The sequence below is a fragment of the Eptatretus burgeri genome, chromosome 7 (genome assembly GCF_056783735.1).
Source record: "Eptatretus burgeri isolate ZD-2024b chromosome 7, Ebu_testis_v1, whole genome shotgun sequence".
NCBI lineage: Eukaryota > Metazoa > Chordata > Myxini > Myxiniformes > Myxinidae > Eptatretus > Eptatretus burgeri.
The window spans coordinates 101,319,250-101,391,338 of NC_140967.1; the positions used below are offsets into that span (position 1 = coordinate 101,319,250).

Genomic DNA, 72,089 nt, shown 5'->3' on the forward strand with positions numbered 1-72,089 from the left:
GTTCCAAATGTTTTTCTTTTTTTCCAACATGGCTGCCACACCACAAGACCTATGACATCATAATTATCATTAAAACATTCTACATGAGTAGTCGCACCAATGGTGCAAATTTTCTTTCAATCCGACAAGCAGTTGAAGAAAAAAAAACATATTCAAGTTTAGTTCTGTGCGGACAAACCAACAAACAAATAAAAACCGTATCTTGCCAAAAGGTGAACATGAGTGACTTATTTAAGGTCACACTGAGGTGAACAGAGCTGCTATCCACCAGGAGCGACTCCTTGAAGAATATCTGCCTACGAGAGATTCCGATGATAATCGTTTTACAGAGTGACAATGAACAATACGTGTTTGCCTCATAATGTTACCCAATGATGTCATAATGGCTAAAGCTTGACATATCTAGAAAACACTCATCGAGGACTTCAATTTGAGGTACTACAGGATATGGTTCCTGAAACTTGAAAATTTGACTTTGGGGTCAAATATGTTCGACCTCAGGCGCTAACCCTGAAGGTCAAGGTCGATCACAAACAAACACTAATAAACTGAGCGCTAAGCCATTTACTACATTCCCACAAAGTTTCGAGATGATTCGATGAAAATTACTCAAAAACAAGGGTTTCATCGAACTCCATAATTGACTTCAAAGTGATCTTGACATTTGACCTTGACTTTGACCATTAAGTGCACTGAAAAGTATTCCAAAAAGACAACCATATATGAACCCACAGGAGTTTCCAATGAGAACTTTGCTCTACAGAGTGACCTAAACAAGAGTTTCTGATGTGAACAAAATCAATGCAAAATACATGAAAAATGCAGTTTTTCGTCATAACATCGTCAAATGACGTCACATCGTCAAAATAGTTGTATGTTTAGAAAGCCCTCGTTAAGGGCTTTAATTTGAGGTCCTACTCGATATGGTAACTGAAACTTGAAAATTTGACCTTAGGGTTAAAAATGAATGACCTTTAGGTTGACCTTGAAGGTCAAGGACGATTAACATCAAAAATTAATCAGCGGTGCGCCATACCACACCCGATATATCCACCAAGGTTAGGGATCCTTCGATCAACGTTACATAAAAATTAAGGGTTTCGTCGACCTTGATGCTTGACCTTTTTCTGACCTTGACCTTTGACCTTGACCTTAACAATTTAGTACGGTTAATAGTATCTCTCCAGGACTCATACATGAACTATCAAGAGATTTTGATGAGAACTGAGGAAATAAAATTTTCATGAAAAATCCGTTTTTTCGTCATGACGTCATCAAATGACGTCATAGCGTCAAACTTTTGACAGATCTGGAAAGCGCTTCTAAAGCGCTTTCATATGATGTATTAATTGATATGGTATCTAAGATTTCAAAATTTGACCTTGGGGTCAAAATCTTTCGACCTCCAGCGCTAACCATGAAGGTCAAGGCCGATCGCCACCAAAAATTAAACAGCTGAGCGCCAGACCATGAACTATATTCCCATGATGTTTGAAGACAATCCGATCAAAATTACTCAAAAAATAAGGGTTCCGTCGACTCCCCTGATTTGCGACAAAGTGACATTGACCTTTGACCTTGACCTTGAAAATTTTATGCGCTGAAAGGGACCTCTATAGGACTCTGATATGCAAAGTTACAAAAATTTCCAATGATAACTGTGCTCTGCAGAGTGATCGATACGTGATTACAAACAAAAAAAAAACAAAAAAAACAAAAACATACAAGCTGACTAACATATCTTGCAAAAACTTCGTTTTGGCAAGATTACAAGACACGATCTGTGCGGACACGATACTTGCGAAATCCATAAAACAAATCTGATCTTAGAAATAATTTGTGGTTGAATTCATTGACTAAATTTGCATATCCTCTTTAAATTTCAAGTCAATGGGATGAAAATTAACAATTTTAGAATTTTGGCCAATGTCATCGTTTTAACCAATGTTGACCTTTTGGCCTGCGTTGATCTCAAAAATACTTGATCATTGAATTCAGTGACCTGATATGCAAATCCTCTTTAAATTTCAAGTCAATGGGATGAAAATTGAGGATTTTAGAAACTTCACTAGGGTTGTTGGCCTTTGACCTATGTTGACCTCTAAAATAATTTGTGGTTGAATTCAGTGACCTGATATGCAAATCCTGTTCAAACTTCGTCAATTGGATGAAAATTGAGGATTTTAGAAATTTTACAAAGTTGTTGACCTTTTGACCGAAAAACATTGGCCTTCTTGCTCATGACAAACTATACCATGTGGTGGTTTCGTGAAGATCGGTTTAAAATTGTGACCTGTAGACAACAAACAGACAGACAGTCAAAGAGGCAGACAGACAGACTGACAAATGCACAAGATTAACCAATATACTTGGAAAAATCTTCGATTTTCGCAAGTAACAAACAGACAGACAGACGGGGGGTGAAAACATAACCTCCGTCCACCTTCGGTGGCAGAGGTAATTACTCCGTTGTGATCTGGGAGTGCATTTCATTTCCACTGTACCTTTTGTCCCCATCACTCTAATGTATCTTATTGGAGTGAAACTTTCAGGTCCTTCTCTTTGACACTTGCTTTTTGTTTATTAGTCTCCAACTGGTTTCACCTGAGTGGAGGATAGGTTTCACCGAAGGGGACTCCACCCCACTGCCTTACACCCATTGGCTGGACAGCTGGCCTGACTCCATCCCAATAAAATCATGTGCCACCATTGCATGAAGCAGCACAGATCAGCAGGCCTCAGGCCTTAGGCCTGGTTCATAGTCCATGGCCCAGTGCAATTGGAATTATCCCATAAGCCTTGCGCATGTTTTTGCTTCATGTACTGTATGTACATCGGGTTATTTTTCATGTGAAATAAGCAAAGCCGAGAAATATACAAAACATGGTGGGTTAGAGTTTCTTCTTCTTCATTTTGGTTCCGGTATCGGCTTGAGTGTGCGTTAAAGCAAACTTATTTTTTATCTCCGGTGTTATCCAAGTTGTTTTTATTAGTTTCTAGTCTACAAAAGATACCAGTAAATGAGAATTGCTTTTCCTAATAGACCCAAACACAGTGTGTTTCGAGAGTTTATTCTTCTTCATTTTGCTTCTCGTATCGGCTCGAGCGTGCATTAAACGCAAAACAAATTTTTTTAATCTCCCGACCATTCATTGGGACCGGTCGGAGGCATGTTCTCAATTCTCGTTCTTGTTTTCTTTGACAATCAGAATTCCGCCGCCCATGTCATTCCGGCACCTGGTAGCATTCTCCCTCCCGGTGCCTCCATCATATGTTCTTATGATGTGTACCAAACAACTAAAAATAAATAAAGACATCACCATAGCGATTTATTTTACTTTGCAGTGATGTATGCTCTTTTTGGAAGGAATTGGAGGGTGTGTGCTTTTGGTTGCTTCCACCAGGGGGCAATTATGCCATGAAAGTATCCCCAAATGTGATGAACATAATATGTAGATGACTCATTGAGTTATAATATTGCTACAGTCGTGCCGTCAATGGATACGGGTCGAGAATGTCTCCGCGTCCGCCTGTTAGTTTCGACATGAATCTGCCAACAGGAATAGCCGAGCGAGCTTTGTCGGCGATCTGCTTATGGCGTCACTTAACGCACGAAACTAGATTTCCCATTTAATGGGTTATAATGTCAAATTACAAAGCACTCTGGAGCCCGCTCCCATTGACCACGCAAGAGTTCATCAAAACAGGAGTTTATTAACAAGGAGGAAAGGGGAAGAAGAATAACATGGCTGCAAAGTGGTGATCACAAACTGAAACAAATGAATACTGAATAATATAGCATGACCCCACAACCACGTTGGCTTTCACAAATATCTTAATCCACTCATTCGGGGAACACAGGACATAGAGAGAAGACGGGACAGAAATAAACCTGCTATGCACGGCAATGTCCATGCACACAAGTAGGTCCCGTCGGCACGGTGCGGTCTGGTTTGGTTTGGTTTGGGGCCCGTCCTTGCTGCGCCATTCCTGCTCATACCAACCATCTTCACAGCACCACAAAACCAAAGGACTCTCCACCACAGCGAGCCACCAAGCAACCCCAAACACAGCATGAACAGCAGCCCTGGTCAGAAGCAATTGGGATGAGCACCCAACCACACTAAACGACCTCCAGCAACCCGCAACCGCAAGCACCAAGAGAGCCGTATGCACCAGCCAGGGACTTGCCACTAACATGAGCAGTGTCAGCCATTTTTTTTTACTCATGGGGAACACGAACCACACACACTTGCAGAACATGTGAATCCCCAGAATGACTTCTTCTTCTTGCGTATGGCAGCTTAGCTGATGGGGTAGCTATCATTCCCTGGAAGCATGACTGTGTCACTGATGCAGTGCCCCTCTACCAGTACACACTGGTACTCATTTCACCAACTTTGGAAGGATGACAGGCTGAGTCAACCCCCTGATGTATTAATTCAGCGGCCAACAGGGCTTGAACTCAGGATCCTCGGATCCCAAGCCACCACCCTAACCACTAAGCCAACACCATGCTCCTCAGAACGACTGGCAGCACTGCACAGTAGCTGCACCCTATAACGTCCCGCAGGGTCCATCAAACCGCATGGTGGCATGTGCCCATTTGGCCAGCAGGTCATGGAAAATTACACACAGACTGATGTACAATCGGAGAGAGGATGAGAATGAAGAATGCAAGGAGTGGGGAAAGGCTGGGCTTTGACACAAACATTGGGGTGGGAGAGATGAGGGCTCTCTAAACACGTACTCGACGCATTTCATAATTTACAGGAATCGCATCACACTTATTCCAACATGCATGATGAAATAACTATTCCAATCTATCGACAATTTTACCCCCTCGAACAGATCAATCACGATATACGATAAAACAATTTCCCTCTTGATCGGGCCGAAGGCTGAACGGGAAATTCCATTCAATTCTGTTTGTTATTTCACGTATTATGAATGTGCTTCGTGCATATTTAACATGCCAGTTGGGATTGAAGAAAAAGAAAAGGGGTAGACATGCACAAAAATATTTTTTTAATTAGCCATTAAACTAAAGTGACGTTCGTTGATATTGTTGTTTCAGTGAGGATTGTTCGGCGTCCTCTGCCCTCTGATAATATTATTTGGAAGCTAAAGGGTGGAAGTGTATCAAGGTGGAAGCTAAAGTGTGATAACGTGCGAATTGGGGGAAGTCTGGCACTCCATAAAAGACATGACATGTGAGACATTTGTGTAGGATGTGGCACGTGAACCTGCCTGGTATACCTTCCAGCTAAGAGTCCTTGAATGATGAGAAATAAAAAATATAACCTGAGAAGCCAAATCCATTTTTGTGCATCAATGGATACCCAAGATGTGACAGCAAGTTAATTAGCCTTCTGTTAGGATAAGTTAAGGATACTGGTTGTTTAAATAAGCACGTGATGAGTAGCACAAGGTATATGGGCCATCTTTAGATGGTTTCTCAATGGATGCAATTGTATAAAACTATAATGAAGTGGGAAATGCCACCGAACTGTGAGGAAGGTGAAAGCAGGCTTTGGACGGCAGTGAAAATATGTTCCAGATACATGTTTGCTGCGTCTGTACTAATAGATGGGTGTGTGTGTGTGTGTGTGTGTGTGTGTGTGTGTGTGTGTGTGTGTGTGTGTGTGTGTGTGTGTGTGTGTGTGTGTGTGTGTGTGTGTGTGTTTTTCATTTTGCATAATATATTCTCTCTTCTAACTCCCTACCCCCACCCCCCTCTCTCGCTTTGTCCCATCGTTGCTCTACCCCCTCCCAATTCAGTGTGGCACCTTCCTCCCACACCTCTCTCACTCTCCCCTCCCCGTCTCTCTTTTTGTCTGTGTAGTTATGTCTGGACAGTGTTCGTCTCCGGACGTCTTCGGGCAGGTTTGTCTACGGATGTGTCCAGATGGTAGTTATCTCCGAACGTGTCCAGAGGTAATTGTCTCCAGTTGTGTCCGGATGGGAGTTTGTCTCCGGACGTGTCCAGGTGGTGTTTGTGTCCGGTGGTGTTTGGGCCGTGTTTATAGTATGACCAGTAGAAAATGGATTTCGGACATTATTTTGTTTCCGTCTTCACTGATTTTCGATGCAGAATAATTTTGATGAGACGGTATGAATCATAATTAACACTCTACCGCACATCTCCCTTCCCTTCCCCCACTCCTCGTCACTCCCCCACCCTCCTCGCTCTCCCTCCCCCCTCCCTGCTCTCTGCTTTCCCCTCCACCTCTCCACCTCTTCACTCTCCTCCTTCTCTCTCCCCCACCCCTCTCTCCCTCTTCCTCCCTCTTTTTCTCCCCCCCCCCCCGGTATTCCCATCAATGAAGCAACGGGTGGTATTTGCTCGTCTCTAATCATAAGTGTGTGTGTGTGTGTGTGTGTGTGTGTGTGTGTGTGTGTGTGTGTGTGTGTGTGTGTGTGTGTGTGTGTGTGTGTGTGTGTGTGTGTGTGTGTGTGTGTGTGTGTGTGTCTACACATTATATGCAGTGCCTCTAGCAAGTATACACCCTCTGAAAATTTTCCCCTTTTGTTGCCTCAGAGCCTGGAATTAAATTACATTAAATCAGACTTTTTCCACCGACATTTACACATCGTAACCCACAACTTCTGAGTGGAAAACAAATTCTTCAAATTTCAGAAAATTAATTTAACATTCAAAACTAGAATATCTTGTGGGATAATTGTCCACCCACCTGACAATTGCAATTGTGTATTGGCTCAGGTGTAACCAATCACTTTCAAAATCACACACCAAGTTAATTGGCCTCCAGCTGTGTTAAGTTGAAGTGATTCTGATTATAATTTCAGAATAAAAATCAGCTGTTCCTGTAGGTTTTCCTCTGCTGAGTAGTGCATTTCACAGCAAAGACTCAACCATGAGCACTAAGGATCTTTCAAAAGACCTCCAGGATAAAGTTGTGTAAATACACAAATCAGGGCATGGGTATAAAAAATATTTCAAAGGCCTTCAATATCCCTTGGAGCACAGTCAAGACAATCATTACGAAGTGGAAGGCGTATAGTACCACCAAGACCCTGCCGAGATCAGAATCCCTCCAAAAGGTTTTGTGGTCTAATGAAACCAAGATGGAACTTTTTGGCCTAAATGCAAAACGTTACGTTTGACGCAAAATAAGCACAGCGCATCACCCAAAGAACACCATCCCTACTTATGAAGCATGGTGGTGGCACATCATGTTATGGGGATGTTTCTCATCAGCAAGGATTGGGGAACTTGTCAGGATGGAATGGAAAATGGATGGAGAAAATACAGAATGATTCGAGAGAAAAACCTGCTGCTCTCTGCAAGAAAGCTAAAATTTGGACGGAAGTTCACCTTTCAACATGACAATGACCCGAAGCACACAGTCAAAACTACACTCGAGTGGCTAAGGAGCAAAAAGATAAATGTCATTGAGTGGCCCAGTCAGAGCCCTGACCGAAATCCAATCAAAAATCTGTGGCATGACTTGAAGATTTCTGTCCAACAACTCTCCCCACGCAACTTGACCGAGCTTGAACAGTTTTGTACAGAGGAATGGGTAAATATTGACCAATCAAGGTGTTCAAAGTTGGTAGAGACCTATCACAACAGATTCACAACTGTAATTGTTCTCAAAGGTGCTTCCACCAAGTATTAACTCAGGTTGTTGGACACTTTTCCAACCAAGATATTCTCGTTTTGTACTTTTCATTAATTTTCTGAAGTTTGTAGAATTTGTTTTTCATTTGGAAGTTGTGGGTTACGATGTGTAAATAAAGGTGGAAAAGTCAAATTTAATGCAATTTAATTCCAGGCTATAAGGATCGAAAAGGTAAAAAAAAAATTGAAATGGGGTGTTGACTTTCTATGGGCACTGCATCTATGTGTACATATATATATATATATATATATATATATATATATATATATATATATATATATATATATATATATATATATATATATATATATATATATATATATATATATAGAAAGAACCACACACACCTCACACCTGTGAATGGAGGGAATAGCCAATCAGCTCTCACCTCATCGACTTCATCCAGGTAGCTCGGATTATATAAATGATGCTTGTCGTTGTTGAGGAGATCTGGGAAGGATCCAAAACAGCATTTAGCACTTTCCTTGCGTAAGTCTTCTTGGGTTGCTTTGTGCAGCGACTTTGGCTCGAGGAGCATGGGAGGGGTCAAATACATATATATATATATATATATATATATATATATATATATATATATATATATATATATATATATATCCATCCATACATTGGGACCACACTCTGTGCAGAGCCTTGGTGCTGCTTAAGCAGTCTCCTTGGCTATAGGGCACAATCCTGTACGGGTCGCCACTCCGACACAGTATATCACCAAGCTGGTACTCATTTTGCCAACCTCAGATGGAGGACAGGCTGAGTCAACCACACCTGGTATTAATTCAACAGCCAAGCAGGATTTGAACTCAGGGCGCTCGGAACCCAAGCCCACCACGCTGTGTGTGTGTGTGTGTGTGTGTGTGTGTGTGTGTGTGTGTGTGTGTGTGTGTGTGTGTGTGTGTGTGTGTGTGTGTGTGTGTGTGTGTGTGTGTGTGTGTGTGTGTGTGTGTGTGTGTGTGTGTGTGTGTGTGTGTTGTCATAAAGCATAACATTAGCTTTGCTATCTCCCCGTCACCTCCTCCCCTTCCTTGCTCTCTCCATCCCTATCTTCCTCCTCTCCTCTCCCCTTCATCGCTCCCCCATCCCTTCTCACCCCCCACCCCCACCCATCCTAACTCCCCCTCCCTCCTCTCTCTCCCATCTCTCTCTGGTATTCCCGTCAGCAAAACAATGGGTGGTATTTGCTCGTGTCAAATAAGAGAACTGTCCATCATGAATGCAGCATCAGGGATACGTCGAAGGAGTCAGTTGAGCAGTTGCGCTTCATTTTTGAAACCAACCTTTTGTGAAGGTAAATGTATCCGCAGCCATGTTACTTGTGTTAATAAAAACTAATAGTCATCCATGGAGAGATGCTCTCTCACAAATCACTTCGTTTCACCTTATCTAGGACTTGTCAACTCAAACATTCTGTGATTGAGGCAGTTTGTCAAAGGTATATATATATATATATATATATATATATATATATATATATATATATATATATATATATATATATATATATATATATATATATATATATATATATATATATCATAAGCCTAAGATATGAGGTCATAACAATTTTGCTTTTGTTCAGCCATGTCCAATGCTTTTTTTTTTGTGCAATCCTTTTAATCAGACTCTGTGGTTGGTGTTCAGCGTTCAAAAAAGGATAGAGCACAGATTGCCGACCATAGGTTGGCAACCATTCCACAAGCTTTGATTGGCCTAATGTTCTCCTCCTGAGTTGAAGTTTCTTGAAAGGGAACATATTTTAACATTATTATTATTATTATTATTATTATTATTATTATTATTATGATTATTAATTGGGAATGTTGAATTTAAATCCTGAGAAATAAATTTCATGATAACTAACAGTGTTTCTTGTCATGCATCGGGTAGATTATTATGTATTGAGAAAAGGAAGGCAAAGGGGGAGAAGGGGGATGCAAGAGCTAAGGGGGCAGAGGAGCGTGATAGTTATTAACCATTTTTATGTACGTAATTTCTTGTAGATCATCACTAAATTGATTTAAAATTTCCATAACGTCTGTTGCTGTTTGGGATTTTACATACTCATTCGGAATCAAACACATTATTGCAGAGAGGTATCTTTCCATTATCCTGGTAACTAACTCACCTTTGGTAAATTTGTATCCTGCTGGTGATGGATTTCAATTTTTATCCATAATTACATTCGAGATTGGCAGGATGGTTTCGAGGTATGCACACTCACCTCTCAGCTGCTGTACAGCCTGGGTTTGAATCCCGGCCAAGCTATAAACGATCATCCTGGTGATTCATCAATGGATTCCGTTCCTCGGATGGATGTTAAACGGATGTTCCATCTGCCAGCATTCCTTGGTGGACGTTAAAGACCCCACGGTGTCCTTCGCAATGAATAGGCGAGCTATCGCCGGCACCCTGAGCAAATTACAAAATTCCTGCCCTGACCACTGCTGGGAAGGTGATGGCATACCATTTAGTATAACCCTTGCCAACAAACTGCTTTGGCAGTACCGACGCTCTGTAACGGAGTATGGTACATCCGAATCAGAAGATAACCACCTTAGTGGTTTTACCGCTTCTTACCCTCAAGCTTTTTTTTTTTTTGCAAGTTCAGTCAAAGCATTTACACCAAAGAATGTTGTGTTTAAATTGTTTTCTTGAAACGTGAACAATGTGTTGAACTCTGGAGTTAAGATGTAAAAGTTTGATGGAGTTTTACCAAGTTGTTGTTCGTATTCTGAATGATTTAGTGTTTTGGCAAAAAAAAAAAAACCCTTAAAATTCTTTATAAATGAAAATGCATTTTAATCAGAATATTTTCCCTGAATATGTTTCCATATCCAACTCCCTTACACTGTCTCATGTTTAAAAACACAAACAACCGGGTGATGTAATGTTAATTGTGTAGTTATGAGTCCATGAAATCGTTTGAGGAAACTCTTCTCAATATTGACTGTAGAACTGGGTACCTCTTATGAGCAGTGGGCAATGACCGTCCCTTCAATGTTGGCTTGTTGTTGTCATATTGAAATTTGTGAGGACTAGTGCGTGCCCGTACGTGCCCGTACGTGCAAAAAATTAAAAAAAAACTTTCAAACCGCGTGCCAGAAACAGCAATCACACAGGCCATTCCTTCGCTCTCGCATGCCCGTACGTGCGTGGCCGTACGTGCAAAAAAAAACTTTCAAACCGTATGCTAGAAACAACAATCACATAGGCCATTCCTTCGCTCTCGCGTGCCCGTACGTGCGTGGCCGTACGTGCAAAAAAAAACTTTCAAACCGCGTGCCAGAAACAACAATCACACAGGCCATTCCTTCGCTCTCGCATGCCCGTACGTGCGTGGCCGTACGTGCAAAAAAAAACTTTCAAACCGCGTGCCAGAAACAACAATCACACAGGCCATTCCTTCGCTCTCGCATGCCCGTACGTGCGTGGCCAGACGTGCGTGGCCGTACGTGCAAAAAAAAAAAACTTTCAAACCACGTGCCAGAAACAACAACCCCATAGGCCGTTCCTTCGCTCTCGCGTGCCCATACGTGCAAAAAAAAAAAACTTTCAAACCGCGTGCCAGAAACAACAATCACACAGGCTATTCCTTCGCTCTCGCGTGCCCTACGTGCGTGGCCAGACGTGCGTGGCTGTACGTGCAAAAAAAAAACTTTCAAACCGCGTGCCAGAAACAACAATCACATAGGCTATTCCTTCGCTCTCGCGTGCCCTACGTGCGTGGCCAGACGTGCATGGCTGTACGTGCAAAAAAAAAAACTTTCAAACCGCGTGCCAGAAACAACAATCACACAGGCCATTCCTTCACTCTCGCATGCCCGTAGGTGTGTGGCCAGACGTGCGTGGCCGTACGTGCAAAAAAAAAACTTTCAAACCACGTGCCAGAAACAACAACCCCATAGGCCGTTCCTTCGCTCTCGCATGCCCGTAGGTGCGTGGCCAGATGTGCGTGGCCATACATGCAAAAAAAAAATTTCAAACCGCGTGCCAGAAACAACAACATCATAGGCCGTTCCTTCGCTGTCGCGTGCCCGTACGTGCAAAAAAAAAAACTTTCAAACCGCGTGCCAGAAACAACAATCACACAGGCCATTCCTTCACTCTCGCATGCCCGTAGGTGCGTGGCCAGACGTGCGTGGCCATACATGCAAAAAAAAAATTTCAAACCGCGTGCCAGAAACAACAACATCATAGGCCGTTCCTTCGCTGTCGCGTGCCCGTACGTGCAAAAAAAAAAAACTTTCAAACCGCGTGCCAGAAACAACAATCACACAGGCCATTCCTTCGCTCTCGCATGCCCGTACATGCGTGGCCAGACGTGCGTGGCCGTATGTGCAAAAAAAAAAAAATCCAAACAACTACACAGCCCGTTCCTTCGCTCTCGCGTGCCCGTACATGCGTGGCCGTACGTGCAAAAAAAATAAATCCAAACAACCACACAGGCCGTTCCTTCGCTCTCGTAAACGACGACTGGATTGGGGCATTGTGTTTATCTATAAATGCGCATAAGAAATCGAGAAATTATTAGAATACAGGAACTCATCACTATCCGGAAGTCCGTACGTTGTAACCCGTAATGGGGAACGCGCTCTAACTTGGCCATAACTTGGGAACCACTTGACCGATTAATTTCAAACCTTTTGAAAGGCAAACAAACAGAGATTGCTGGAATTATAGATAGATAGAAGATAGATACTGTGGGTGCAAAACGCCAAGCAACGTGTCCTGTTATTGGTAACGAAGGCGCCCTTTCCCCATCGGCCAGGCTTACGCAGCAACGTGTCCTGTCATTGGTTTGGTAAATAAATGGCCATAACTTGGGAACCGCTTGTCCGATTAATATCAAACCTTGAAAAGGCACATACTCAGGTCCCCAGCAATATACCTGGCAAGTTTCAATTAGATCGGACCAGAGGTTGGCGAGAAACAGCGGACACACACACACACACACACACACACACACACACACACACACACACACACACACACACACACATACACACAGACATACAGAGATTGCTGGAATTATAGATAGACAATGTGATTTTGTGCAAAGTTGTTGATACTTATTTTGGGTTTTGCAGATCCTCCTGCCCAGTACCTGTGATAAATGGACAAAACCAATGTGCAATTGAATGCAGTTGAGATGCCCTGATGGACTGAACGGAGGTGTCCACAATCAAAAAGGCTCTCTGGCAAGAGGCAAGTAATACATCCGTTAAATTAATTTCCGCAGCACATGGTCGTTTTGAATTTTGTACTGTACCGCACAATCCTATTGCAAGTTTATTTATTTCAAGCAGCAGGACATGTTTCACTGATGCTACAAAGATAAAATATTCCATTTTTACCGATCAACTTGTTTGTAAGAGTGTCAATGGCTTTCGCACTCCAATAACTCCATTTGAAAACTCGAACGACACTCGGTAGAGCACATACCTCTGCCAGGCTGAACGGTTTATCTTTTGTATTCCACCGAGAGGCCGGACTCGGATCCGCATCGTCACCAGAATCGAAGCAATTCGTCCTCGTCACATGCCCAACCTGCCTACCAAGTTTCGTCCGAATCCGTCCACAACTTTTTGAGATATTGTGCTACATATCGTTTTTGACCCCATCTCTCAATTGTGAAGAATCACTTCAAAAATTCTTGTTCGGATCTTCACCAAAATCGAATCGGTTCATCCTTGTCCACGCAACCTGCCCACTGAATTTAATCCAGATCTGTCCGTAACTTTTTGAGATATCTTGCTCACAGACAAACAAACAACCAGACAGACAGATCGGGGTGAAAACATAACCTCCATCCATATATTGAGAGAAAGATGTATATATATTTTTTTTCACCTGACCAAGTAAGTCATTATATCAAGGTCAATGACTCATTGTTCCTTCAAGGTCAGTACTTCTGAATGTTACTTTGGCTGGCATTGCCCATTGTAAAGAAAGACCATAAGCTCCACAAAAATAATTAAAGCAAAATAAGAGACATACAAGAGATGGAGAACAAAGTACTCCTTAATAAAGAAAACACTCAACAGTCGTTTTGTTTAAATCAGGTTAGCGTGTTCATGTTCCCATCTGAACCGACGACTACCGGTGGTCCAGGTTAAAACCCCGTGTAGTACAAGTATTTGTACATTTTTACCTCTGCCACCGAAGGTGGACGGAGGTTGTTGTCACCCCTGTTTGTCTGTCTGTTGCTTGCAAAATCAATGATTCGCAAGTATATTGGTTTGTCTGGTCCTTTAATCCTTGGCAAAAAATTTTTTGCCACGTACGTTCATCTGTTTGGTTAGTTTGTTACCTGCGAAATCGAAGATTTTTCAAGTATATTGGTTGGTCTTGTGCATTGTTCTGTCAGTTTGTCTGTCTGTTTTTTATTTGGCGAAAAAAAAAACAAAACTTTTTTTTTTTGACAAGTGTGTTGATCACTTCCATTTGTTTGTCTGTCCGCTCAGCTTTAATCACCTCCAGGTCACAATTTTCTACCGATCTTCACGAAACCACCGACGCGTGGAATTGGTGGTAGGACAGAATCCTATTTATTGAGGTCAAAAGGTCATCATAGGATAAAGGTCAATAACTTTCTCAAATTTCTAAAATCCTCAATTTTCATCCCATTGACTTGAAATTTGAAGAGGATTTATATTTCACTTCTCTGGATTCGACCACCAATTATTTTTGAGGTCAACGTCAGCCAAAAGGTCAACATAGGCCAAAGGTCAACAACGAAGCTGGAATTTCTATAACCCTCAATTTTCATCCCACTGACTTGAGATGTGAAGAGGATTTACATATCGGGTCACTGAATTCAACCACCAATTATTTTTGAGGTCAACATCGGCCAAAAGGTCAACATAGGCTGAATTTCTAAAATTGTCAATTTTCATCCGATTGACTTGGGATTTGAAGAGGAGTTGCATATTTGGTCATTGAATTCAACCACCAATTATTTTTGAGGTTATTATGTTTCATGGATTTCACAAGTATTGTGCTCTGCACGACGTCTTCTTCTTGTTTGTGTGCAGGATATTTCAAAAAGTTGTGGGCTGATTCGGATGAAATTTGATGGGCCGTTTGGGTGTGTCACAAGGACGAATTGATTAGATTTTGATGAAGATCCGAATCTGGAGTCGGCTACTGGAATTGTTCACTGATTCTTCACCATTGAGAGATAGGGCCAAAAACAATATACAGCACAATATCTCAAAAAGTTGTGGATGGATTTGAACAAAACTTGGTGGACAGGTTGGGTGTGTATGCCTCATGTTGACGTAATGCTGAGGGTGACGAGCTTGGGATCTTCGGGTCCTGAGTTCAAATCCTGCTTGGCCGTTGGATTAATACCAGGGTGTGTGACAAGGAGAAATTGATTCGATTTTGGTGAAGATCTGAATCTGGATCTGGATATGAGAATTATGTAATTTTTAAAGTAATTCTTCACCATTCAGAGATAGGGCCAAAAACGATTTCTCGCATGATATTTCAAAAAGTTGTTGGGTCCGATATTTTCTACCGGATCAGGCAATGCGTGGCGGAGGTATGTGTTCTACCGAGGGCCCTTCTAGTTGTTTTTTTTTATTTTCGGGAGCGATTGAGGCAGATGTGAGTTGCCTATACATCACCCAAATAATGGTATGTGTCAGAAGAACGTGTTGAATGCTTGGAACAAGATCACCCATAGGGTGGGTTCTCTGCTTGTCTGAATAAAACATCAAAATGAACAGCTCACATGTGTGAGAACATGAAAATCAAACCACTGTAGTTGGTTACATAACAGTGTAATGTTTCAGTGTTCTCCATGGGATTGAATCAACAGGACATCGATTGAGGTGTGATAACCGCCGTGTGTAGTAAAGAGAAGCTGACCTTTCGGAGCGTTAACCTTTCATCAGAGTAAAGGTGTTTACGTTAGCTTCCTCAGTGTGTTTACCCTCACTCTAGTTTTGTTCCGAGGAAGGGTAAATGCCCGAAACGTCAGCTTCTCTTTGCTTCGCACAACAGTTAGCATACCTGAATTAGCGCCTTGTGAATTCAATCCATCGTTCTACCTGTCCGCCGATGCAGATCAACACGAGCCTTCACTAAAACTAGTTTTACTTTTCAGAATAGTTTCATTAGATAAAGAGCACGTGATCGCCGTTTTGTTCGCCTTCGCTTTTACCAAAGTATGTGTGGGAGTTGTGTAGCATTTCCCAGGCAGTGGCATGCTCCGTCAGGAAACGGATACACTGTAATTGGGATTAGTCATAGGCTCATAGCACTTCTGATGAAGGCAACTTTATGACTGAAAAGGCCAGCCTGAGCGTTTGTCCGCGTGAAGTTTGTTCACTTGGGTTTTACGTCTATGCCGAGGATAAGCAATTGATCCAGTGCCAGGCAATTCCTCAGCGATTACCTGGGTGATTCAGGGACATTATTTAGATGCGTCGAAGCAGACGTATGGTATCGCTGGAGATACAAAATTAATACCCGCTTAATATCAGTGGAAATTGTGTCGAGATTGGCACGGCGTTTTAAAACCCGTTCAACGGATGGGTCCAACGTCGCAGAAATGTTTCCTTTCACTGCACGAACCGCGTAGGCCCCAAGAAGTGATCGGCACACTTGTTTTTCTGGATGGTGGCGCCACTAGACCGTAGGTTGTTTCTCCATGCCGCATGCTTTGGTGAACAAGTGATTGGTTAAAATGATCAAGTTCGATCTTTGCAGGAATTGTCAGAAACATACACATTTCAACTCAAAACCTCATACAAAGTGAACATTTTCATTTACACTCGTGGTACATCTAGGGGAGCATTTGTGTGGTATAACTCCAAGCAAATTGGTATCGCTATGTCAGGGATAAAAGGGGTATTTCTTAACAGTCCCATTGTGAAACTCAGTACATAGTTCTCTATTTTATTTCTCAGAAAGATTGCCCTTCCCGTCAGAGTATTACTCTCGGTGGCTTTGCATCCGGATACGGGGTCTTTCAACATCGTGTGACCTGCTTGCTCGAACACACACACACAGTAAATTGATGTATGGCTGAGCTGTGCGACTCCATTCGGAACCCGAGCCGAGCTGTCAAAACAAAAACTTTGGTCCCATCCAGCCGTTTATTCTCTTACTCCTCACCTGTTAACTCTGAAGATATTATTACTGCCGCAAGAGTGGTGTGCCAATCATATAAACTATCCTAAAATCGTATGGTTGAGACGATGAGACTTCGGGAATTAAACAGCAGCATCAAGTCTCCGTTCCCGCAACGAAGCCCTCACGCTGCTGCCGGGATGAAACGATGACCGCTCGAACATGGCGCCTATTGTCATGGGGTTTACACATGCAGGGAAGCAGGAACTTGGTTAATACACCGTATTTTTACACCCACGAGCTCTGCACAAAGCTGAAGCCATAACCACATCCAAAACACATCACTATAAAATAAATAAATAAAATGCAAACGTAATTTGGTGGTGTTTAAAAAAAAAAAAACACAAGTGTATCAGAATAGGGGTGGATGGAGAAGGCACTGTCGGTGTTGGGTGTATAAACTCCTTCTGACTGTACATTACCTTTGGTTACAGTTATGTACTCAGATGTAGTGCATCTCATGTGAGAGTGAGTGTTTCATGGCACTTCATCCAGAAAGGCCTCCTTGGCAAAGGCGGTGGGCCCAGGCTGCCCTCGCACAAAGTCAGCAGGTTATCTGCTCCACACAGGAATGGGCGAGAGAGGCCAAGCGGAAACGCGCACACCCGGCATTCCGACCACGGCCTGCTTGCAGCATCTCCCCCAGCCACACTGTCTTGTCCGATGCCACATCTTTGGGTGGTCAGAGGAGCCCACTTATCTGGCCAATGTTCAACCACCAGTCTCTAGCAAGAATTTAGTGGGTTTCCCCCCCTCCTCAGCATGATGCCATAATATCTCTTGTGCTGAAAGCAGAGGATAAAACATTTTTATAGGCTGAGCTTGACATCGGGACATTTTGTCGTTGCTCATTAAGCAACAAGGTTCGTACGTGATGTGGAAATATTTGACGATCCAGTCAATGCAATGTTAAACGAATAGTTAACACATCATTCAACTGAATGAGCAAAGGTGGCCGGAGGTAGACCCTGACATCAAGGTCTTTTCCCAGAAGAAAGGTACTCCAACTCTCCATGCGATCTCAAGACACGTCGAGATTTGATTGTAGAATGAGTATTGTAAAATATATTTCACTAAAGCTTTCACATCAAGCTTGCTTGGTGTTGGAACACGTTTATCACAATGTGGTGAGAGCTTTGACTTGATGACCTTTGCACCAAAAATGGATCTTTAAAATCAAATTAAAAAACAGTATTTATACCAAGGCTAACCTCCATCAAGTTGTTGTGCACATAATTTACACAAAGCTTTGTTCATTGTTCCCCCCTCCCCACTGCAGACACTCTTGAAAGAAAACTGAGACTGGCCAGAACACACCTGCAAAGATATGTTATTGCGGAGGAAGCCTCTTCGTCATCTATGGGAACAATCGGGCTGATCGTGCTTAATGCATCGGGCAAGGCATCCCGGATTGTGGCCACGAAGGCTGCAGGAATATAATGACAGATCTCAACAGGCAGCCATTTGTAATTTGTAGCAGGGAATCCGAACATGGAGATGTGTGCATGAGAAACGGTGCAGTGAAGCCAGCTCCACACAACATTGTTCCCGATCTCGTGGCAACGCTGTTTCGTTCCAAGACGGGCAGATGTCAATCGTATAGAGAATCGCCACCCGTGAATGGCTTTTCGACAAATGAAGAAGCCGGTGAGCTGGACAAAGAGCGCGCTCGGCACATTGACAAGAGCGGAGAATGCTCAGACGGCAGGAATAGCCGACTTCCGTTTGCTACTTCGTCGGTCAATGGCAAAGTGTGTAATCAACGACAACAAGATGCAAAGGTTGTTGAGGTGGTTGGTGTGCTGAGCAAGGCGAAATCGGGAGGACCAACAATTGGCATCGCTTATCCACAGCAGAAGGTTTTGCCTTTGAAGAAAGTTCCAGCATCTCAGGGTCCGCCTGTCAACGGCAGCTATCGCTTCCATGTACCTCGTATCCCTGAACGCGAGGCCGAGCTACAGAAAGAAGACATCCGCTACCGGCAGTGTGCTAATGGCGCAGCACTTCATTCCACAAAGGTATCATCAAATGGCGCTTGCTTCGTGGAACAACCAATGCAACAACACATTCAGCAACAACAACAACAACCACCACCAGCCTCATCTTGTGATAATGATTTTCTCTCCATTGTATTATCCTCAGCATTGGATGGAAGATTTCAACAACCCCGGCAGATTGTTGACTCTGATAGTGGTGGAGGTAGCCCCTCGTACCCACATTTCTCTTGGAACCCAACAGCAGGCAGTATTGAGAATAGTGGACATTCAGATTCTTCACAATTGTTTGTACACAAATCCATACCTGCTATTACTGGAGCACATTCATACTATTCAATACCTTATGTTTGCAACCGTCAACATCCAAGTGGCACAGCAAAAAACGTTCAGACGGCACCTTACTCGGCAAGCAAGTCCACGGAGGGCGTTTACAATGAGCACAGTAACCTCACTCTCGCTTGTCCTATTTCTGCTTTTTCTTCGACCACTGAGAGCCTTTACCATCATACAAACACCTCCCAATCTTCCATTCTTTCTTATCCAACCCCAGAACAGGCTCATACCTGGCCCATCCATCTTCATCCGACTGCGGCCTTTGGGCAAATGCACCACAATGTACAAGACGTGACACAATGTGTTCCGTTAGCCTCAACCTCAGTTCCTGCAGAGCAGAATAATGTTTACAGTGTTCCCTTGGTCACCTCAGGGAAGTCCTTGATACCAACACAACCGCAGCAAGTAGCAACAATATTGCCAGACCTCAACTCAGGACAGCCTCTAATCAGTTCTAAAACTCCCACAGGGAATCTTGCCCACCTCTCCCCGTGGGAAGTTTTGGAAAGTCTTTCATTATCTATTGATCAACCAAGTTATGATGAGTTCTGCAGTGGGGAGAGAGGGTTATCCTACCCAGTGGATGGTGACTTCTTTTCAGCAGGAAGTATGCCTGGTACTGCTGCACCTTCATTGTCACATGAATTTCAAGGTCCTGTTGAACCGCATGGCGGGGTCATGCTGAGCAAGCCAAACTGGCAACAGACCTTTCATTCTCCTGTTACTCCAACCCAGAATCGGATCAAACTGTCAAGGCAACTGGGCCAACAATTGATCACGCTTTCAATCCCAACAGCAAAAGACCTTCCCTGTGGGACTTTTAGACAAGAAGGAAATGCTTGCAGTGATTTAAACAAACCTAATTCTTCATTAGGCAACTTGCACAAGCCATTACGTGCAGTAGGTGCAGGGAAAGAAGATGGCACCTCCGTTTCCTTTTCCACATCTGAAGGTTTGACAAAGCTCTTATCACCTCTGCCTCAGGTAGAAGCCTGTTTCATTCCTACCTTGAGTACATGGTCTGAAGGTCCTCCCTCTTCCTCAAGTCCCTTCCAGCCCAGCAATGACTCATCTTCAACGTTCGTGTCATCAAACGTCCCCTGCTCTGTTGCAGAGGATGCCATTGGCAGCAGTTATTCTGATGTTCATAATGCAAGCCATTCGAAGATTCACTGTATGCCGGAGATACCAGGAAATTTGACTGCAACTCCTGCACTGGACATTTCAACACAGGCCTTCTTGCATGACTTCAGCAGTACAAACCTGTATGGTCTTGATGTGTTCCTGACCTGCAAGCAGTGTGATCAGAACTTCAATGATATTCCTTCACTGTTGCATCATCGACAGACATGTGGCATTCACCACCAACCCTTTGGACCCTTGTTCACCGAGAACTGCTTTGAGACATCCAAAGATCCTGAGGATACTTCTTCAGGAAAAGTCGAATCACAAAAACACGTGTCAAAATATGGTGGTGTTGACTGTAGCCTCCCAAGACTAGGAAAAGAGGAACACAGCTCAGGCCTAGGGCAGCATGAGACCACTGTACTCGCTGCTCCGGGACTTGATGTTGAAGATGTAGCTCAACTTGAAAGCCTCATTGTAGAAACACTGAATGGTCTGGAAAGCCCCACAGATGACACTGAACTGGACAGTAGTTTTATTGAAGCCTTCACTGTCGATGAGATGCCAATATCAAAATCACCGACATCAATGAAGACAAATAGTGTTGGAAAGCCCACAAATATGCAACCCCCAGGAAAGGAGGTTTTACATGAGCTTTGTGACATGTCACACGCTAAGAGCATTGGTAACGAAATAGCCAAACATCAGACGAGACCACCTGAGAATAACCAGATTACCTGTGGTAGAAATGTGTCAAACAGAAGCAAGGGCAAAGACATGCAGCAGCTTTACAACGAGAACAAGAGGAAAAAGAGAAGTCTAGGCCGAACGAGTAAACCTGCAACTCCTCTTTTTGCAAAATTTCCACAGAGAAAGAAAACCGGTGCACAGAAAACGCATACATCAACGGGCCTACCGAAAAAACTTGTGGATAACAGTAAAACTTCAGCAGCAGTCAACAACAGCACAGCAGGAGGAAATGCAAGTGCAGAATCCCAGCAACCGAGTGCTGCCAGCAACAATGTTGCGGCTCATGAGGATAAACTTGAAAAACACATTTTTCATGCACAAAAACAAATGATGCACTCTGCACAGCAGACAGCTTTGCAAAATGGTAAAAAGTTCAAGGTTACCGACGGCAAAGCGGTCAGCGGCAGGCTAAACAAAGAGCTCATTCACAAAATAGTCTTACAGAAGAATCGTTTTTATAAACTAAAATCTAAGCCAACCAGGTCGGCTTCGGACAAGTTCAAGCTCGTCTTGAACATATCAAAATCGGTAGCTGAAAAGCATGCCTTCAGTGAGTATGAATACTTTTCTGACTCTGAAACGAAGGAGGATTCCAGACATGCCAGCTGCAAGCCATTCCACAGCAAGGAAAGTGGGACGCTATCTGCAGCTCAGGGCATGGTTAATAAACTCAAGATAAAGAAGGAGACAGATAAACCGCAAACGCCCTTGACTTCTGCTTGGACAGATAACTTTAAGCAAGAATCTAAGGCGAAAAGCAATGCTCAAGCTGGGGATTTGAAGGAGATGAGTGAAAATAGGGATTGGTACAAACATAGGCTCAGTAGACTGTGCAATGTGAAAAGAGACACTGCAGAAGACTTCCTGAAGCAGCAAAGAAGCAAGGTAAATACTCCCAGGAAAAACAGGCACCTGAAGCGGGACATGCAAAAGTGTGACTCGATGAATGGCACCGAGCATCATGTGCAAGCCGCTCTCACACAACAACCTCGTAGAGGGAGACCGGCAAGGTGTATGTCAGCCCTCCTTGCAGCTAATGCTCCATATCCAAGGAAACAGAAGTCACTCTGTCATAATAAAACTTCAACTGAAAATTTGGTCGGTGCCCCATCAATCCTTGAAACGAGGACCGACGACAACCTGAAAGCAGAAAAGCAATTTTCAGCTATGGCTACTGCCTGTTTAGAAGAAAACAAAGAGAGCAGTGCAGGCATTACTGTTTTCAGAGTGGAAAACAGCCATCGAGAAAACTCTACAGATGCAATTAAAAGCCATAAAATGAAGCAACAACAAGAGCTCGACAAAGCAAAGTTACATGACCATGCTGATGCAGCTCGCAGTGAAACTGTGAACGTTTCTCTGTGCACAAATGGTAAGAGTGCAGATACAACGAGCGATGGCGAACATGTGCTTTCTGCACAGATATCTCTTTTTCCCACCTTGAAAAATACATCCGACTCTGAGCACTCGTGCGCAAGTGCTTCGGGTGGTGAGAGCAAGAATATGCAATCGGACGTTGTATCATCCACGGAGACCAGCGTTGACAGTACTTTAAACGACAACCCCCTCATGAAGGATGACCTCACTGGCTCCTTTCTGGATGAAACTGTACAATCGGAGACCGTGAAAATTAAAGCCCACTTCGATGCCACAAATATTTTACAGTCTCTAGAATTGGATGAGCAAGAAGAGAATAATCATGCACATTTTACAGCACAAGATGACTTCAGTGATGGCTGTCAAAAGACGCATTCGATTATGGTGGACAAAGGTTGTGAAGGTCACGCTCCAGACGTGACTATCAACAAGGAGGATAATGGATGGACATTGCTCGATGACATCACAGGAATGTTCTTAAACAAAATAGAGTCTGATCCAGAACTTGAACTTCATATGAACCTTGGTGCTCCAGGTCTTCAAAATAAACAATCTCTTGACTTTTTGTCAGACCTTTCCTGTCAAGATATGCAATGCAAGGACGCCGCAGCAGACATTAATCAAAAATATAGTGACAATGTAGCAAAAGAAACTTTGCTTATCAACTTTGAAGAAATAACTGGGAAGGAAGAGGATAAGGAACAACTTTTGGATTTGACTGTGAAAACATTTTGTGAAGAAAGAGGCCAAAAAAATGAAAGCATCTTAAAGCAATCGATGCCTGACTTTCAGGGAGACGGTGACATGACTATCACTATCAATTCTAACTCGTGTGCTCTTGAATATGACTTTTGGAGCTCAGAACTCAGCGGGCTGAGCCCTCCATTTACGGTGGAGGATCATCATGACGGTGGGCTCAATGTACTGGAGAAGTTCCTCCCATGCAGTGAAGAGATCCTTTTTGAAAAAAATTCTCATTTCGAAAGAGGCTGTGATATTGCTCTGGCAAAATGCCAAGATCTCCCGAAAGAGGTCGTCAACCTTGTCATGCATGATACTTCAGGTAGTCGAGAGAAAGAGCAGCCGGTGGAGGATATGGAGGAAAAAAGTAACGGCGCTCTACCTGTGTTTTCTCAAATGTTTTCCGAATGTTTCGAAGCGGAGATGAAAACGATTCGGACACATTCAGCATTAGGACCTGCTGAAGCTAATTTGAACGATCCCTCAAGTACGGATTTGTATATTGAGATATCGGATGAAGATCCAATGAAACCTGAGAACTCCACAACAGACGCCTCAATATTGGAAGTGGAGCCAAACAGGCAAAGCTTCATGATAGGTTATGTGAAAGAAGAAACTCGATTAGCAGCCGATGTAAAAATTGCGGCTACTCGGAATGAAGTATGCGAGGTGTACAAAACGATGTCCGAAGCTTCCTCAAAAGAGGACATTGTACAAAACTCAATAGCGACGAGTGAGAGTTGTGATAGCATTCCAAGTCCTGCATTCTTCATCAATTCTCCAGTAGTAAAGAACGCACTTGATAAGGATATGAGTGACTGCTTTGGAGGAGTCGATGTACTGGGAGAAGAGAACTGCAAACATCACAAAGATGCTTTCTCATCCATGATGACGGAAGATGAAAGTGACAATTCGCTCTTGCAATGTTTGCACAGTAATTTATCCGATGCCATCTCACATGTTGAGTGGAATCTAAAAAATGACTTTAAGGACGCCTCAAGTGATCATACCCCTTCTCTAGTCGGCATATCATCCAATTCAACGGACATACTTAAATTTGAAAACTTCAAACTTGATCACGAAAGTAGTTTATACGACTCTCCACAGGCTGAGGGTATAAACGAGAAAATATGCATGACAGTCGATGCAGAAGAAAATGTAAAATGGAACCTCACTTCCGATGATCAACCTTTGTTTGAAATGCAGTTCACCGGCCAGGATGAAACGATATCTGAGAATCTCGCAACGGAGTCGCATGCTGACGCATACGGGACTCCTTTTCAAGATTACCAAGTCGGTGAAGATTTGCAAAAGCATGATAACATGACAACTGACCTTGCAAGCCTCATAATGGACTTTTCACCGGTGATGGAGGAAGACTCCGACGATATTGTCATTTCTGAATCCAAAAATGAGAAGAATCCAAAGCTAACTGCAACAGTGTTGCTGTCATCATGTGAAGATTGTCCTGAAACTTCCATCATGCCCTTTGGTATCAAAACAGATTCCAATGTTCTCAAAATATGTATCCAAGAGGAAATAGGTGCAAATGTTTCGTGTACAAATCTAGATAAATGTAAATCCCAAGATGAAGGTGAATCGTTTTCCTCGCCAGTTGACGTGCCAGATGCGAAGACTTCAGGATTACATGACGTTCCAAAGGAGTGCGATCTTAACCTGATACACTTACAAAACGAGAAATGCTCATCGACGGCTAACACTCAGTTGCGTGATGAGCCTGACGAAGAGCTCAAAAGTAAAAACGATTCCAATATATCTACAGGACATGTTGGTGCCAGTGATATTGAGCAGGGAATGTGTGACGTGAACTTACAAAACAATTTGAAGTGCGATGAAGATATTATTTCTTACTCGGAGGCTCCTTTGACGGCGAAAAGAAATAGAAGTCACGGATATCAGGAGATGCAAGCAATGGAATTTTTCTCGATCTTCGACAAAAAAGTTAGCTTGGAAAATGTCGAGTCTTTACAAGAACTACGTAATGCAGAGCTGACGGACAACGCGCATTCAGGAGCGAACCAGAACAAGAGGGAGCTTCCGCTTGAGGATGCCATCAACATATCACGAGGTCTCTGCAGGAAGAAAGGCAACGAAGCGACTCCTGAACATTTAAACCAAGTCATCGATGAAGTATGTTTACATTTACCTACTGTGCCTCCTGCACTAGCAATTTTAAGTCCTCTGCATTCTCATGAAGGAACGGCTTGCTCTGGTGTGAGTGACTTTGTTTTCAGCGATAAACAACCGCAACATTTAGACGAGGACAATGAAGCGAAACAAAATCCTGGCATCTTTCAGGACTGCGGAAATATCACCGAGGCAATTTATCCCTCAGTTTCTGCCGAAACCGAGAATGTGCATGCGGATGTCGGTAATTCGCTCGACGATGCTGAAAGAAAGCGCAATTCATTTGAGACGACGAGTACTGCCAAACGGTTTAGCCAGATCGCCAGATCCCCTGAAACAGAAGTTAAAAATGGGGTGACATGGTTTGCCTCAAGTCGAGACCTCCTAGAATGTGATTTATGTAATTCACGCTTCAAGACCAGTGTTGCTGTGAAAAGACACAAAGCGAAGAAGCACTCATCACTTTCAGATGTGTATGCCCATGCTGGCAGCACTCAGGAACAAAGTGCAGCTGTGAAGGACTGCGCTATCATTTCTGACGAACCATTCGCAGGTTTGAATAACTGCAGTAAAGTCTCCGAGGAACCATACGCGGGTTTAAGGGACTGCATCGTCATCTCCGAAGAACCGTGTGCAGCTATGACGAGACAGGCAAGCATCTCTCAAGAACCATGTGGCGGTACGAGTGACTGCACTAACATCTCCAAAGAACCATGCACGGGTACGAGGGACTGCATTATGATCTCTGATGAAGCATATGCAGGTAAAAGGGACCATGGTAGCATCTCTCGAGAACCATGTGCTGGCATGAGGGACCATACAAGCACCTATGAAGAACCATGTACACCTATGAGGAACTATACAAGCATGTATGAAGAACCATGTGTTGGTATGAGGGGCCATGCGAGTACCTCTGAAGAACCATGTGCAGGTATAACCGACTGCACTAAAATCTCTGCAGAATCACGTACAGGTATAAGGGACTGCATTATAATCTCCAAAGAACCATATGCAGGTACAGGGAACAATGCAAGCATCTATGAAGAAGTATGTGCTGGTATGAGTGACTGCACTAACATCTCTGATGAACCATGTGCAGGTGTAAGGGACTGCATTATAATCTCTGAAGAACCAGATACAGATAGAAGGGACCATGCCAGCATTTCTGAAGAACCGTGTGCAGTTATGAGGGGCCATACGAGCATCTCTGAAGAACCATGTGCCGGTATGAGAAACTGCACTAACTTCTCCGAAGAACCATGCGCAGATATAAGGGACTGCATTATGATCTCTGAAGAACCAGATACAGATAGAAGGGACCATGCCAGAATTTCTGAAGAACAGTGTGCAGTTATGAGGGGCCATACGAGCATCTCTGAAGAACCATGTGCCGGTATGAACAACTGCACTAACTTCTCCGAAGAACCATGCGCAGATATAAGGGACTGCATTATGATCTCTGAAGAATCAGATGCAGGTACAAGTGGCCATGCTGGCATCTCCAAAGAACCACGTGCAGCAGCTATGATGGGCCATGCGAACACATGTGAAGAACCATGTGCCAGTATGAGCGACTGCACTAACATCTCCGAAGAACCACACCCAGATGTAAGGGACTGCATTGTGATCTCTGAAGAATCAGATGCAGGTACAAGTGGCCATGTTGGCATCTCCAAAGAACCATGTGCAGCAGCTATGAGGGGCCATGCAAGCATATCTGCAGAACCATGTGCTAGTATGAGCGACTGCACTAACGTCTCCGAAGAACCACACCCAGAAATAAGGGACTGCATTATAATTTCTGAAGAACCAGATACAGATAGAAGGGACCATGCTAGCATTTCTGAAGAACCGTGTGCTGGTATGAGCAACTGCACTAACTTCTCCGAAGAACCATGCGCAGATATAAGGGACTGCATTATGATCAATGAAGAACCAGATACTACAGGTACAAGGGGCCATGTTGACATCTCCAAAGAACCATGTGCAGCAGTTATGAGGAGCTTTGCGAGCATATCTGAAGAACCATGTGCCAGTATGAGCAACTGCACTAACTTCTCCGAAGAAACAAGCGCAGGTATAAGGGACTGCATCATAATCTCTGAAGAACCAAATCCAGGTAGAAGGGACCATGCTAGCATTTCCGAAGAACCATGTGCAGTTATGAGAGGCCATACGAGCATCTCTGAAGAACCATGTGCCAGTATGAGCAACTGCACTAACTTCTCTGAAGAACCAGGCGCAGATATAAGGGACTGCTTTATGATCTCTGAAGAATCAGATGCAGGTACAAGTGGCCATGCTGGCATCTCCAAAGAACCACGTGCAGCAGCTATGAGTGGCCATGCGAGCATATCTGAAGAACCATGTGCCAGTATGAGCGACTGCACTAACGTCTCAGAAGAACAACGCACAGGTATAAGGGACTGCATTGTAATCTCTGAAAAACCAGATGCAGGTACAAGGGACCATGCTAGCATCTCTGAAGAACCATGTGCAGCTATAAGGTGCCATGTGAACATCTCGGAAGAACCATGTGCCAGTATGAGTGACTGCACCAATGTCTCCGAAGAACCGCGCACAGGTATAAGGGACTGCATCATAATCTCTGAAGAACCAGTTACAGGTACAAGGAACCATGCTAGCATCTCTGAAGAGCCATGTGCAGCTACGATGGTCTGCCCGAGTATCACTGATGAATCGCATGCATATGTGAGGGAGCCATGTGAGAGGCAGGTTTTTAAAAGTTCTGCTGCTGTTGCTTTGATGCCATGTGGGACTTTTATGGAGAAAGAACTGACTAAAGAAAATGCTGCTACAACTTTTAACATGTTGGAGGCAAGTGATTTTTGGAAACTACACGGTGAAGGAAGACATGGTTATTCAAACAAAGGTCATGATGAGCAACTACAGCAACAGGTCATTTCAAGCATCGGTGGAAACTCACGACCTTCAGCGGCTTGTGATGTGGGCTGCATCAATATTAAAGTTAAACCAACGAGTGCCGCGCCAAATGGTATACAAGGTACAAAGCACGAGGAAAACCACGATGTCTACATGACTCGGAAGGATGCGTCGGATCCTGAATCGGAAAAGATCAATCGATCACTAAACGTCAAAGAGTACGGCACCAAAGCACCAGCTCTTGAAGGGATAGATAATTTGCCATATGATGCTGGAGATAAAGTGGACAATCAATTTGTTCCCACAGAGAATCACATTTTCCCTCATTCCATGGCGATTAAGGAAAATGGGAAAGCTGTTCTGCGAAGCAATCCAAGCTCTGCACAGAACACCGATCGTCACGCTCATTTTGAGAGTATGGAACAGACCACTTTTGGAAAGGCAGTTGACAACAGTAGCTTAGAAGTTGAAAGTTGTCATGACGTAACGTCACTGGAGACGTCTACAAAAGAAGAAACTGCCGTGGAGGATATTCCAGAGCTGGCAGTCGTGCCCCTCATTGAACCACCATTACTCGAACTATCTGAAGATCCCTTTACTGAAGTGATACAGCGACATCTTGACATGTTTTCTGTTCATGTTGACACAGTAAAAGCAGCTTCTCTTAATAGAGATGTTGAAAAACAGATAAAAAATGATTTTGAGGAAAACGGCTTGCCCAATTCAAAGGGGCTTGACTTCTGTGACCTATCAATGGCCACAAGAGACAAACAGACTGCTGCATCAAGCTACACGGACAGTGGTCCTTTTATGGAATATATGGATACAATTGGAAAAGAAAGAAGGTTTACATTTAATCTTTCTACTGAGATGGTGGCTTCAGATGCCAAAGAGGAGACGCACGAGATGAAGGCCAAAACGAAATTGACAATGTCTCCAGAAGGACATTCGTTGGAAGCAATCCCAGATGAAAGCATCTTGCCGAATGGAAAACCAAACAGAATCTCTTCTGATCACCGAATACGAAGCAAAAGCAAACAGTACAAATGCAAGGTCTGTTTCCAGTGGTTCTTGACTCTCGGTGAGTTAGACTTCCACAAGCTTTCACATGTTCCTGTTCCTCCACCAACATGCTACATGTGTGTCCAGCGCCGCTTCAGCTCACGGGGACAGCTGCGCGAACATCTACGTGAAAAACACGGCAAAGGCACCGTAACAGCATGGACCTGTGGGATGTGCCTGAGGGAGATCTCTGACATTTGGATGTACAATGAGCACCTGCGTGAACATGCAGCCAAGTTCTCTCGCAATGGACAAGTGCACGAGATGGCAATGCTGGTGCATGTGACATGTGGTGGTGATATCGTTGCTTTGGGCAATGGTAAGTCTTCTACCAACAGGGAAGAGCAGCAAGGGGTTACGGAGAGTGTTGAGAAGACTGAGTGCGAGGCGGGGAAGGAGGAATGGGATGGCATTGGAGATAGGAAGGAAAAAGATGTATATGAAGCAAGTTCAGCAAAAAAAGATGAAGAAACTTTTCTCAATGTAAATGAAATCCAAGATCCACAATCCATCACAACTCTTGATGATTCTATTGCTGGCAACCAAGTTAGCCAACCCATCAATGGGTCTAGTGAATGTAGACTGGTCAAGAAGAGTCTTGACAACCAGGTTAGCGGGACCAAGGCGGATGCAGAAGCAGAAGTAGAAGCAGAATCAAAGCAAGATTCCGCAAGCACAAATGTTTTTGTTAGCTCTGCAGTTGAGTTCGAGGCACACGTCATGACCCCTTCAATAGATCCAGTGCCGCAAGCACTTGGTACGCACTCCGACTGCAAGGACCCATCAAGAGATTGCCATCATTGCGGCAAGCAGTTCCCAAAGCCCTTCAAGCTTCAGCGGCATCTGGTTGTGCACAGTTTTCAGAGGGTTCACCTTTGCCCGGTTTGCCCGATGCTCTGCTTGGAAGGGTCTGATCTCCGTGCGCATCTAAAATTCCAACACGGGAATGAAGACGAAGCTGAGTGGCGGCCCATTACACTTTACAACTGTGAGCAGTGTGCTGATGTCATGCATGTCATCAAAAAGTCTTTCATATGTAGCACTTGCAACTACACCTTCTCAAAGAAAGAGCAATATGACCGGCACATGGAGAAGCACATTCCAGCTTCTGGCACAAAGAGGAGACATCGCCCAGCAAAGAGGCCAAAAGAACCCAACTCATCAAACACATTCAGTCCATCCAAAGCCTCCAATGATTTTCCCTCATTAGATGAGAGAAATCCCAAGGAAAACTGTACCAGTGCTGGAAATACCAATTTCAGTGCCAGGCAGGAGGATCCTTTGCAGATAAGCTCGTTTCTCAAACATAAAACGGCTGAGTCGTTGGATGTGGTTGATAAGTTAAAGGACAGCAAGTATGTGAGTAATCCATCAAATAAGACGGCAAGAGATTTAGCAAATGGAAAAAGTCAAGGAGGTGTTCTCCTTGAAAAGCAGGTGGACTGTCATCTGGACCAACTTTCCACATCTGTTTCAACAAACGATGTAATTACGCCATCATCATCAGTATTACCTCCAAAAAAACAAATTGCTAACGAAACCACAAAACCTGCGAGAGGGATGATTAGACAGCTGGAGATCGAATCTGCACTGACAACAGAGGCACAGCCATTATGGAACTGTGGGAGACTTTGTCTTACCAATGATGTGTACTATTCCCTTAGTAACAAAGCGGTGACATTCACTGAAACCCATAATGTGTTGGACACTCCAATGGCAGCCTGTAATAAAGATGTTTTAGAGGATAGGAAGCCAATTGGAAGCTCTGTTTTCACCGTTGAGTCTCAAGGTGGAGAAAGCAACAGATCCCAGACGAAAAAAGCTTTTAAGAGGACGATGAGTGATGTGCTGCTTCCAAAAGCAGAATGTGTGATGAACACTAAAGTGTCAACGACGAACAACAACATGAAACTGCCTAAAGCTGCCAAAGGGTCAAAAACGAGTCACAATGTCAAAAGTGCTGGCATTGGCATCGCTCAACGTCAAAGCGTCGGAGACCTTGAGGTTAAAAAAAGGTTTGAAGCACAAAGTTGCAGCACGAAGGAATCGAGAGGTTTCTCGAACCGTCCTGACTGTGCCAAAAAGATCTGCCTTTCTTCTTTTAGCTCACTGCAGCAGGAGGACGTTGCAGGGATTAGGACAAAGCCCCCAACATCCGGAAGTTGCAATTCTGCCAAATCCCAAAGGGATTTCCTCAATCAGATGTTTGGACATCGAATGTCCACCTTCAAGATCCCGCTGCGGAAATGATATCGGGACACTGCGTACGACTCGGGCCAATGCTGTTGTTTGCTTGTTTTCCTCGCCGTTTATGAAAATGGCGCATCTTGTGTTGAGTGATCGAAATATATGGGACAAAATGGCAAACCGTTCTCCATTTTTGCTCAAATTACTTCGTTTAAAAGGAAATAACTAGAAAATGAAAATAATTTTTTTGAAACAAGACAGGTGTTCGATGATGACGTAGGATGCTTCCGTTATTGCACGACGGAATAAAATGTTATTGTTTACAAATACATAACTCATCATTATATTCATATGTACATTGCTTTCAGTATCAGGTGCACACTCAAATTAATGATTATTACAGCTTTCTGTGATCAGCGATCATGATTTGTGCTTGCTGTTTGTGGATGACAAACGGTTCGATGGATACATACAACATGTGGTGCTTTTTCCAGTCCAAGGCTGTGAAAACCAATACAGAGACATTCTGTATCCGACAGTGATATTCTGTTTATATTTGATTGGTGCTACAATGAACTACAACCAAAAATATTGATGCAACGGTGCTGTTTGATATTTTTATTACCTGAAATCATCTTGTGGATGAATATTTTGTACCATGTAATTCTAGGAAAGCTGCGTTTTTCTTTTTAACAGAATTTTATTTCATCAGGAGGACACTGGCACACCATAATATATCGTCAGATTTGGCTGCACCTTCGCTCTCAGCAAACCTTGTGTTTCGTCATCGTCCGTCGGACGCGTGGAAGTTTGTGTCAGATAATTTGGAGCAGTGCATGCATCGTCACCCACTCGCTCGTTCACTCGTGTACAGTAACTGGTTTTGTGTTGCTTAAAAGAAAAAAAAAACTACACAATACACAATGTGCAATACGTTTGCCATTGTTTACTTTGAAGCATTTTGTTACAGTCTATTAAAAGGGACAGCAAAACTTGGTCATGGAGGTGCTTTAACTGCTCGAGCCTGATGCTTGAGACAAAAGAAAACAAAAATATTAATTAATGGCGAAAAAAAGTCTTCTGTATCTCCAAACATAGGTATTACTACTAACTCATAATGGTGCTTTTTTTTTTCCTGGATTTTCATGAACATTGTGTTCTTTTTCTGGCCAAAGAAACAATAAAAATGCTATACATCAAGCTGTGTTTGCTTTTTCTGTTCTATCAAGTGATACGTTCTTATACTGCAGGTTCACAAACTATCCCGCACAGTTTCTCAACCATGCAGTCGGCAGTCTGCAGTTGCGTCCTTGCCTGCTGAGCAATACAGAAAAACCAGTGGTTTAACATGTGCAGAGGGGGAGGTATAAGAGGGTTTTGGGTTGTTGTTTTTAGGGGAGAGGGTACGGTGTCCGGTGGCATTGATAGTGTTTGGTGAGATAGCCTCGCAAGCAAGAGGACCCAGGTTTGACTTCCAGATATGGTGAAACACTGGACAAGTTTCCTTACTCCAAAGTTTCCTCTCTTTTCCAAGCAGTAAGTTGGACTCCAGTTGTTAGTCGATTGGTGGATCCCTTTCCGGGATAATGGTTCTGCCAGTGCTGATAGCAAGTGGCCTGGATGCCTCGGATATTCCTTGACACCAGGTTATGCTGCTTGCTATCTCAGAGTGTGGTTGCTATGTGAGCAGCAGCTCCTTCGTTGGAAACAAATTCACGCACACGATGTTCACATGTCATCTGTGAATGGCCATCCTCCATTGTGAGAGGAAACCATTATTACCTCTGCCACCGAAGGTGGACGAAGGTTGTTTTCATTCCTGTCTGTTTTTGTGTTTGTCTGCCTGTCTGTCTATCTGTGCGCAAGATATCTCAAAATGTTATGGGCGGATTCGGATTAAATTTGGTGGACAGATTGGGTGTGTGACAAAGACGAAATGATTAGATTTTGGTGAAGATCTGGATCTGGATTTCGGTGAAAATCTTGTATCAACTTTGGTTAAAGTTCAATCACTGGTTCACAAGTTAGTACGGTAACATAATTTTTACCGAGCATGACCTTTAGGCTTTGACCTCTTGATGCCATAGGATAATTTTAAAGTCATTTTTCACCATTCAGAGATAGGGCCAAAAACAATATATAGCAAGATATCTCAACGTTATGGACGGATTAGGAAGAAACTAGGTGGGTGAGTTGGTTAGGTGGTGAGGACAAGCCGCTTCGATTTTGGTTAATTCAGATCTGGCCTATTAATGGGATACAAAACGTACTTTTTTCAGGCTGCCAGAGGTATGTGCTCTGTCGAGTGCATTACAGTTATTATTATTATTATTATTATTATACAGAGGAGGGGTGTCAGGGTATTGAATGATGAATGATGATGGTCGATAATTGTTTTATTGTTAATTTTATTTTGGAGAATGTGGGTGTGCAAAAATGTTGATTGTCGAATTTTGGTTTTGAGAAATTGAGTGTTTCTACAGTCATGTCACACCAGATGTTAGATCCAGAATGAATATTTTGTCGCTCTCCCCTCCCTCCTTGCTCTCCCCTCCCCTCCTTGCTCCCTCCTTCTTCATCCCCAACTTGCTCTCCCATCCCTCCTCTCCTCTCTCTCTCCCTTTTCTCTCACCTCCTTTCCCTCCTTCCTTCCTCTCTCTCCCTCCCTCTTCTCCCCCTCCCCTTAATATCCCTGTTAGCGTAGCGACAGGTTGTATTTGCCCATAATAAAGCTACGGATAATGGTAATGTGTGTGACATAATAGGGTGCATGGATGATAGGGTAGATGGGCCAAAATAGCCAGTGGGCCATAATATTAGCGTGTTCAGTTAACGATGGTATTCTTGTTCAGAATGAGCGTGCGAGCCGCGAGGTGAGACGATGTGCTCTACTGAGTGTCGTTCTACAGTCAGTTAGTGCCTTATTGTTTTGACGTATCGGGAGGGGGGGTGGAGGTGTGGTATTAAATGTCTAAATGCATAATAGTCACCGGGGGCAAGGCCCAGACTGTATGGGAGGAAAAGATGTGCAAGGGGGAGTGGGGAGAGGGAGAGAGAGAGAGAGATCGAAGTTCCAGATACTCAAAGCCATAGTCATGAATGGTGGTCTGCGTAATTTCTAATAACTCAGGAGTTGTGCACAAGAGTGGTTGTGAAGGATCATGCCTTTGGTCAGCACTCCTCGGCATCTGTCCTTGATGTCCGGCGGCATCTCTTGTATTTGGTTGGCGTACTATTCGATGATCGTTTTGTGAGCCATATTGAGGCCATGAACTTGTCAACTGAGGGTTGGGTATGACATTTCTTGGGTGGTGTTCCCCCTGTGCTTCCATTGCACAGATCCAATTTGTTTTCAGGATACCAGTGGTGAAGTCAAGTTACCAGACGAGCAATAAAGTCGGCTGCATCAAACGGTTCGAGAAGTTCGTAACTTGATGCAAACCATTGCTGTTGATCATAAGTGCTGAGGTTTTGAGAGACCCATTTTTCTGAGACCTTCGGCATTGTCCGCAAAAAAAAAACCAGGTAAGATTTCTAGCCAACAGTCCTCTTGTTGTTGATGCCTGACACCATGTAGTTTTCCATCATCTTTCACTGTTCTGAATGACACTCTCCTCAGTCTGTCCCTCTCAATATCATCTTCTGCACACATCGACACAATCCATCTTCTCCCTTTCACCTGGGAAATGCATCTTCAAAACTTGCATGCCACATTCCTCTTGCAGGTACTGATTTACAATTGATCCAAAATGGTGCCGAGCATTACTGTCATGGTGATGACTGTTACCGTTACATATTGTGAAAATCTGGGAAATTAATGGTAGTATGTGGTGGTGTACACAATACACGTTATGCTGAAACCGGTGAGCCAACTGCACTTAATTTTGATAAATACAAGCGGAGTACGACTAAACTGTCAGACAAATTGTTGGTGATGTCCCCGAATGCCTGATCCTGCCACTTCGCAATGAAAAAGTGAAGGAAATGGTTAGAACTCCTCCAGTTACTCTGCCATCAAGTCTTTGTGAGAGGCATCTTCATGTTGCAGATTTTTCCATTATTCTGGTGTCTTGCATTGCCACGTCACTTTGTTTTCTTCATAAGGTTTGGGTGCATTAGGAAACTGATTAGTCAAGTGGAAAACAAGTAGTGGTACATTCAAAGTCCACTGCCCCCATGCCAGCCAAATAAATAAATAAATCATCCAGCGCGCGACATTGCCGGGGCGCCTTGGGAGCATGCCAATGTCACCGTGCAGCACGTGGATACGGAATTGGGAGGGTTTAATAATTTATTGATTCACCGATTAATTGCGTAATTAAAATAAATAAATAATCATGGTAAAATAATTAATTCCTTCATAAATTGGCTCATGGCATACCTAAACCATCACCGTTGCATCTGAATCTGTAACTTTTTGAAAATTAAGTAATAATCGAAAATTGATTGATTATTTGATTAATCAATAAATCAAAAATACCCCTTATGGCCAAATCACTTGGTCACTGTCGTGTTCAAATATCAGCTTCCCAGCTAAAAAGATGCCTGAGATAATGCCAGGATGAAAAATGCAAATATTAATAAATCGATAACAAGTAATTAATCAATCAATTAGTCAATGAAAATTTTTTTTTTTTTAAACGACCGTTTTTGCCAAAGCACAGGTCCACTATTGTGCCCAACTTTCACCTTCCAAGCTCGAAGGATGGCTGAGATATCACCCAGACAAACAAACAATCAAACAAAGCAATGAAAAATCACTCATGGAGAAACGGAACGGCACTCAGCGGAGCGCATATCTCCACCAGGCTGAGCAGTTTACATTTTGTATCCCAATGATGGATCGGATCTGAATCCGGACCTTAACCAAAATCGAATCTGCTTGTTCTTGTCACCTAACCAACTCATCCCCCAAGTTTGGTCATAACTCGTCCACAACTTTTTTAGATACCGTGCTACTCATGGTTTGTGATCTCGAAATGAAGAATCACTGACAAAAAAATTATCCTATCTGGATCCAGATTCAAATCTTCACCAACAATCGAATCAATTAGTCCTTGTCGCACACTCAACGTGTCTACAAAGTTTCTGCGGAATCCATCCATAAACTTTTGAGACATTGTGCTATGTATCGTTTTTTGGCCCCATCTCTCAATGGTGAAGAATCAATTGAAAAATTCTCGAATCCGGATTCGAATTTGGATCTTCACAAAAGTCGAATCGATCCGTTGTTGTCACGCACCCAACATTTCCACCAGGTTTAATCCGAATCCGTCCTCAACTTTTTTGAGATATCATGCATTATTGTTTTTAGCCAAATCTCTCGATGGTGAAGAATCACTTAAAAATTAAACAATTCTCGCATCTGGATCCGGATTCGGATCTTCACGAAAATTGAATCAATTCGTCCTTGTCACACACTCAAAAGTCCTATCCACGAAGTTTCACCTGAATCGATGCATAACGTTTTGAGATATAGTGGGGTTACCATCCTGGGACCAAGTAACTATATTGCAGAGAACCAAGTTTGAAGATGGATTGAGGTACCTCGGTACATTATCTTTAAAATGAGCTTCTGCACACCTCACAAAACGATGGTGAACGGCCGATCAGGGGCGTTTTCCAAAATGGCCACCATGAGAATATTCAGATTTCAGATTTAGATCGGTTTCAAGCCCATGATGTCTAGTCTGGGGTGTATTGGGGTTTTAAATCCATTGGGGTGACGCTGCTCTCAGTGCCGGGCAAGGTCTTTGCTCGGATAATTCTCGATAGGGTTCGCCACCATCTGCTTGAGCACCAGCGTCCAGAGCAGTCAGGCTTTACACCAAAGAGGTCAACGATTGACCATATCCTTGCTATTCATGTCCTCACCGAACGCAGACGAGAGTTTCGGCAGGGGCTGCTTGCAGCCTATGTTGATCTCTGTAAAGCGTTCGATTCAGTGAATCGGGATGTCCTCTGGAGGATTCTTGGTCTTCGTGGGGTGCCACCAAAACTGATCGATCTGATGTCTGAACTCTACTCTGGTACTGAGAGTGCTGTGAAGTGTGGTGGTACCATCTCTGACTTATTTCCAGTTGTTACTGGAGTTCGTCAGGGATGTGTACTTGCCCCCACACTTTTCAGCACTTGTATGGACTGGATTCTAGGGAGGATGTCGGAGAGATCAAGTTGCGGTGCGTCATTTGGGAATGTCAAGATCTCGGACCTTGACTTTGCAGATGATGCAGTCATCTTTGCAGAGACTTTAGACATCCTCTTGGGGGCCCTCGAGGTGCTGAATGAGGAGTCGGAGCCGTTGGGATTACGGGTTTCTTGGGTCAAAACTAAGATCCAGGCTTTCGGTGACATCTTGGATGCTGCTGTCCTGTCTGTGTCTGTTTGTGGTGAGGATGTTGAGGTCGTGGAGAGATTCACTTACCTTGGCAGTGATATTCATGTCTCTGCTGGCTGTGAGTCAGAGGTCAATAGATGTCTGGGTCGGGCCTGGGGAGTCATGGATTCACTGGATCATGGGGTGTGGCGCTGCCGGTACCTGTGCGGGAGGACGAAAGTCCGAGTCTTCAGGTCCTTGGTACTTCCAGTCTTGCTCTATGGGTGCGAGACTTGGACTTTGACCAAGGATCTGAGATGGAGACTTAATTCCTTTGGTACCAGGTCTCTTCGAAGAATCCTTGGCTATCGCTGGTCAGATTTTGTGTCCAACGAGCAGTTGCTGAGAGAGACTCGGATGAGATTTGTTACCTGCATAGTCCATGAGCGTCAGCTGCGGCTGTATGGACATGTGGTTCGTTTTCCTGACGCTGATCCTGCTCACCAGATTCTCTCAGCGAGGGAGTCTCATGAGTGGAGGAGGCCAGTGGGTCGACCACGTGCCTCATGGTTGCAGCAGGTTGACCATCATCTCAAGGAGATGGGGATGGGCCTGGCATCTGCCTGGGGGATGGCCAGACGGAGGCCCCTGGAGTACCGGCAGAAAGTGGACGCAGCGACGCGCTGTTCTGGCACATGCTCCCATACCTGACCTGACCTGGCACCCTGCACTACTCACCAAACTCTCTTCCAATGGTATCCAAGGCCATCTCCACTCATGGCTCGCAGACTTCCTCTCCAGCCGCAGTCAACGTGTGGCCCTAACTGGAGTTCTTTCATCCCCTCTTCCTGTCCAGGCTGGAGTTCCTCAAGGTAACGTTCTGGGCCCTGTTCTTTTTCTGGTTACCTTCGCAAACTTCGTTTGACGAAGGTATTGTATTGACCCCTGTGTATTTATTTATTGGTAAATATGTGTGCGGACAACATTGCGCAAAACCTGCTGGACCGATTTGCATGAAATTTTCAGAGATGATGTGCAGTTACTCAAGGACGCCAGGCGAAGCTTTTGGGAGTGATCGGATCAAAGGTCAAGGTCAAGGTCACAAAAAGGTCAAAATCGTTTTTTGCGATTAAAGTGTCGATTTTGTTCCGATTTACATCAAATTAAGTCCAAAATGTTCAATATTCAAATCCCGATCCACTGATATAGCGTATGGTATAGTGTTTGCAACCCTAGTTAGTCTGTGGAAGTCAAAGGTCAAGGGGGTCACCAAAATGGAGTTTTTGATTGGGAAGCGTTATGGACAACATTACACAAAAACCACTTCGCAGATTGTCATGAAATTTTGTGGATGTGTTTGGCATCGAGAGGACAAATCTATTAGATTTTGGGAGCAATCGGATCAAAGGTTAAGGTCAAGGTCACAAAAAGGTCAAAATCGTTATTTCGCGATTAAATTGTCAATTTTGTTTTGATTTACAGCAAATTAACTCCACAATGTTCCCAATTAAATTCCCCATCCTCTAATATGACACATGGTATAGTACTTTTGTCACCCAAGGCAGTGGTTGTGGGTCAAAGGTCATGGGGGTCACGAAATGCATATTTGTATTGAGATGCGTTGTGGACAACTTAATACAAAGGTAACTAGTGGCTGCGGCGAAGGTATGTGCTCTACGAGTGCCCGTTCTAGTTTTCATCAATGATCTCTCCAACTCTCTGGAAAATCCTCTAAATCTCTTTGCTGATGACTCCACCCTCTGCCGTACCATCGGTCATCCCTCAGACCGGCAAGCAGCAGCTTCTTCGCTCACTGCAGATCTGGATAAAATCACAAACTGGTTCAAAACGTGGAACATGTCTTTCAATCCAGACAAATCTCACACTCTCACTGTCTCTTCGAAAGGACCGTTTAGAACCCCCCGCATCAACTTTCTCAACAATCCTCTGGAAGAAGTCCTTTCTTTCAAGCTTCTTGGTCTCACTATCTGCCATGACCTTTCCTGGGAAAGCCACACTTCCAACCTCGCCTCTAAAGCCAGTCGTCGACTGGGAATCCTCCGTCGTGCAAAGTCCTTCCTCGGCCCACCTGAGCTCCTGACCACTTACAAAGCTTTTGTCTGCAGCCTGATGGAGTACTGCTCTCCCCTCTGGGCTGGTGCTCCTGCCTCCCACCTTTCTCGGCTTCACGCTGTAGAAACCAAGGCATTTAAGATCATCGGCATCTCCCGTAATGAGGCTGAGTCTTTGGGCCTCTCACTCAATCACCGCAGGTTGGTCGGTGGTCTTTCTGTCTTCTACCGTCTCCTCTCCAGCCTCGCCCCCCTGCTCTCTCTGCGATCTGTCCCCACCGCATTTCCGCAGGGCGCTCAAGGTCCGCCAACAACCCCCTTCTGGTAAAACTACCAAAATCACGAATCACTGCTCACCTTCACTCTTTCATTCCTCTTTTTTTTTTCCCCCACCTTTGGAATAAACTCCCTCACTCTATTCATTCCCATTCTTCCCTCCAGGCTTTCAAAACAGCTATTCACCACCACCTCTTATCATCCCCCATCCCTCTCCCTTCCACAGATCTCCTAATGTCTCTGTTCCCCACTGTTTTGTCCTTCCCACTCCCTCCCCTCTTGTCTCATGTTCCCCATGATGTGCGTTGTGTGTTAGATCTCACACGAGCCTCGACAAGGTATACAAAAAAAAAACACAAGATCCAAAGAAGAAAATGCAATTTTGAAATTATTATTATTATCTATTTATTTTTAGTTTTTGTAGTTTTTGTATTTTTTTTTCTTTTTTTTCTTCTTCTCCTCAGGGGAGGGGGCATGGACTTGGTTTAAAACGCACAACATCAACCACACAACACCCCTTTGTCAAGACCCCCACCAGCAGTACTCCATACACATGCTCAAACTACCTAAAAGTCTTGTCAACATCCCCATACCCCTCTATCTCCAAAACTTCCAAGTACCTATCCAATTGTAATTTAAACTTATCTCTGGTTTCTGCTGCCACGACCTTTCCAGGGAGACCATTCCATGCATTAACTACTCTGAGTGAAAGTCCCCTGTCTGACTACCATCTTAACTTTCCTCTTCTTTACTCCCAGCCTATGGTCCCTGGTCCTATCACTGTCTACTCTGTTGAATAATTCATCTTCACTTATTTTATCTCTACCTTTCATTATCTTAAACATTTCTATCATATCTCCTCATAACCACCTTCTTTCTAGTGAATAAAGCCCTGTCTCCTTCAGCCGCTCCTCATCGCTCAGTCTAGCTCGGCCCGGAATCGATCTAGTAGCCCTGTGCTGAATCCTGTCTATGGCATCTATGTCCTTCCAGAGTTGTGATGACCAAAACTGCACACAATATTCTCGATGTGGCCCTCACAAAATTCCTGTACAATGTTAACACCACCTCTTTTGATTTATAATTGATCCCCCTCCGAATACAACCTAAAACCCTCTTTGCTCTCACTATAGCTGCCTGACACTGTGCTGCCTGCTTTCCTCCCATATCTATTACCACCTCCAGATCCTTCTCCTGTGTGACACGCTCCAAAATTACCCCTTACATCCTGTAATCTCTATTTTCATGGTTCTTTCCCATCCCCAACATCTTACACTTGCTCAGGTTAAATTACATCTGCCAATCTTTTGCTCAATCTTGAGAAGTATCAATACTTTCCTAAATCTGTTCACCACCCCTCTGCTATCCACCTCACCTCCAACCTTTGTGTCAACTGCAAATTCGGAAAGCTTTCTCTTTACCCCATTATCCAAATCGTTGATGTAAATAATGAATAGTAATGGTCCGAGTACTGATCCCTGAGGTACCACGTTACTTACATCCTCCCAGCAAGACATCCTCCCACTCACAGCCACTCTTTGCTTCCTATCACAAAGCCAATTTGCAATCCATTTAGCTACCTGACCAGCCACTCCACAAGGCCTCACTTTGGCTAACAACCTCAGATGTGGTACCTTATCAAATGCCTTATCAAAGATGTGGTACCTTATCAAAGTCTAGATATACGATGTCCACTGCCTTTCCCTCATCCACCCAATCAGACACTGCTTCATAGAACTCTAAAAGATTTGTTAAACAGGAACTACCTTTGGTAAACCCATGCTGACTACCTTTAATTAGTTTGTATTTATTAAAATGGTTCCTCATCTTGTCCCTAATTAATATCTCCAACACCTTCCCCACAACTGAAGTCAAACTAACAGGTCAAAAGTTTCCCAATTCTTCTCTGGATCCTTTCTTAAATAATGGTTTTACATTTGCTCCGGTACCTGTCCTGACTCCAGGGAACAACTGAAAATATCTGTTAATATCTTACTTACCTGCTCAGCTACCTCCATCAATTCTCGCGGTTATATATTATCTGGACCCGGAGCCTCATCTTCTCTTACATTACCGAGCTGTTCCTTTACTTCCTTCACTCCAACCTGGATCTTCTGTAAAAACCCTTCCTCACCTCCTCAATAGATACTCTCAGCGATTGACAATTCTCCTGACTGTTCTTGCGTAAAAGTTGAAGAAAAATACCTGTTTAATAAGCCTGCTATCTCACTTTTATCACTAACCACTCCTGGTGCTCTTCCTCAATGGGCCCACACTGGTCCTAACCTGTTCTTTTCCCCTGATACACTTCATAAAGAAAGCTTTTCTGTTATGTTTAATATTCTTAGCCATGTCCTTCTCATGCTCTCTTTTGGCTTGCCGAGTTTCAGCATTGTTATGCTGAAACGGGAAAGGGCCTTCCCCAAACTGTTTCCACAAAGTTGGAAGCACAGAATCGTCTCGAATGTCATTGTATGCTGTTGCATTAAGATTTCCCTTCACCGGAACTAAGGGGCCGAGCCCGAACCATTAAAGACAGCCCCGGACCATTATTCCTCCTCCAAACTTTACAGTTGGCACTATGCATTCGGACACGTAGCGTTCTCCTGGCAGCCGCCAAACTCAGATTCGTCCATCGGACTGTCAGATGGTGAAGCGTGATTCTTCACTCCAGAGAACGTGTTTCCACTTCTTCAGAGTCCAATGGTGGTGAGCTTTACACCCTTCCAGCCGACGCTTGGCATTGCGCATGGTGGTCTTCAGCTTGTGTGCGGCTGCTCGGCCATAGAAACCCATTTCATGAAGCTCTTTTCATGAAGTGTGCTGCTTAAAGTGTCAAACTATGATGAACAGTGTTTGTGCTGACGTTGCTTCCAGAGTCAGTTTGGAACTCAGTAGTGAGTGTTGCAACCGACAGATGATTTTTCCATGCGACGCGCTTCAGCACTCGGCGGTCCCGTTCTGTGAGCTTGATGTGGCCTACCACTTCATGGCTGAGCTGTTGTTGCTCCTAGACGTTTCCAGTTCACAATAACAGCACTTACAGTTGACTTGGGCAGCTCTGGCAGGGCAGAGATTTGATGAACGGACTTGTTGGAAAGATGGCATCCTATGACATTGCCACGTTGAAAGTCACTGAGCTCTTCAGTGCGGCCTATTCTACTGCCAATGTTTGTCTATGGAGATTGCATGGCTGTGTGCTTGATTTTACACACCTGCTGTAATCGGTATGGCTGAAATAGCCGAATCCACTTATTAGAAGGGGGGGGTCTGCATACTTTTGCCCATGTCGTGCAGCACAATTTCTCAAAACGTTATTGGTGGATTCGGATGAAACTGGTTGGACAGGTTGGGTTTGTGGCAAGGATGAATTGATTTGATTTTTGTGAAGATCCAAATCCAGATCCGGAAACGAGAATTTTTTTAATTTTTAAAGGGATTCTTCACCATTGCAAGATGGGGCCAAAAACGATATATAGCACGATATTTCAAATTTTTATTGCGTTCAATATGCTATCCTGGATCAGGCATTGTGTTGTGGAGGTATGCGCATTACCGAATGCCCTACTTGTTGGGTGGTCGCGAGACTACCTTTATTCTCAGGTTTTCCGTCTGTCTATGTTTGTATGTATGTTTGTTTGTATGTTATGGACAGCTTTGGAGGCCAGAGGAATCAACCGATTTTGATGAAACTTGTCAGGTAGGTTCATACCAGGATCTAGTTGTATGCTTTTGAGCACCGTTGCTATGGATACCACCGTTGCCTAGCAACGGGACTTTGGAATTTTTGAAAAATCCTAAAAATAAAAAAATCGAAAATCAAAAATCGGCTTCTGCGCTTTTATGCGCACTATAATTAACCTCTTTGTCAAAAAATCTCGGCCCGATCCGTCAAAAACTATGATTAGTATGCAATTATGTAGCGACCACCCATGTCTCCTACCGGCTTGGTTGTTTGTTTGTTTTTCCGGGCGATATCTCAGCCATCCTTTGAGCTGGGAAGCTGAATTCTGGGCACAATAGTGAAGATGTGCTTTGGCAAAAACTATATCTTTGGATCAATCAATTAATTCATTAATTACTTAATTGTTATCGATTTAGTAATTACTTATTTTCAGGCTCATCTGGACAAGATCTCAGGTACCTTTTGAGCTAGAAAGCTGATATTTGGACATGGTAGTGATTTGGCTATGAAGGGTATTTTTGAGAAATTGATTAATCAATTAGTAGATTAATTATTCATTTTTCGATGAATGACTATTTTCAAATGGTTAAAGATGCAGATTATACAGTGGTGGTTTCAGTATGCTATTAGCCAATTGATATTTTAAAAAATATTATTTTGCGACAATTATTTATTTATTTTTTATTACTATTTTCTTTTTCATCTGGGCAATATCTCAGCCACCTTTTGAGCTAGGAAGCTGATATATGGACATGACTGTAACCAAGTGATTTGGCTATAAAAAGTGTTTTTGATTCATTGATTAATCAATCAATTATTCATTTTTCGATCAATTACTTCATTTTCAAAAAGTTACAGATTTGGATGAAACTGGTGGTTTAGGTATGTGGAAACGAGTATTATTTAATTTTTAAGTGATTCTTTTAAAGCCAGTTCATTAATAAATTGATTAATTTACGATTATTATTTATTTCTTTTAATTACACTTTTTTTTAATTAAATCCATTACTGTACACTGCTCCCTCACAATTCTGTCTCCATGTGCTGCACGGTGGCAACGTAGGGTGCCAAAGGTGCCCCGGCAATGGCACACACCTGAGGATATGTTATGTTTATTTCTAAATATTTTATATTTATTTATTTTAAAATATTTATTTACAAAGAAAACCATTCAACCACACAAAAAAAAACTATGCAACCATACAAAAAAAACATGCAACCATACAAAAACAAGGACAAATGTGTCCAAGAGCCGCATCCTAAAGGTTTTGTCTTCACCAGAAGAAGAAGAAACAAAAAACAACAACTTCCGATATTTCGTCACGTGCCTTGACAGAGCCAATAGCGAGACCCATCCTGGACGATCGTCGTTCATGATGAGAAAATAGTGTACAGTCATGCGCCACTTAACGACGGGGTTACGTTCTGAGAAATGCGTCGTTAACCGATGTCGTCGTTGTGCGAATATCATATATATGTATATATATGTATATATATATATATATATATATATATATATGTATCTCTTCTTCTTCTTCTTTCGGCTGCTCCCGTTAGGGGTCGCCACAGCGGATCATCCGTATGATCCGCATAGTGATTTGGCACATGTTTTACGCCGGATGCCCTTCCTGACACAACCCTGGTCGCTTCTTACGACACAGGGATATGGTACACCTATTTTAACCGGGGTATACACCGGCCCAGTACACTGGTACTCACTTTGCCGACCTCGGAAGGATGACAGGCTGAGTCAACCACCTGGTGTATTAATTCAGTGGCCCAACGGGGCTTGAACTCAGGACCTTTTGGATCCCAAGCCGCTGCCTTAACCACTGCGCCAACACACCAGGCATATATATATATATGTATATATATGTATATATATATATATATATATTTTTTCTTTTTCGTTTTTGAACATCGTACTTGCACAAACAGACACCTAGGCTATATGGTATAGCCTATTGCTCCTCGGCTTCAAACCTGTACAGCATGTTACTGTACTGAATACTGTCGGCAATTGCAACACACATCCAAGAGAGACGGAAAACGCGTTAGTTTTACCTTTGTGCTGTTCATGACGGCCATGTGTGTTGTTAGCTGCAGCTTACAATCTCCTCTCGCATCGATTATAGTAAGGTGAATAAATAGCGTTTGGATTTTATAAATACGTAATCATTGCATCGATGTTATAATCTATAACTGAAGAAACGAGCTCCTGTCAAATGTGATATATTTTCGGAACAGTGCGATTGTTTTAACAACATAAGAAGAATCACTAAAAACAAATTTGTGTTTTAATTTAGACGGTAACAACAACGATTTATTCGTGGAATTCTTCAATCCAAAGGTAATTTACTTGCTCGAAGGTAAACGTGCAAACATTGGCTCAGTTTGAAAGCCGATTTCCTTGAATCCCGATTTAGCACGACCCTGCTTTTTTCGCGATGACATTTTATGGACCTCAACGATCGCATTATAACAGGCCACACTGTCGTTTATTATCATTATGAAGTATTATGTACTGTACATAATTGTATGTGCTATTTTTATACGACTGGCAGCGCTACGTCAGCTACGTCACTCGAGCGATAGGAATTTTTCAGCTCCATTATAATGGAGCTGGCAGATCCGTCGTATATGCGATCTGTCGTTGCCCGAAACTTCGTTATGCGGCGCATGACTGTATTTACGAAATAACTACACATTAATTGGAATAATCTTTAAATAGTAACATGAACTTTTCGAAACTTTAAAGCAAATGTCCGAATATATTTAAAAGTTCATGATAGACGTTCTCAAAAGGCACCCTCAATGTGAGAATGTGTACAGGTGTTTAGTATTTAAGGAGATCCGGATCCTGTATATAAAAGAGCCAAGTTCTAAAGGTTTTGTCTTCACAAGAAGAAGAAGAAGAACAATGTCGAGCTCTCTTAGAGCCACGTCTCGCAAGCAAGACACGGCTAAAAACTATGCAACCATACAAAAAAAACATTCTACCACACAAAAAAAAACATGCAACCACACACAAAAAAACATGCAACCACACAAAAAAAAACATGCAACCATACAAAAAAAAACATGCAACCATACAAAAAAACAACAACATGCAACCATACAAAAAAAAACATGCAACAACATAAAAAAATAAATGCAACCATACAAAAAAACATGCAACCATACAAAAAAAACACCATACAACCCTACAAAAAAACACCATGCATCCATTCAAAAAAAAAAACCCCATAAAACCATACAAAAAAAGCATGCAACCACTACATAATACCATACAAAAAAACCACACAACCATACAAAAAAAAACATTCTACCACACACAAAAAAAACATGCAACCACACAAAAAAACATGCAACCATACAAAAAAAACATGCAACCATACAAAAAACAACAACATGCAACCATACAAAAAAAAACATGCAACAACATAAAAAAATAAATTCAACCATACAAAAAAGACTGTGTAACCATGCAACCATACAAAAAAACATGCAACCATACAAAAAAACATGCAAACATACAAAAAAACACCATACAACCCTACAAAAAAAACACCATGCATCCATTCAAAAAAAACCCCATAAAACCATACAAAAAAAGCATGCAACCATTAGATAATACCATACAAAAAAACCAGACAACCATAAAAAAAACAGGCAACCATACAGAAAAGGAACCATGCAACCATGCAGAAAAACCATGCAACCCTACAAAAAAGCCATGCAACCATACAAAAAAGCCATGCAACCATACAAAAAAAAAAACATGTAACCATGAAAAAACACAATGCAACCATACAAAAAAACATCATGCAACCATACAAAGAAAAACATAAAACCTTACAAAAAATATGCAACCACACAAAAAACATGCATGCATCCACCATAAAAACCATCCACCATCCACCATCCACCACCAATAAAAACACCATGCTTCCATACCAAACCCCCACCCCCCCCATAAAATCATACAAAATAATCATGCAGCCATTCAAAAGAACACCATGCATCCATACCAAAAAAACCCAATAAAACCATACAAAAAGCATGCAACAATTAAATAATAGGTCAGGTCAGGTTCGATCTGTGACCTGCGACAGGTACCATGTAAACTGTATGTCAGGTCAGGTTCGATCTGTGACCTGCTACAGGTACCATGTAAACCTGTACTAACCTGTTCCATGGTCGGGTTGTCGGCGACGAAACCGTCTCCCCCACCAGGTTTTCTGGTGAGGAGGGTGTTTGGATATGGACACCCAGCAGGATTAAAAACAAAACCTGTCAAAGGGTGGAGGAGCTCTTGTGAGCCAACGGCCATCCATATCTAGTGCCCAACTGTGTCTGCGGACGTCCTCCTGCAGTTGGGTCATTTCTTATTAGGAGGTTGGTGGCAGGATTTGCACTCCGGCCACCGTAAAACCCTTCATTCCGCAAAACGCAAAAACGCAAAAAAAATCTGAAAACCCACTCCGTGGGAGTACCTCCTGTGCAGCTTCCCTTCGCAGGGCAGCTCACCAGATGACAGGAGTGGGGCAAAGCCTTCGGGACCCCCAATCTTTGATGATAGGAGGGAAACCACGGGGTAACATCCTTGGGTCAGATTGCGGGAGAGTGTGTCGGAGTGGTGCTGAGGTGTCGTCCACCAGACTGCGGTCTCCTTGGGTTAACCTGAGGCGGTCCCTTCGGGTGGGTGCCTGGAATGTCCTATCCCTAATAGAGGATGATCACCTGTCTCTGTTATCATCTGAGCTCAAGCGTTTGGACATCGGGATTACAGCTCTCTCTGAGGTTCGGAGACCGGATTGCGGCGAGATAATGGTGGGTGGTTACACCTACTATTGGTCTGGTCGCCCTGATGGTTACCATACCCAAGGAGTTGCTGTAGCTGTGTCCAATAAGCTGACCCCAATGATAATTGAGGTAACACCGGTCAACGAGCGTATTATGAGATTAAGGATTCGTCACTCCTTAGGTGTCATTTCCCTGGTCTCTGTTTATGCTCCGACTGAGGCGAGTGATCTCACCGTGAAGGATGCATTCTACGCCACACTCGAGTCTGTGGTTGATCAGTGCCCCAGACGAGATACACTTCTAGTCTTGGGGGATTTCAATGCATCGACTGGAACTGATAGGGATGGTTATGAGGTGTGTGTTGGTCCCCATGGGTCAGGAACTATGAACCAGAATAGCACTAAGTTCCTTGACTTTGCAAGAAGTCATGGACTGAGGGTGGCTGGTTCATGGTTTCAGCGCCCACAAGCTCATCGCTGGACTTGGTATTCCAACGCTGGCGGTGTGGAAAAGGAGATTGACCATGTCCTCATTGACGGTCGTTGGAGGATGATCCAGTACTGCAGGGTCTACCGGAGTGCTCAGTTCCTCAATACTGACCACAGGCTTGTTGTAGCAACTCTAAAGCTGCAACTTAAGTCCTGGAGAATGGTACCATCCCAGCCTAGGCTGGATGTTGCCAAGCTCAGGGATGAGAGAGTAGCTGAGGGGTTTGCGAACAGGCTGAGTGGACACTTGGGGGGTCTGGGTGCTTTGGGGGGTCCTGAAGAGTTGTGGAGTGCCTTCAAGACCACCGTCCTTGAGGTTGCCGGTGGATGCCTTGGAGCTCACCGCAGGGCAAAGAAGAATTTTGTCTCTCAAGGGACACTGGATACCATTGACCAGAGTCGCAGGGCCAGGCTGAATGGCAGAGCTGAGCTGTTCAGGGAGCTGAGGCGTAAAACTGTACGTGCACTGAGGGTGGACAAGGAGGCCTATGTGCGAGGAATCTGTGAGGGGGTAGAGCATCACCTGTGGACAGGTGATTCGCGTCCCGCTTACAGGGGAATTCGCGCATTACGTTCATCCAAGCCCATCCCTCGGAGCACTACAGTTCGAGCAGAGAGTGGTAGGCTCTTGATAGAGGAGTCTGAAGTGAAGGCCCGCTGGGCTGGTTACTTTGAGCGGTTGTACCGGGCTGATCCCCCAGCTGTCGAGTTGGACGTCAAGGGTGTTACAATCCCTGTTGCTGACCCTCGAATCAACTGTGGTCCACCTTCGCTTGTGGAAACACGGGCTGCGGTGAACCAGTTGAAACGGGGCAAAGTTCCAGGGATCTGTGGCATCCATGCCGAACTTCTCAAGGCTGGTGGAAATGCTGCACTCGTGTCGTTGCATGCAGTTTTGTGCTCTGCCTGGAACACGGGCATCATCCCAACTGACTGGAAGAGGGGCCTTGTTGTCCCTCTCTGGAAAGGGAAGGGTGATCGCCAAGACTGCAACAACTACCGAGGCATGACGCTGCTCTCAGTGCCGCGCAAGGTCTTTGCTCAGAAAATTCTTGATAGGGTTCGCCACCATCTGCTTGAGCACCAGCATCCAGAGCAGTCAGGCTTTACACCAAAGAGGTCAACGATTGACCGTATCCTTGCACTTCGTGTCCTCACCGAACGCAGACGAGAGTTTCGGCAGGGGCTGCTTGCAGCCTATGTTGATCTCTGTAAAGCGTTCGATTCAGTGAATCGGGATGTCCTCTGGAGGATTCTTGGTCTTCGTGGGGTGCCACCAAAACTAATCGATCTGATGTCTGAACTCTACTCTGGTACTGAGAGTGCTGTGAAGTGTCGTGGTACCATCTCTGACTTATTTCCAGTTGTTACTGGAGTTCGTCAGGGATGTGTACTTGCCCCCACACTTTTCAGCACTTGTATGGACTGGATTTTAGGGAGGATGTCGGAGAGATCAAGTTGCGGTGCATCGTTTGGGAATGTCAAGATCTCGGACCTTGATTTTGCAGATGATGCAGTCATCTTTGCGGAGACTTTAGACATCCTTTTGGGGGCCCTCGAGGTGCTGAATGAGGAGTCGGAGCCGTTGGGATTACGGGTTTCTTGGGTCAAAACTAAGATCCAGGCTTTCGGTGACATCTTGGATGCTGCTGTCCTGTCTGTGTCTGTTTGTGGTGAGGATGTTGAGGTCGTGGAGAGATTCACTTACCTTGGCAGTGATATTCATGTCTCTGCTGGCTGTGAGTCAGAAGTCAATAGACGTCTGGGTCGGGCCTGGGAGTCATGGATTCACTGGATCATGGGGTGTGGCGCTGCCGGTACCTGTGCGGGAGGACAAAAGTCCAAGTCTTCAGGTCCTTGGTACTTCCAGTCTTGCTCTATGGGTGCGAGACTTGGACTCTGACCAAGGATCTGAGACGGAGACTTAATTCCTTTGGTACCAGGTCTCTTCGGAGAATCCTTGGCTAACGCTGGTCGAATTTTGTGTCCAACGAGCGGTTTCTGAGAGAGACTCGGATGAGATTTGTTACCTGCATAGTCCGTGAGCGTGAGTTGCGGCTGTATGGACATGTGGCTCATTTTCCTGACGCTGATCCTACTCACCAGATTCTCTCAGCGAGGGAGTCTCATGAGTGGAGGAGGCCAGTGGGCCGACCACGTGCCTCATGGTTGCAACAGGTTGACCATCATCTCAAGGAGATGGGGATGGGCCTGGCATCTGCCTGGGGGATGGCCAGACGGAGGCCCCTGGAGTACCGGCGGAAAGTGGACGCAGCGACGCGCTGTTCTGGCACATGCTCCCATACCTGACCTGACATCCATACCAAAAAAACCCAATAAAACTATACAAAAAGCATGCAACAATTAAATAATACCATACAAAAATACCATGCAACCATACCAAAAAAATACCATGCAACCATACAAAAAAAACCACACAACCATACAAAAAACCATGCAACTATTACATAATACCATACATAAAAACCATGCAACCATTAAAATAACCATGAAACCATTAAAAAAAAATGCAACTATTAAAAAAAAATCCAATGACCAAAAAATCCATGCAACCATACTAAAAAAAAAACCATGCAACCATTAAAAAACCATACAACCATATTAAAAAACATGCAACTAATAAATAAATAAAAATCCAGTGATACAAAAAACTGTGCAACTATCCAAAAGAAACCATGCAACCACACAAAAAAAATGCAACTACACAAAAATAATCCATGCAACCATACTAACAAACCATACAACCATATAAAAAATAACATGCAACTATTAAATCAAAAAAAATCCAACCATACAAAAAACAGCATGCAACCATACAAAAAAAACATGCAACTATACAAAAAATTATACCATGCAACTATTAAAACAAAAACATGCAACCATACAAAAAACATGCAACTATACAAAAAAAAAAAACATCAAACTATATAAAAAATTATACCATGCAACCATTTTAAAAAAAAAACAAGCAACTATACAAAAAAAACATGTATCTATACAAAAAGACCATGCAACGATACAAACAAAATCATGCAACTATTAAAAAAAAAATTCAACGATACAAAAAAACTAAAAACCATTAAAAAAAGCATACAACCAGATAAAAAACAGGCAACTATTAAAAAAAAAATCTAACTATACAAAAAGACCAGGCAACCATACAAAATAACTTTGCAACCATGCAAAAAAAAAAATCGCATGAAATAACCATACAACCATTAAAAACAACCATGCAACCATGAAAAAAAACATGCAACTGTGAAAAATAATCTATGCAACCTTACAAAAAAATGCAAACATTCAAAAAACCATCATACAACGAGACAAAAAAAACCATAAAACCTTTTGAAAAAACATGCAACCACACAAAAAAAAATCATGCAACCACACAAAACACCATGCATCCATACCAAAAACCCCCCATAAAACCATACAAAAATCATGCAATCATAAAAAAGCATGCAACCAATAAATAATACCACAGAAAACAAACATGCAACCAGACAAGAAAAAACATCCAACCATACCAAAAAACACCATGCAAGCATACAAAAAAAACATGCAACCATACAAAAAAACATGCAAGCATACAAAAAACATGCAACCATACAAAAAAACATGCAACCATACAAAAAACATGCAACATACAAAAAACATGCAACATACAAAAAACACCATGCAACCATACAAAAAAATGCCATACACCCATTCAAAAAACCATGCAACCATACAAAAAAAAACATACAACCATACAAGAAAAAACGTGCAACCTCACCAAAAAACACCATACAAACGTACAAAAAAAAACCATGCAACCATTAAAACACCATGCACCCATTAAAAAAACATGGAACTATTTAAAAAAAAAATCCACCGATACCAAAAAACCGATGCAACCATACCAAGAAACAACATGCAACTATACAAAAAATAAACCATGCAACAAAAAAAAAACATACAACCATATTAAAAAAAGAAACATGCAACCATTTAAAAAAAACATGCAACCATATAAAAAACATGCAACTATTAAGAAAAATAATCCAACCACACAAAAAAACATGCAACGACACAAAAAAAACACCATGCAACCACACCAAGAAACACCAGGCAACCATACAAACAATCCACCATGCAACCATACAAAAAGCACCATGCAACCATAGAAAAAAACATGCAACTACACAAAAACCCATGCAACCCTACCAAGAAACACCATGCAACCAGACAAAACAAATGGACATGTGGCTCATTTTCCTGACGCTGATCCTGCTCACCAGATTCTCTCAGCGAGGGAGTCTCATGAGTGGAGGAGGCCAGTGGGCCGACCACGTGCCTCATGGTTGCAACAGGTTGACCATCATCTCAAGGAGATGGGGATGGGCCTGGCATCTGCCTGGGGGATGGCCAGACGGAGGCCCCTGGAGTACCGGCGGAAAGTGGACGCAGCGACGCGCTGTTCTGACACATGCTCCCATACCTGACCTGACATCCATACCAAAAAAACCCAATAAAACTATACAAAAAGCATGCAACAATTAAATAATACCATACAAAAATACCATGCAACCATACCAAAAAAATACCATGCAACCATACAAAAAAAACCACACAACCATACAAAAAACCATGCAACTATTACATAATACCATACATAAAAACCATGCAACCATTAAAATAACCATGAAACCATTAAAAAAAATGCAACTATTAAAAAAAAAATGCCATACACCCATTCAAAAAACCATGCAACCATACAAAAAAAACATACAACCATACAAGAAAAAACGTGCAACCTCACCAAAAAACACCATACAAACGTACAAAAAAAACCATGCAACCATTAAAACACCATGCACCCATTAAAAAAACATGGAACTATTTCAAAAAAAAATCCACCGATACCAAAAAACCGATGCAACCATACCAAGAAACAACATGCAACTATACAAAAAATAAACCATGCAACCATACTAAAAAAAAAAACATACAACCATATTAAAAAAAGAAACATGCAACCATTTAAAAAAAACATGCAACCATATAAAAAACATGCAACTATGAAGAAAAATAATCCAACCACACAAAAAAACATGCAACGACACAAAAAACACCATGCAACAATACCAAGAAACACCAGGCAACCATACAAACAATCCACCATGCAACCATACAAAAAGCACCATGCAACCATAGAAAAAAACATGCAACTACACAAAAAACCCATGCAACCCTACCAAGAAACACCATGCAACCAGACAAAACATCCACCATGCAACCATACAAAAAAACACCATGCAACCATCGAAAAAAAAACCACCATGCAAATATACAAAAAATAAACCATGCAACCATGCAAAAAAACCATGCAACAATTAAAAAAAAACATATAACCATATTAAAAAAGGAAACATGCAACCATACAAAAAAACATGTAACCATACAAAAAAATACACCATGCAACCATAAAAAAACATGCAACCATGAAAAAAATCATATGCAACCATATTAAAAAAACATGCAACTATTAAGAAAAATAATCCAACTACACAAAAAACCATGCAACCATACAAAAAAAAAACATGCAACTACACAAAAAAAAACACCATGCAACCATACCAAGAAACACCAGGCAACCAACAAAAAATCCACCATGTAACCATACAAAACAAAAAACACCATGCAACCATAGAAAAAACCACCATGCAACCACACAAAAAATAAGCCATGCAACCATACTAAAAAACCATCCAACCATATTAAACAACATGCAACCATTAAAAAAGAAACATGCAACCATACAAGAAAAAACATACAACCATTTCCAAAAAACACCATGCAACCATACAAAAAAGCATGCAACTATACAAAAAAGCATGCAACCATTAAATAATACCATCCAAAAAAAACCATACAATAAAAAACATGCAACCATACCAAAAAACACCATACAACCATAAAAAAAACCACCGTGCAACCATCCAAAAAAAACATGCAACTATACAAAAAAACACCCTGCAACCATACCAAGAAACACCATGCAACCATACAAAAAAACACCATCCAACCATATAAAAAATCCACCATGCACCCATACCAAGAAACACCATGCAACCATACCAAAAAACACCATACAACCATAAAAAAACCACCGTGCAACCATCCAAAAAAAACATGCAACTATACAAAAAAACACCCTGCAACCATACCAAGAAACACCATGCAACCATACAAAAAATCCACCATGCAACGAGACAAAAACCACCATCCCAGCATATAAAAATCCACCATGCGACCATATAAAAAATCCACCATGCACCCATACCAAGAAACACCATGCAACCATACAAAAAATCCACCATGCAACCATACAAAAAAACACCATGCAACTATACAAAAAATAAGCATGCAACCATTAAATAAAAACCATACAACCATATAAAAAACATGCAACTATTAAATAAAAAAAAATCCAATGATACAAAAAACTATGCAACCATACAAAAAAAAAATATAAAACCTGACAAAAAAATCATGCAACCATACAAAAAACTATAAAACCATACAAAAAAATCCATGCAACCATACAAAAAAACAACGTGCAAACATACAAAAACAAACAAACCATACAACCATACAAAAAAACCATGCAACCATAGTTCTGTGATGTCTGTTTGGAGGGTTTTCAGAGCTATCCCGTCATGTTATGCGTCTCACCATGTTGGTTGCATTGACTTCCCTCGCAATGTGGTCCTCATTATCATTAGTAGCTCGATAATGCAGCACGTTTATCTCGTTATTCTGACTTACTGTAATGGAACTGAAGGTTACGTTCATTATTTGGTCTTGTTTACCTTTTTACGCTTGTTTAGCATGTCAACCAACATGGTACCTGAGCAATTCATCATGGGTACTAAAACCCCTCTATTCCATTCTTTGTGTGGTATAAAGATCAGTCTGACTGGAAAGATTAATCTGACATCCATTAAATTGACATTCCACGAAATTCTAGAAATGAAAACATGAGTGGTATTCAAAATTCAAAATTCAAAACATAAAGGACCATTCAAAATAAGAGCATAAAACCCTTACATAATCCCAAATTTGTCACCACTGCGCTTCCTATACACTGCCTAGATGTGAAAAAGTAAAACCTACCGAGTGATGTGGAATAAATAGGTGATAGCGGTCACATTAATGCGTGCTTACCACAATGTAAAAAGAAAGACTTCTGTGACGTCATAAAAAATGTTAGATCCTCGTAGAGGATCTCCAAGTCTAACTCACGTTGTTGTTCTTCATCTTCTTCTTGTGTACTTTTTTTGTTTCACAGCCTGCAGTTTTCATCAAAACTTCCTGAAACTTGGCATATATGTAAAAATAACCTGCACAGATAGTAACAATCTCCAATTTTGAAAATTCCTCCTAGAAAAAAAAGTTCCGACGTCAAAATATCTCCGCTAATGGAAATCGCCTATACCATTATCTCCGAAACTAGGCAAGCTGTTTGAATTTTGTTTGCGGGCATTATCACAGATAATTTATCGCAAACCTGATACATCACAATGACGTCATATTCGTTTTATGACGTCATCATTAAGAGGACGAGGATCTTTGCTCATTTGAGCTTGTTAAATCAATAATCATCAAAAGAGAATGCAAATTTAATATTGTTCGTTCAATACACCTATTACATACATAGAGGAGGGACTTGTTAAAGGAACACGACAGGAAAACGGAAGTGTAAATAACGTATATATGACGACCATGTTGACCTCCAGGCCTTAATTCGTAAAAAGTTGTGTTTGGGAGAGCATTGACGGATTTTGTCAAAGAACTGTATTAGTTATAAGGATTACAAAGGAAACGTTTTTGGCCCTTTCTCCGCCGCAATTACTCCACTGCCGGGAACTGACATCAGCAACGTCAGTGCATTAAATAACTTTTATATGAATACATAACAATACCCTCCCTCCCCCCACAAATCTTCTGAACAGAACAACACGAACTGTCAAAAAAACGAGCTTGGAAACATTGGATGGACTATTGATGTCCCAACGACATCACCGAGGGGTTATTCTGCCCTCTAATTAGAAGTACGTCATTCAAAGGTCCATCCATGACGATGTGGGGGTTTGTGCCCCCAAGCCCAACGACGCAGAGTTCCCGGAATGTCGGCAGCATTGGACATCCTGGACGTCCCCTCAACATTTGATTGAGGATTCCCTTTACAAGGGTTGGGACTTCCGTTTCTGGGTTTGGAGTGTCGACGGGTCTCCTTCGGGGCTCTCTGCTGACGATCTCAAAGTTAAGTTTCCAGTCGTTATCTATCCTGTTTTAACTGTTTATTTCTCTGACCTACATGTTACTGTATGTTCCAAATTCAGTTTTGTTTCAAAAATCGTGCTATTTTGTGAGATTTTGTCGACCTTGTCTTACCGGGTGCTTGAGGCCTAACAGTTCCCCTCGGTGTACGATCGTGTTTATTTGTTTTTTCTCCCCATTACCTTCAATTTCTATCTTCCCCACTTTCCTAACGTCCCCCATCCCTCCCAACGAATCACTCTATTTCTTATCTTAAATAAAAAAACCACTACCTTTCTCCTTGCACACTCATGAGTCTCGATTCTTCTTCTTCTTCTTCACCTCCTCTTCCTACACCTCCTTTGCTTCTTCCTCAATTTTTTCTACAACACATCCATGACCTAATGTGTTGAAAACTCTCTCAAACATTAATAATAACAACAAAAACAATCTCTTATTATGCTTCATCTTCCTCTTTCACAGATGTGGTTCTCTTTACTGTATCATAATGCACTACTCTTCCACTATTTAAACAGACTGCTCTCAATTCGACTTTTCCCTCATACCTTGCCTAAAAAAAATCCAACTGTTACAGCGTTTCTTCTCTCCATTCTCTGAATTCGCCTTTATTGCATCCATAAAGAATTGTGTTAAATCGCATCTCTGACCTAAACCTTTTTAAAACCCCAGTTTGCTATGAATGTTCGCTTTCCATCAACCATTCTTTTTTTCCAACTTCAGTGCCAACTCACCCCTCTCACCCCTCACTCTCAAAGCAACCATCCCACTCTTCTCCCTCCAAGCCTCCCTCTCACCTCTCTCAAAAACTCCCCCTCACCTTTCTCCCACCATTCATCCCCCTCACTCATCCTCAAAGTTGCCCCCCCCTCTCATCCACAAATTTGCCTCCTTCCACTGCCCTCTCACCTCCATCTCTTCACTCCACCTCCTCAAATCCTCAACTGCCTTCTTCCCCCTCTCCCCCAGCACCACAGAGCCTTTTCTCCTCCTCATTTGGCCCCTCCCCTAGCTATTCTGCAATCCCCCACACTCTTTCAACAACCCTCCTTACCTCCCCCTCATCCCTTGTCCTACCCTCCCCCTCCCCCACCCTCTGCACCCAAAGCCTCCTCCCCTACCTCTTCATTAAAAGTGTGGACCTCAAATATCCAGGGCCTTCGTTCAAACCTTTCGATCTTTCCATACAGGTTGCCACTGACAAACCAGACATAATCTGCCTAACAGAAACTTTCCTCCCCCAACATGTGTCTGACTCCTAAGTATCTCTCCCTGGTTACTCCCTCCTCCGGTTTGACAGACCTGAGCCTCATCCTGGTGTAGGAGTTGCTCTCTTCATCAAAGACTCTATTCCTCGCTCTCCATGCACTGCCCTAACTCCCCCACACCCTCAGGAATACCTCTGGCTACGGCTTCCCTCCACTCCCACCTCATGTTTGTATGTGCACTGTACCATCCACCTAACAGTGATGACTCCATCTACACCTCACTATCCAAAAACATGGACCAACTTCTATCTTCTCATCCAAACTCTCTCTTCCTCATATGTGGCGACTTCCTTTGTCATCATGCCAGTTGGCTAGGTGTGGGTACCTCTCTCACCTGTCATGGCACCTCAGCAAAAGCTTTCTGCGACTCATTCGGACTGACTTAGTCAACTTCCCGACCCGGATCTCAACCATTGGTACTCTATCTCTTCTGGATCTGATTTTGACAAATTTCCCTGACAATATCTGCTGTTCTTCCTCGGCTCCAATCGGTTCGTCTGACCACGTCCTTGTCAAAGTGGACATCTCTCTGGCTATTATCAGAGAACCATCTCACCACCATCAAGTCTGGCATTTCACTCAAGCTGACTGGGAGGGTCTCCAAGCAGCCATCAAATTTATAGACTGGTCTCCTATCTCTACTTTCTCAAACATCAACTCATCCTGGGAATTCTTTCAAAGAAACTTGCTCTCCCTCATGCACAGATTTATCCCCTCTCGTCTTCAGTTGTCCTACCCTTCCACCCGCCCTTGGTTCACTGAAGCTTGTGGTGAAGCAGTTGTCCTGAAACAAGTTGCCTTTGCCTTATGGAAAGCAAACCCAACTGAGGGCAATCTCAGTTCCTTCCAGAAAGCTCAGAACAAGTGTGTATCTACCCTCAGGAGAGCCAGAAAACAACATCTTTCTAATCTCAAGTCTGAACTCTCAAACCTCTCTCCCTCCTCAAAATCCTGGTGGCGTTTAATCAAATCTGTTTCTGGTGTATGTTCCCCCTCCATCCCCTCCCTTACCACAAATGGCTGCACTGCTGATACCGCACGTGATAAAGCTGAATGCCTAACCTCGGTGTTTGCACCCATCACTTTCTCTACCCAATTACCCAGTCGCACATAACTGTCCCTGGACTCTGTGTCCTTTTCTCCTGACAAGGTGGAGAGCTTGCTGTCAAACCTCGACTCAGATTCTGCAACCGGTCCAGACGGCATCAGCCCACATGTCCTCAAAGCCTGCTCTTCTGCTCTTGCTCACTCTCTCTCTGTTCTATTCACCCTCTCATTTGCTCAAGGCCATCTGCCATCTGCTTGGAAATCAGCAAACATCACTGCCCTGCATAATAAGAAAGGTGCAAAAACAGATCCCTGCAACTACAGACCGATCAGCCTTCTCCCAATCATCAGCAAGGTTATGGAATCAATGATCGCTTCAGACATGAAATCCTTCCTCTTCTCCAATGGCTTGATTTCTGATCTTCAATTTGGTTTCAGACCAGGTCACTCTACCCTAGATATGCTGCTTCTGCTCTCCCATCAATGGATGTAGGTCCTCAATGCCAGACAGGAAATCCGAGCCGTATCCCTGGACATATCACGTGCTTTTGACACAGTCTGGCACCCTGCCCTCCTCACCAAACTCTCTTCCGATGGTATCCAAGGCCATCTCCACTCATGGCTCGCTGACTTCCTCTCCAGTCACAGTCACCGTCTGGCCCGAAATGGAGTTCTTTCATCCTCTCTTCCTGTCCAGGCTGGAGTTCCTCAAGGTAGCGTGCTGGGCCCTGTTCTTTTTCTGGTTTTCATCAATGATCTCTCTGACTCTCTGGAAAATCCTCTATCTCTCTTTGCTGATGACTCCACCCTCTGCCGTACCATCGGTCATCCTCAGACTGGCAAGCAGCAGCTTCTTTGCTCACAACAGATCTGGGTAAAATCACGAACTGGTCCAACACGTGGAACAGGTCTTTCAATCCGGACAAATCTCACACTCTCACGATGTCTCTTCGAAAGGACCGTTTAGAAAACCCCCCCATCCACTTTCTCAACAATCCTCTTGAAGAAGTCCTTTCTTTCAAGCTTCTGGGTCTCACTATCTGCCATGACCTTTCCTGGGAAAGTCACATTTCCAACCTCGCCTCTAAAGCCAGTCGCCGACTGGGAATCCTCCGTCGTGCTAAGTCCTTCCTCGGCCCTCCTGAGCTCCTGACCACTTACAAAGCTTTTGTCCGCAACCTGATTGAGTACTGCTCTCCCCTCTGGGCTGGTGCTCCTGCCTCCCACCTTTCTCGGCTTCACGCTGTAGAAACCAGGGCATTTTGGATCATCGGCATCTCCCGCAATGAGGCTGAGTCTTTGGGCCTCTCACTCAATCACCGCAGGTTGGTCGGTGGTCTTTCTGTCTTCTACCGTCTCCTCTCCAGTCTCGCCCCCCCCTGCGCTCTCTGCGATTTGTCCCCACCATATTTCCGCAGGGCGCTCAAGGTCCGCCAACAACCCCCTTCTGGTAAAACTACCAAAATCACGAATCACTGCTCACCATCACTCTTTCATTCCTCTTTTTCCCGCCTTTGGAATGAACTCCCTCACTCTCTTCAATCCCATTCTTCCCTCCAGGCCTTCAAAACAGCTGTTCACCACCACCTCTTATCATCCCCCATCCAAATCTTCAATCTTTTCTGCCCCCAATAATCCACCCAAGCCCACTTCCTTCAATTCCCCTGCTTTCCTTCCTGAAAGTCCCTGTAATGTCCATCTTCTATTCCCCATTTTCCCTGTCCCATCCCTCTCCCTTCCACAGATCTCCTAATGTGTCTGTTCCCCACTGTTTTGTCCCTTCCACTCCCGCTCCTCTTGTCTCATGCCTCCTTGCTGTGAGTTGTGTGTTAGCTCTCATACGAGCCTCGACCAAGGTATACAAAAAAAAAAGGTGGAAAAGTCTGATTTAATACAATTTAAATCCAGACTATAAAGCAACAAAAGGTGAAAAATTTGAAAGGGGGTGTAGACTTTCTTTAGGCACTGCGCATCGTCTTGAGCCCCATTTCTCAATGGTGAAGAATCACTTAGAAAATTAAAAAAAAATTCTCGTATCCACATGCGGATCTTCACCAGAATCGAAACAATTCGTCCTTGTTGCGCACCCAACCTCTCCAACAAGTTTAGTCCGAATCCGTCCATAACGTTTTCAAATATCCTGCTCACAGACAAACACAACTACAATGGCACTCGTACATGATGTTCAGAAAATAGTTTCCACCGTTGGCGAAAATAGTTGTCAGGCCCATATAGGCATGCATGCATACACTGGGTGTGACACGTAAGCACATTTGCTGGGTAAGGAAAGGCAGGTGCCCTGAAAATTATACTAACCAATGGAGAGGTGCAGGAAATGTTTCACCACTTGGGAAAGGAATGGGATCTATCAGAGGAATTGATGGTAAAATTGGAATCGTTTGCATGCCAACTGTACGCAACAAAAATCAAAAGTCAATTCTTCAAGATATGATTTATTCTGTGCAAAATGAGGGGAAATAGAGAGCCACCAACTACCATCGTGTGGAGATTGTCTAAAGAAGCGTGCACAACGGGCCAAATTACCAGGAGGCAATATGGAGACAATGTCTCGATAAAGACCCCCAAACACCTAGCCCGATTGGTTGAGGATGAAAGTGGGAAGATTGGAGTGACGAATTGGAGATGGTGGTAGATGGGATGGATGGACAATCAGCACAACAGGCGATGCTCGATCTACTCACCTGTAACTGTTTCAGGAGTTTCCAACTGCCAAGATGTGTTTGCTTAGCAAATGGTCTCAAGTGCACTGAAATGTGTCGGCTGTCAGATTATGCGATCCAGGCTAACGAGATGGAAAGTGATGATCAAATGTTTTCAGAAGAATTATTACTTCGTATGCAGCCTGCGGCTACTGGTCTTAAGACCCTAAGATCTTAAGCCAACCCAGCTTTAGCGTTAAGTCAACACCAGGCTTTTTCAGAGGAAGATGAAAGACGTTATGATGATTTCTGAGATAGTTTAGTCGCATAAAGACTTAACTTGGTTTTGTTCTTATTATTTCATGAAAGCATTGTTTTATGTTCTTTGTGCTGAACACGGTCGGAGACAGATGTAATGACTTAACCTTTACTGTTGGAAATGTATATTGTACAAATGGGGTACCTCGTTACAAAACAGTCCATAAAAGCATTTTTAGCTTGATTGTTCCAAACTCGATCATTCCATAAAACCCCAAATAAAACATCACAGTATCAAGACAACATTCCAACATCATTCTCTTCTGCAATGCTTTCAGACTTCTTTCTGGAATCTTGATAACGTCATCGATAATGTCATCAGCGACTAATGGCAAAATATTTTTTGATGGAACTTGAGTACATGGGATGTCCGGAAACAATAACATACGATTTACAGATGTTTAACGAATAAAATCAGCAAAGACAACAAAAGAAAATAATTACTAGTCAACCCCAAATGGGCCTTTTCCCCTCGAGTGGTACTGATCATCTATCTATATATTACTGAAACGCTCATCTTGTATGGATGTATGTATGTTCCTGAAATACAGCCAAACTGGAACACGATAGCACAAAAAGTTTAGGGCCACCTTACTCATCATTCTCCTGTGGTGTGCTGTATCAAGTTTCGTTCAAATCGGGCAACGAAAAAAATTATTAAAAAGTCAATTCCGATTCAGTCAAGTACTCTTCGGGAGTATTTGATCAATGCAAACAACCTCCGCGGTATAGTTCACTGGAGCTATCTTTTTTTTTCTTGAAATGATTTTTTTTTTCATCAACCACTGTGACAACGGGAACCCAACGTATTCACGGGTCGTCTCGTAACAGCTAAATGCAGTTCTGCCCTTCCTTGAGCCTCAACACCTGTATCAAAAGAGGGATACATTGCAGCAATCACAATGTTGCAGTATGATTAGCTCAAAAGTGTGAGAACTATTAAGAGCGGGAAATGCAAAGGGCACAACCAATTCGAGGTTACCTGCTCATGGTCTATTTTAGGTCGATATCCCCCTTCCACAACACCTCCCACCACCAACCCAACATTGTATTTTACATCTGATTGCACTAGGCCAATGTTACTCTGTGATGAAGGTCACTCTCTGGTTAAAACGTTGAACTTTCTCTACCTTCCTTGACAAATCACTTTCAGCTCTTCAGTTTAGCAATTTCTGCAACTGTCGATTTTCCCAACTAAGAACACAACATCTATTCTCTGATGGATTGTTACATTATAAAGAGCTTATTTACATAACAAATTAAAAACTTCACATAAATATGAAGAATTTGTACCAGTAAGTACACACCCGAGGTGATAATAAATGTACACGCATTAGCCCACATAACTTCAATAAAAAGGCAATTATTAAAAGAGACCTGTGAGAATAAAACCCCAGTTGGTTACACAAAAGTCCGCAAGTTGTTGAGCGGTGACAGCAGGTGGTGTATCAAATGGACATGATCACTGGCACTTCCATGAAGCAATGGCAAAATATTAATGTCATTAGAAGCATATAATTGCTAAGGGATACATGATTACATCTGCCACTGAAGGATGACAGAGGTTATGTTTTCACCCTTGTTTGGTTGTCTGTCTGTGAGCAGGATATCTGTGACTTGCCGCAGGTACCATGTAAACTTGCACGAACCTGTTCCATCATCGAGTTGTCGGTGTCTCCCCCACCAAGATTCTTGGTGAGGAGGGTGTATGATATGGACACCCAGCAGGATGAAGAACAAAACCTGTCAAAGGACGGAGGAGTTCTTTGTGAGCCAACGGCCATCCATATGAGGTTGGTGGCAGGATTTGCACTCCGGCCATCGTAAAACCCTTCATTCCGCAAAACATTCCAAAAGCATTTTTTTTTTTTAATCTGAAAACTCACTCTGTGGGAGTACCTCCTGTGCAGCTTCCCTTCGCAGAGCAGCTCGCCAGATGACGGGATTGGGACAAAGCCTTCAGGACCCCAAATCTTTGATAGGAGGGAAACCACGGGGTAACCTTCCAGGGTCAGATTGCATTAGTGTGTGTCGGGGTGGTGCTAAGGTGTCGTCCACCAGACGGCGGTCTCCTTGGGGTAACAAGCTCATCGCTGGATTTGGGGTTCCAACGCTGGTGGTGTGGCAAAGGAGATTCACCATGTGCTCGTTCATGGTCGCTGGAGGATGATCCAGAACTGCAGTATCTACCAGAGTGAACAATTCCTTAATACTCGCCACCGGCTTGTTGTCGCAACTCTGAAGTTGCAGCTTATATCCAGGAGAATGGTACCATCCCAGCCTAGTCTGGATGTTGGCAAGCTCAAGGATGAGAGGGTAGCTGAGGAGTTTGTGAACAGGCTTAGTGAATATTTGGGGGGTCTGGGTGCTTTGGGGGATCCTGAAGAGTTGTGGAGTGCCTTCACGACCACCATCCTTGATGTTGCTTGTGGATGTCTTGGAAGTCAACATAGGGATTCTTGTCCTGCTTGCAGGGGAATTCACGCATTGCCTTCCTCCAAGCCTGTCCCTCGGTGTACTGCAATTACAGCAGATGTTGGTGGGCTCTTGATAGAGGAATCCGAAGTGAAGGCCCACTGGGTTGGTTACTTTGAGCGGCTGTACCAAGCTGATCCACCAGCTGTTGAGTTGGATGTCAGGAGTGTTACAATCCCTATTGCTGACCCTCCAATCAACTGTGGTCCACCTTCATTTGTGGAAACACAGGCTGCGGTGAACCGGTTGAAATGGGGGTAACGCTCCTGGGATCTGTGTCATCCATGCTGAACTTCTCAAGGCTGGTGGAAATTCTGTACTTGTGTCATTGCATATGGTTGTGTGCTCTGCCTGGAATACAGGCATCATCCCAACTGACTGGAAGAGGGGCCTTGTTGTCCCTCTCTGGAAAGGGAAGGGTGTCGCCAAGACTGCAACAACTACCGAGGGGTGATGCTGCTCTCAGTGCGGGGCAAGGTCTTTGCTCAAATAATTATTGAGAGGGTTCGCCACCATCTGCTTGAGCACCAGCTTCCAGAGCAGTCAGGCTCCAGAGTGTTGACACCAAAGAGGTCAACGATTGACCGTATCCTTGCTCTTCAGGTCCTCACTGAACGCAGACGAGAGTTTTGGCAAGGGCTGCTTGCAGCCCATGTTTATCTCTGTAAAGTGTTTGATTCAGTGAATCAGGATGCTCTCTGGAGAATTCTTGGTCTTTGTCGGGTGCCACCAAAACTGATTGATCTGATGTCTGAATTGGAATGTGGTACTGAGAGTGCTGCGAGATGTGGTGGTACCATCTCTAACTTATTTCCAGTTGTTACTGGAGTTCGTCTGGGGTGTGGACTGCCGCCCATACTTTTCAGCACTTGTATGAACTGGATTCTGGGGAGGATGTCGGAGAGATCAAGCTGCGGTGCATCGTTTGGGAATGTCAAGATCTCATCCTTTCTGTACCTGTTTCTGGTGAGGATGCTGAAGTGACAGAGAGATTCACTTACCTTGGCAATGATATTCATGTCACTGCTGGCTGTGAGCCAGAGGTCAACAGATGTCTGGGTCGGGCCTGGGGAGTCATGGATTCACTGGATCATGGGGTGTGGCGCTGTTGGTACCTGTGCAGGAGGGCGAAAGTCCGAGTCTTCATGTCCTTGGTGCTTCCAGTCTTGCTCTACGGATGTGAGAATTGGACTCTGACCATGAATCTGAGATGGAGACTTAATTCCTTTGGTACCAGGTCTCTTCGGAGAATCGTTGGCTATCTCCGGTCGGAATTTATGTCCAACGATCGGTTGCTGAGAGAGACTCATACGAGATTTGTTGCCTGCATCGTCGGTGAGCGTCAGCTGCGGCTGTATGGACATGTGGCTCGTTTGTCTGACGCTGATCCTGCTCACCAGGTTTTCTTACTGAGGGAGCCTCCTGAGTGGAGGAGGCCAATGGGCCGACCACGTGCCTCGTGGTTGCAGCAGGTTGATCAGCATCTCAAGGAGATGGGGATGGGCCAGGCATCTGCCTGAGGGATGGCCAGATGGAGACCCCTGGAGTACTGACGGAAAATGGACGTAGCGACGCATTGCTCCAGCACATGCTCCCATTCCTGACCTGATCTGACCTGACCCCATAACTATTTTGTGGAGAACTAAGTTGGAAGATGGATTTACGTACCTTGGGACATTATCTTTAAAATGAGCTTCCAGACACCTTGTGAAACGATGGAAGAATGGCTGATCAGGGGTGCTTTCCAAAATGGCCGCCATGAGAATATTCATATTTCAGATTTGGATCGGTTTCAAGCTCATGGTGTCTATTCTGGCATTTTTGGGGGGTTCTAAATCCATATGACATACTTACAACTCCCAAAGGTATTCCGAACTGCCTTTATTGTTAATTTATTGACGACTTAAAAGGCCAGGAAAAATAAGATGGCCACTCTGAGAATATTGTCGAGTTCAGATTTCAACCGATTTCACCCACAAAGTCGCCATGGTGTCATAATCTCGAGTTTTTAATGGTTTTAGATCCATCTGTCTTAGTTTAAACAACAACAAAATATTTAGAAATACCAACAATCCTCATTTATTGAATTCTCAAGTCACCAGCAAACACAAAATGGCCACCATGAGAATATTGCATATTTCAGATTTCAACCAATTTTATCCACAGAGTTGGGCATAGTGTCTATTCTGGGGTTTTCAATGCTCTTAACGCAATCTTTCACACTTAAAACATCCAAAGGCATTCAGCAATACCTGGAACTGTCATCTAATCACATCTCAGGCTGGCAAGCAGATACCATTTTATCATATTTTACCGAAGTCACACACGTACCGGTATATGTCCTGGGTGCTTTGAGCGATTTTTCATGCTGTAATATTTGTGTTGCAGTGAGCAGTTAAAATAGTAACTGATCCTCGGATATCAAGACTACTGATAAAGTCGCAACCAGAGGAGACTGGGCAAACGAGACAGTACCTGCCTCACGGTATTCTGTTGGACCCTGTTATTTGCAGGGGATACATTCCTTTCGAAATGCCATGAATGTCGAATCCGTGAATGTTGGGGCATTGTTTCAATGGAAAAAAGGGGGATAGGTTCCTGCGGTTCATGATTCACAAGGAAAAAAAAATCAAAATCACGTGAAAAACCGCGAAAATGTGAATACACCTGCAAAAAATTGCAAATGTGCCCGTGAAAAACCATGGCAACTCCAAAAAACAAAAAAACACAGATATGTGAAGCACAGGGCCGCGAATGTACAAGCTGGTCACATTTTACCACTGCGAATACATGCTGTACGCAAATAGCGAATATGCGAATTTGGTAAGAAGTTCGAGCTGAGGATTTGTTGGAGATGAAGAATTTGATGCCATGGGAGAACTTGAAATTGAAGGAACAGCCATGGATTGGCCTTGATACATTCGAAGGTACATTTGACCGAGTTGACTGGGCTGCTGGGCCAGAAGAACAATTGATGCACAATGCATGCAAATTAAAAATGTCTGACTGTCGCAGGATTTCTCGAGCAATCGGACAAAAACAAAAGGCCGGTGAACAGGAGTTGCAAGATCCATCTGTTGCTGAGGAATCATCATCTGAACACGGCGTTGCAACACGCGTCACAGCCAGGCCTCTGTACCAAACGGATATCTGCATTTGGTGTTTCCAGTCTGCTGATACTCGGTACAGAAAGAGATCAAAAAGGCGTTTCTATTTGTTGACTCGGGTTTGTTTACAATCGGTTTAACCGAAAACACTTTGACGTTTGATAAATGAAGCTTCATGCTTCCTGGTGTTTTGTTTTCATCTTCCAAAGAAAATGGGCATGGTATTCATTAAGGATGATGTTATGTGAACATGCATTCTGGCATTCATCACTGCTTGTGATGATTTCTGTGGTGTGGAAATCCGCTACCACAAAGCATGGTTTGACAAGTATGTTTCTGGGAGCTACAAAGAAAATGATTCATCCTGAAACATCCATATCCAGAATGTTCACAGGCAGGAAGTTGATCAAATGCTTTTTCATCACATTGAATGCTACATTTTTGACAATCGTGACCCACGGGCGCTGTCGGGTCTCCTATTTGATGATGATAGAATGCTGGACAATTTCAACTTTTTAAAGTGTGGTCATGGGTCCAACTTCAAGAAATTTCTCGAGAGCCATTTCAAGGATCGTCTTGGATTCCACATCACTTTCCACTATAACGAGTTGATGATTGTAATTGACAAAAGTATGGGAGGAACCTATATTGAAGCTGCCATTAGTCAGTGGGGTATACCAGGTGACTAGCTGTATCTACTTGTCGCCAAGAGATTGCGCAAGAAAGCTGCCAATATACCGGTGACTGGTGACCATCCCAACTCGATGAACGAGTTCACTGAAACACCAATGGATCGAAGAAAGTTCCTGACATGGATGACTGACCCAAACAAGCAGGATTTTGGATGAAGCTGTACCAATCGAGAAAATGGACACCTCTACGGGTACAGCAACAGTAACACAAGATTTTAAAGTGATAGATTCAATGTTTTTGTTTGGAGTCATCACATTATACAATTACTGCCAGTTCTTCCCAGTTGTTTCTTCACACACTCAGCTTCACCATTCATTAATATGGCTTTCTACAACTTTATTATTTTATTTTAACAAGGTTCTAACAACAGTTACTATCCATGGAATGACACAACGAAGTAAGAGGCTGATAACCACATTGAAGAAACTCGGCATCACGATCTTCTACAAAGACACCCTTGACATATATGCTGCATGGACCATCCATGAAACTCAAGATGTATGTTATCATGTTCGCACAAACATTTCAACATTTTCTGTGGGTGAAATCGGTCGAAATCTGGAATATGCAACATTCTCATGGCGGCCATTTTGTGGATGCCGACCATTTAAGAATTCAATGAATGAAGATTGTTGGTATTTCTGAAAGTCGTTGGGTGTTTAAAGTAAGCCAGAGGGATCTAAAACCATTAAAAACTCGAGATTAGACACTCTGGGCGACTGTGGGTGAATCCGGTCGAAATATGAAATGGGCAATATTCTCATAGCGGCCATCTTTTTTTTCCTGGCCCAATAAGATGTCAATAAATGAACATTTAAGGTAGTTCTGAATACCGTTTGGAATTGTAAGTATCTCAGATGGATTTAAAACCCCAATACACCCCAGACTAGACATCATGGGCTTGAAACCGATCTAAATCTGAAATCTGAATATTCTCATGGTGGCCATTTTGGAAAACGCCCCTGATCGGCCGTTCACCATCGTTTTGTGAGGTGTGCAGAAGCTCATTTTAAAGATAATGTACCGAGGTACCTCAATCCATCTTCAAACTTGGTTCTCCGCAATATAGTTACTTGGTCCCAGGACGGTAACCCCACTATATCTCAAAACGTTATGCATCGATTCAGGTGAAACTTCGTGGATAGGACTTTTGAGTGTGTGACAAGGACAAATTGATTCGATTTTGGTGAAGATCCTTATGCAGATACTATAATTTTTTTTTTATAAGAAGTGAATATTCACCATTGGGAGATATAGACCACGTGCTCTTGTTGTGAGCTCTTGTTTCGTTCAGTTTCGTGACCCACCTCGTGTATCTACCTGTATTTATAATATGTTGTGTGAAAATATTATAGAAATCATATCTGAAACTCGTCAAGCACCAAACTTGCACATTTTTTTTCAAAATATGGAAAAAAAAACACCCGAAATTGTGACGATTTTCCTATCAACATCGTCCAATCACAGCGCTCTTGATATACAGCACCACGTCCATCAACCAATCACGCGCGCGCTTCGTTGCAGACAAGCTGTAAACTCACCAGCTGTCATGGCGGCGTACATGTCGTCTGATGTTCGTGCTGCCGAAGATTCTGAAGGCAGTTCTTCGGGGTTCTGTTTGATGCATGTCATCAACACCCACAGCAAAGTAATTCCATTTAGTGGGAAAGGCATGAAGAAATTTCAGGAATGTGCTGTTAAGTGGATTGATGTGGAAGGAAGCCCCAAAAGTGAGGTCGCTGTCAAGGTGCTACTAGTACACCACAGCCAGCACAGGCTCGGTGTGGGGATTGCAGCTGCTGTAGCCGCCGATGCTGCGCCCGGTGGTGATGATAATGATGATGATGATGATGATGATGAATGTGACGGATCTGGAATGTAGGACCTCCTTTCTACCGTTAACTAATTTTTGACAGAATGGTCAAAATCAATACACAGTGATTACTAGACTATAGAATCTAACTGTCATGAATCCGACTGGATGTTCTGCTCTAAATTCTGCTTTGACTTATATTTATCTTCTTCCTAGTAATCTACACTCTTGCTCATTTCCCATACTAACGACTTAATAAAATAGAGTGATGAGTGTATATCATTGCTTGAATGTTATTTTTTTCAATATGTGGAAAGAAGTAACTACTCTTTTCCAAAAGAAGTCCACTTTGTAGTTGATACTTACAGGAAAGACAGCATCAAGAACGCTGAGAGGGGAAGACGTTCAGTGGGTGGCAGCTTACTAACAAAATTCTACAGTGCAGATCAGCAGGTACCTCGCCAATCGAAGAATTTTCTGGCATGTGGCGAGAACAAAGCAGAGCTGATCAGGTTTTTTTTCCAGACTTGAAGGAAGAAACCAGCTGAATGTCTGAAGAAAGTCAAGGTGTTCGTTGCTCATGATGGGGAGTGCCATGAGTTTACAGACGAGAATGAGCAGATGATTGTTTGCTCTGTGCCAGAACTTGAGTCTAACCACGAAGAAGCAGATCCTCGTCTTTTCCTTCACTGCCAGTATGCTGCGAGACATCAGCCATCAAGTTCAACAGATCGGGCCCCATACCCGGTCCTAATCAAAAGTCCTGACACAGACGTCTTTGTGATTGGAATCACCACGGCTGAGCATATTGGAGCAGAGGTATTGTTCCACACTGGAAGAGGTAACAATAGGAGGACCCTGAGTCTATCAAAGATAAGCTCACATCTGGGACCAGATGTCAGCAAAGCCTTGATATCACTCCACCGTTTCACAGGTTGTGATTCGGTCAGCTCTTTTCATGGAAAGTCGAAACCCAAAGCCTTCAAGTTGTTTGCCAGTGACACTGCTTGCCATGCTGTCTTTCAAGAGTTGGGGAGTTCATTTACAGTCAGTGATGAATTGGTCAAAGGTGCGGATAAATTTATTTCCAAAATGCATGGGCAGGACAGTAAGAAAGTCAATGAAGCCAGATACAATCTGTTCCTTATGTTAACCAAATCAGAGGCACGTCTTCCACCCAATGCAGAGTCTCTCAAGAAGCATGTCATGAGAGCAAATTACCAGGCTGCTGTACACACTCGATGTCTGGAACAGTTTCCACCAATTTCCAGTCCAAATGGACATGGATGGAAA

General features: G+C 43.2%; 1 protein-coding gene across 1 annotated transcript; it reads left to right on the forward strand.

The window, feature by feature from the left end:
• The first annotated feature begins 17,690 nt into the window (after positions 1-17,690).
• LOC147023919 (uncharacterized) lies at positions 17,691-31,969 on the forward strand. The gene is made up of 2 exons (XM_085889923.1): positions 17,691-17,803; positions 18,085-31,969. Exon 2 carries the CDS (start codon positions 18,245-18,247, stop codon positions 31,490-31,492), a length of 13,248 nt encoding a protein of 4,415 aa, XP_085746049.1. The 5' UTR covers positions 17,691-17,803; positions 18,085-18,244; the 3' UTR covers positions 31,493-31,969.
• Positions 31,970-72,089: the final 40,120 nt, after the last annotated feature.

Coding starts and splice junctions, on each gene's coding strand:
- LOC147023919 (XM_085889923.1), top strand. CDS start 18,245: ATGACAGATCTCAACAGGCAGCCATTTGTAATTTGTAGCAGGGAATCC.